Source organism: Agelaius phoeniceus, chromosome 2 (assembly GCF_051311805.1).
Source record: "Agelaius phoeniceus isolate bAgePho1 chromosome 2, bAgePho1.hap1, whole genome shotgun sequence".
In the NCBI taxonomy this organism is placed as follows: Eukaryota; Metazoa; Chordata; class Aves; order Passeriformes; family Icteridae; genus Agelaius; species Agelaius phoeniceus.
In genome coordinates, this window is record NC_135266.1 from 90,187,876 (window position 1) to 90,241,689 (window position 53,814).

At 47.0% G+C, this 53,814-nt stretch overlaps 2 protein-coding genes across 13 annotated transcripts; both read left to right on the forward strand.

Moving 5' to 3' along the window:
- The first annotated feature begins 2,501 nt into the window (after positions 1-2,501).
- ZNF384 (zinc finger protein 384) lies at positions 2,502-24,770 on the forward strand. 9 transcript variants are annotated; one of them, XM_054650997.2, is made up of 11 exons: positions 2,543-2,693; positions 3,025-3,073; positions 3,610-3,841; positions 6,781-6,851; positions 6,991-7,231; positions 7,569-7,890; positions 19,970-20,194; positions 20,844-21,026; positions 21,812-21,890; positions 22,728-22,886; positions 23,047-24,770. In XM_054650997.2, the coding sequence occupies exons 4-11, from the start codon at positions 6,786-6,788 to the stop codon at positions 23,320-23,322; spliced, it is 1,551 nt and encodes a 516-aa protein (XP_054506972.1). In that variant the 5' UTR covers positions 2,543-2,693; positions 3,025-3,073; positions 3,610-3,841; positions 6,781-6,785; the 3' UTR covers positions 23,323-24,770. The 9 variants fall into 9 exon arrangements, with proteins under 9 accessions (XP_054506966.1, XP_054506972.1, XP_054506946.1 ...); XM_054650971.2 differs by having other exon boundaries at positions 6,785-6,851; XM_054650955.2 differs by lacking the exon at positions 3,610-3,841 and adding an exon at positions 3,971-4,160 and having other exon boundaries at positions 6,785-6,851.
- A 7,645-nt stretch (positions 24,771-32,415) lies between these two features.
- On the forward strand, positions 32,416-46,443 carry ING4 (inhibitor of growth family member 4). 4 transcript variants are annotated; one of them, XR_013181012.1, is made up of 10 exons: positions 32,416-32,535; positions 43,253-43,324; positions 43,519-43,685; positions 43,894-44,008; positions 44,329-44,437; positions 44,748-44,895; positions 45,294-45,355; positions 45,576-45,750; positions 45,844-45,908; positions 46,057-46,443. XR_013181012.1 is itself a non-coding variant. In XM_054627709.2 (8 exons), exons 1-8 carry the CDS (start codon positions 32,499-32,501, stop codon positions 45,613-45,615), a joined length of 750 nt encoding a protein of 249 aa, XP_054483684.1. In that variant the 5' UTR covers positions 32,416-32,498; the 3' UTR covers positions 45,616-46,443. The 4 variants fall into 4 exon arrangements, 1 of the variants encoding a protein (XP_054483684.1); XR_013181011.1 differs by having other exon boundaries at positions 45,576-45,908; XR_008533816.2 differs by having other exon boundaries at positions 45,844-46,443.
- The last annotated feature ends 7,371 nt before the right edge of the window (positions 46,444-53,814 follow it).

Consider the following 53,814-nt stretch of genomic DNA (forward strand, 5'->3'; position numbering starts at 1 on the left):
GCCCTCCTCACACAGATCCCAGCAAGTTGGATACAGGGAGGCTGTACCAAATCTGGCCTTTCTAAAGGAATGAGCTGGTCTGGAGACTGGCCTGGGTGTCTCCGCTACACACATCACGTTACTTGCTGTGGGGCCAGCTCTCAGCCAAGCCTGTCTCTGTGCATGAGCACAGCATAAGGAGGGCACCTCTTCACCCCACACTGCTCCTCCTGCTCCAGCACCAGTGGTTTTACACAGGCTTTTTTATTCACCACGCTCCTCAGCTGAGCCCAGCCTGCCAGAGTTATGAAATCCTAGAAGCCCTAAACACACACACGTAGGACACAGGCATGTCTCACCAGGAGAAACTCGTGGTGGCAACCAGGATGCTCTTCCCTGGTGTGGAAAGGAGCAAGAGCTGCCAGCATAAGTAAAGGGAGAGAACAGAGAGCTGGGAAAGAAGGTAAGGAGATCAGCTGTACTCTCCAGAGACACACACCCGTGTTTCTCTGACTTTGCCTCCTTCGAAGGGAAGGAGATAAGACAAATCAAGTGTCTGTGGCAGATGTTAGTCACGCTGCCTCACGTGCTGCTGAAGGGTGCTCGGCAGTGCGGGGTGGGAGGGGGAGAAGAAAACTCCAGGCACCTTAAGAAAAATTAACCACTTTGTCCCAATCCTCAAGTGACACTTTCCCTTGCCAGGTGTAGGGCATTCTGACAAGCACTCCCCGTTATCAAGTCCAGGCCAGCCCTCTTCGAGGAGATTCACTCCTGTTTCTTCCTAGGCAGCATGCAGGGAGGAAGGACACTGGCAAAGAAGAGAGAAGTAAAAGAGATGTCAGTGCCAGGATGGAGCTCCTCTTCCAAGGCATAAGATTGAATACATTTGCTGCGTTGCAGAACGAGGAGGGAAATGTCACCTTCAGAGGTGATCTGACAATCACAAAAATAAATTACATAGAGGAGAGGAAAAAAAAAACCACAACAAGACGAGCATTTGTGAATATTCATGAGCAAGTCAAAACCCCCAAATTAACAAGGAAATTAATTTCCAAACTGATTAGGCTGCCAACTCCTTTTATTTAAATAAATCAACAATTGCCTTCGCGTGACTCCTGCTGAAGAACGCAGAGCTAACCCTGACTCCTCCCGGTGGGAAGTTTGGTGCCGCCTGCGATGACCAAGTGCCCAGCAGGTTCTGGGGACGGGCAGGCGCTGTGGCCGGAGCCGCGGGCAGGTTTCCCTGTGCCCCTGCTCCGGATGCTGCGGTTCCACGATCGCCCGAACAGATCTAACCGCTGGCTGCTGTGCTTGTGCTCTCCCTGGTCCCACCCTCTTACTCATGCTGGCTCGGAAAAGCTGTTCCAGCATGCCAAGCTGGCAGAAAACTCACGCAACAATTAAAACCGGAGGTTTCTGTCAAGTCAGAGCACTGGAAGCAGCTCAGCCAAAGGCGCAGCCCCACAGGTGAGGGAGGTAACCCAGCCTGACCTGGAGGTGGGCCCAGCGCCAGAGTAGCGGAGCGAAGCCTGTCTTATCCTCGAGTGTCCGGAGCGGAGCAGAGCAGCACCAGCGCGGCTCGGTGATTTGCTGGGGTGTCTGCAGTGCGCTGTGGGGCCGCCCAGCCGGCCGGGATAGCGGAGTGCCGGAGCGGCTCCGAGCTGTGTCCCGCAGCAGCAGCCGGGCCGTGCCCCAGGCTCGGGGCACCGAGCGCCCACTGCTCCTCCCGCTGCGCGGCAGCGCCAGCGCAGGGGAGGCAGCGGGAGGCTGCCAGACGGAGCTTGGGTGGGCTGAGGCTGTGAGGGAGTGCTCAGAACTGGAACGAGGGTGAGCTGCAGCCCCCGCCGGGGTCAGGTGCGCACGGTTACACACGCAAGGACAATCGGTGTCTGGGGGAGGTCACACGGAGCCGCGGGACAGGGTTACCCTGCTGCCCTCCTGCTCCCGACAGGCAGTGAGATGGTCCGGTTTGCCCATTCTGGCACAAGGCCAGCTGGCGGGAAGTCCTTTCTGTTGGCTCAGCAGGACAAACACGTTTAGCAGCGTGCCAGGAAAAGCTCGAGCCAGCGCGGGCTGGGACCATCCCAGGCGCTGGCAGCCAAACTTTGAGACAACTCCCCTGGATCATCGTGGCGGGCCGGGACCGTCCCAGGCGCTGGCAGGCACAGCGCTTGGGAAAACTCCTCTGGAGCAGCCCCATCCCGCGCCGAGCCAGAGGCAGCGGCGGCGGCCGAATTACCCATTCACGGTGGCTCATGAATATTCATGAGGGCGACCGCCTCTCCCCCCCTTCGCTCGCCCGCATCACGTGACGCCGCGAGACCGGAAGCGGCCCTGCCGGCCGGGCTCGGGGACGCCGCGCGCCCGCCCGCCCCCCGCCCGCCACAGGCACTTCCGCCCTTCCGCCAGCCCGGGCTGCCCCGCGCGCCGGCGCTCTCCGCGCTTCCGGTAAGCGCGCGCGCCCGATCCCCGCTCCGGCCGCGGCCACCACACCGGCGCCCCCAGCCCGGGCAGCCTCCCCCGGGCCGCCGCCGCTGCTCCGCCGCCCCGTTTTCAAGCGAAACCGCTGATGACGCCGTTCCGCTCCTCTCGGCGACCCGGAAGCGCCGAGACGCGGCCCGCCCCCTGACCCGGAAGCTCCTCCCCGCTGTCTTTCCGGTGAGGAGGCCGCCGCCGCCGGAGCCGGGCCGGGGCCGCCGCTGGGGGGGAGCCCGGTAATGTGCGGGGCGGCGGGACCGCAGGCGGGGGGCCGGGCAGCGGGACTTCCGGGGCCGGGGCGATCTGGAAGCGGAAATGGAGGAGGGCGGGCTGTCTGTCTGTCTGTTCGCCCGCCCGTCTGTCCCGGCGTCGGGGGCTCCGCCACGGGGGAGCCGCGCTCCCGGCCGGCCCCGCCCTCGGCCGCCGCGGGGGGAGGCGCGTCCGGACCCCACGGGGAGCGCCTGCCCCGCTATGGCCGGGGTGCCCCGGCCCGCGGGCCCCGCGGAGCGCCGGCCGCTGCCATGCGGGGCCCCGGGCGCCCCGGTAACCCAGGCGGTTTATTTGCAGAGCCGGCCCTGGAAGGAGGAGAAATGCAAGAGGAGGGAGAGTGAGAGGGGTAAGGAGCTCCCGGAGCTGCGTGAGTGACCCCCGCCCCTCAGCCGGAGGCTGCCGCGGGCTGGGAGGAGATGGGACGGGCCGCGGGTCCCGGAGCTGGGGCCGGGAGGGCGTTTGGGCTGCAGGGAGCGGGAGCAGGGATTGAGCGCCTGGAAGGAGCTGGGGCGCAGGGTATGCCCCCTGCCAGGCACCTGTTCCAACAGAGGCTCGCCCGGTCGGGGTGGAGGCTGCACAAGTGTCGGGGAACGGCACCAAAGTTGTAGTCTGCGGGTTTGGGATCCAGGACTTTGTCCGGTACATTTGGAATATTCCTGATGTGTGTTCAAATGCACTTATTCTAAAGGTGTAACAGCGTTTGAACTTTCTCTTGTTTATGATTACCAGGGAAGCATTTTTGCTTTTCTTGTAACAGCCTGCGTGGCTTTCCGCATCCTTAGTATTTTGCAGCAATTAAGCCTAAAAGCTCCTTGTCATTGAACAAAGATCTTGGGCGGACATAAAACAACAGTCTAAATTGTTCCCAAACATTGCTCTCAGGGCCTTTTGTTGACTGCAAACTCCGTGCCGAATGGGAAATAAAAGCCAGGCATCTGGAGAATAAAGAAACCTGTGTTAAAAGTCAACCTCTGAATAAATGCCTGTACATCCAACCTTGACTGTGCCTTCCAGAAACACAGCCCGTATCTCACCGTGTACTTGCACGTACTTTTATCTGTCTGTTTATGATGAAAGTGCTGAGCTGCCAAGAAGTATAAATGCAGCACGTTAAGTATGTGATTCTGTGAGATCTAAACTCCAGATCCCTTGTCCCTTGTGAGTTCTCTGGTGCACTCGGTTGTTTATTTGGTATATGTACATTTGTGGTGTGTACACAGAAAGTGTTTTTGGTTTACATCAGGAGGGTACGTTGACATCTGTCTGATACTAGACTGGTGAATAGGAAGAAGGTTCCATCTCTGGCCTGTTTGTGGAAGCTGGGATGATGAAGGCCCTGCAGTGGGAACGTGCTGTGGTACAGGGTTGAAGCTCCAGCCCATGTCTGGTAGTTATAGAGCAATTGGAAGGGTTACGAGCAGAGTTCTGGTAAAGTAAGTGTGAGCAGCGTCTCAGTGGGGGCTGCCAATAGGGGTGCATGTTTTCAAAATACCCTTTTAGCCTAAAAATGGGGTAGGGGAGGGACAGCTCTGGGTACTAGGCCAGTAGGTTGGTGGAGGAATCTTACCTTTGTTTTCTGCCTTTGGAAGACTGGCTTGCTAGTGAAATTGCATGAAAGCTTCAACTTTTACACCATTTCTCCTTTTCCTCCACATTCTTATAACTCCATCACACTTCAGCCTTTCAAGCCAGAAGTTTGAGGCCTGGTAGATAATACGGCCAAGCAGTGAGATTTTTGGATGGGGAGGTGGATTCTGAGGGAGTCTAATGAAATCACTGTAGCCATCCTTTGAAGGATCAGTAAAAGCTGTGTTTGACTTGCACACACTGTAAGCTGAGCAAACAAAAGTTAGATTCTCTCTGAAGTTCTGGTGCAAGACAAGATGGAGACAAGCAGCCACTGCATGCCATGGCCTCTGCTAGTCTGGATTTTGGAATCTGGAAATGGACTTGCCTTTTATTACTTGTTCTCTTGAAATAAGAAAGCTGTTGTGAGTTTTTTTTGCTTAAATTGGCATCTTTCTGTTTAACTCCTGAAGTTTACAGTTGCATCCAAGGGAGTCTTGGACAACTACAAAGTTTCTCTGGAAAATGCATCTGATTATTATTATTATTATATGAGACTGTGGTTTTGGGCAGTCAGGTTCACTTTGGTGTTTTTGATGTGGAAGCTAAGCAAATAACTGCTTATTTATTTTAAAAACAAAACAAAAACCAAGCAAAAAACCTCAAACTTGGAAATTCCAAACAAAATACCACTCTTGATTCAGGTGGTGCTCAATTGCCAAGGATGTGTTATCTCCTCCTGTGTGCCCATCCTGTGGAAGAAAAAAGTCATGTAATTAAGCGTTACATGCAAAGGGCTGTGCTGTGGGCAGTGTACTTAATAATTAATTTGGCTCAGAAAAGAAAGCAGAGGAAGGAAGGTAAGAGTCTTGCCCCATCAGCCTCTGATTGAATCACAGCGTTGCAAATCCAGAGTAATTCAGTCAGGCAGTGAGCAGTCTGACTGCATGCCACCAACGTAAGGTAAATAATTTATCCTTAAGTGTGTTTATTGGTTGATTTGCAGTGAGTGAGTGAGGCAGGAGTACTTGGCCTTGCTGTTGCATGAGCAATTCATAAAAGCAAAATTATCGGGTAATTTGGTTCATTTAAATACTGCTTCTCCACATAGAGGAAAATTATCTTTGCATTTTGGCTCACACACAGCAATTCCACATGTATTTATTCTGTCTTGATATACTTCTGTAATGTGTTTCATGCTACTGGGGGCATCCCTCTGAGCTCCCCTGAGGATTGAGATAGACCCTTCAGAAGCAATATTGTTCAATTATTAGACCATAACAGAAATATGAGTAGGACAGTTTGCAGGTAGCTGCATAAAAAACCTACAGTGGTTGTGCTCTCTGCCAAATGTATTCTGAGCATAGTTTTTACCTACCACTTTTGCCATATTTGTTTCAGAATAGATGTATCTGTTTTCAGAAAATATTGTTTTGTTAATTTCTTTAGGTTTTGAGTAGTGTTTTTGGAAGTGTAACAAACTTTGTCCACTAATGGTATTACACAAAGGAATGTAAGGATTAGAAAGGAAAGTGTTTCTTCAGTCAGGTGTTCCTAAAGAGATTATACCTCTGTGCTCAGGAGACTCTCTTTTGGTGTCTAACTCGTCCTCTGAATGCAGGGAGAGTTGAGATGGAGCAGTGGGCACTTGGCTGGGGACAGATTCCTACAGAATTTTGTCCCAAAGATGGGAAGAGAATGGGCAATGGAGAGCCATGACACGATCTTGCTTGGAAATCGGGTATCTCGGGAGCAGGGGAATCAGGTTATTTTCCTACTGCTTAGTCTCATTGGAGGAGAGCAGGATTATTGAATGATATTTCTGTGTTTCTTTCAAGAGTGGGGCTGGGGTAGCAGCAGGAAGTTAGGAGCCCTGAGTTTGACTTCTTGGTCTGCTGTGGCTGTCTGTTATCTTGGGCAAGTCTGTTTCCCTCTCTCTGCCTGTCTTTCTTCCTGTGTAACATAATGCTAATGTCCCTTTGCTGCATCTGGGTGCTTAGTGTTGAGCTGGGGTGGAGGGACAGACAAGGTCCAGCATTTTCACTGCCTGTGGGGTCAGACCGTCTGTGATGGTGAAAAACAGTTTTCATCTGTATTTGCCTGCTTGCACATGCACAGACTTCATTTATGCCATGTACTTGGGTGGATGATAATTGGGAAAATTTGGATGTGGGTTTCTAGTCAGTCCTGTGTTTTGCATGGCGGACTACTGGGCAAGGGGCATTTCAGATGGACCCAAGCCCATGGGAATAACAGGCACCTTTTTCCCCTGAAAATAATTTTTTAATTTGGGCAGATAGCTCAAAAGGGGGGAGAAATTGCTCAAGAAAGACAGGGGAGATTAAGGAACTGTCACAGCGTTATACTGAGTCAGTTCCATATTGGAGTCTCTTTGAGTTTAATGTTTTTTTTGTGTGTGTTTGTGTGTCTGTCTTCCTTATCCTCCATTCCTCTTCCCTTCCCCCTTCTTCTTCCCCCTGTGCCCAGCTAGGATGGAAGAATCTCATTTCAACTCCTCCCCGTACTTCTGGCCAGCAGTGCCCACCGTCTCGGGACAGGTACGATCTCCCAGCCTGTTATGTTCAGGAGTTTACAATGCATGTTGCACAATGAGTGTTTCTGTTGCATTTCTTGCTCAGCCAAATGCTGGGCAAAGCTGTGCCAGGGTATGCTAAGACCTGTCCTCCCTCCGTTTAGATTGAGAACACCATGTTCATTAACAAGATGAAGGAGCAGCTATTGCCCACAGAGAAGGGCTGCAGCCTGGCTCCCCCCCACTACCCTGCCCTGCTGACAGTGCCCACCTCTGTGGCGCTGCCCACTGGGATCTCCATGGACTCGGACACCAAGCCGGAGCAGCTGACACCACACAGCCAAGCCCCCGTGACTCAGAACATCACCGTGGTACCAGTGCAGTCTGCTGGGCTCATGACAGCAGGTGGGGCACTCCAAAGGCTTCAGCAGTGTACAGAGGAGACCGTGGGATGGGGAAACACGAGGTCCTGGAGAATCCTTACTGGCCTGTAGATTATTCCTAGCCTTACTGATGGTGTGGACTGCCTTGGTGTGGTTTCACTGTGAATCTCTAGGCACTCCATACATCCACCCTCTTTTTGGAAGTTTGACTTGCAGCAGGGGAGACTGGGAATGCTGTGGGAAGGGAAGCTACCCTTCTGTTTGTGTTGTAGTCAAAAGTAGGTGCTTCTGTGGGATAAGGAGGTTGGGCATAATTGGAGATGTAATAACTGACTTCCTCCACCTTCCTTTGTTTGCAGGTCCTGGTCTGGTGATAACTTCCCCGTCAGGTTCTCTGGTGACCACAGCCGCCTCTGCCCAGACCTTTCCCATCTCAGCTCCCATGATTGTCTCTGCGCTACCCCCTGGCTCCCAGGCAGCCCTGCAGGTGGTGCCAGACCTGTCCAAGAAAGGGACAACCACCCTCGCTGAAGGTGCCGGGGCTGGGGGAGTTGCCCCCAAACCGCCCCGGGGCCGCAAGAAGAAACGATTGCAGGAGTCGGGGCTGCCAGAGATGAGCGACCCCTTTGTGCTGACAAATGAGGATGATGAGGACCAGCACAAGGATGGCAAGACATACAGGTGGGGAGTGGGGTTAAACCTTGACTGTAACATTGCATGGGGTGGGGGTGTAACCCTTCAGAGGGTTACATGGGGAGGAAGAGATCTATGCCTTGTACCTAGAGAGTCCCTGAGTAGAGAATCTTTGAGCTGCAGAAAGAGTTGATTTTTCTTTCTGGTCGGGAATATTTACAAGCTGATGGGTTGACCCAAAACTGAGGATTTCCTTTCAGTGGACAATTTTGATTTCCTGAATATAGAGTTGTTAATGTTACTAGGTTAGTTAATGACCAGGATGTTATGGAGACTTAACTACATCCTTGCTGGCCCAGCCAGGTAGTATGGCTGGTGTACTGCAGAGTGCAGTGCTGGCTGGTGCAGCTGGAGCACTTCTGGTGTAGCTGAGAGCCCTGCTATAGCTGGGTGCTCCTCACTTAGAGCTCCAGTCTCTCCAGTGTAAAGACTGCAAACTGGAGACACACAGAGCAGAAAGTGAACTGTGGTGGTAGTGTCTGCTCCTGTGTGTATTGCCCCATGTGATCTCCTTCTATTGCAGCACTCCAAACAAAACAAGGAAAAAAATGTAATTCTGAATTAAATATTAAGGGTGTTTCTGAGCCCTAAGTGTGTCAGATAAGAAGGAGGAGAGTTCTGAGCCCTGAGGTTGGGTTTCTGAGTTTGGAGGGATGTGGCTTGAGTTTATGAGTGATGGGGAGGGGAGATATAAGGTAGGAGGGAATACTTGAACCAGAGGATAAGCAGTGTGGGTGTTTTAGAAAAGGTGGGAACTAGACAGAGGAGAAAGTGGTAGGCAGTAAATGTGATGGTCTGTCTTAGGCAGGAAGCAGGAGCACTTTGGGGTGATTCAGTGATAGGTGTTTCTGGTTAATGATTAAGATAAATAAGAGGCAAAGTAGTAGCCAAATTGAAACAGAAATAGGAGATGGTCCCTAGGTCTTCTCACTTGCCTATAATGTGCCCAGGATCCCATATCAAACAGTTTTCCTTTTATCATCCTAGATGTTCTTTGTTTTGGTTCAGATTTAGTTACCCTTCTGGAATTATGCTTTTGGAATGTGAAGGCATCTATATAAAATCTGTGTGCACACCCCAGGCATTTTTTCACTTTTAACTATAGCGTTTTTTTAATGTTTACATTTTTTAATTAACACAGTTAAATGGGTACAAAAGCAGAGCTTGGATCAGCCTTTTTATCTTAGCCAATGTCCCAGTTCTTCCGCTTTGAAAATATAATCAGCGTATGGTGAGGAAGGGTGGGAGTGTTAGGTAGCTTGCTATTTGTAATCCCACCATTTATTTTGGGCCATAGCCACAGATCCACACTACTCAAGCTGCTTACAGTCTGGGTTGCTAATTAGGTTGTTAAATATGTATTTACAGGGGACACAATTGGCAGTGAACACTAGAATTAAAGCTGAACCAGGGCTTTAATTATAGCTCCTTGTTTACTTGTAAGTTTGGAAAAAAATGCCCAAGACCAGGTGGAGTGACTCAGCAGAAACTTTATGAACACACATAGTCTGCATAACAGCTCATGAAAAAGCCTTTGCAGGGAAAAAACAGATGAGTATGTATGTGGGCACATGTAATTTCTTAATGTTTAAGATTTCTTTATGTTTAATCTGAGTGTGATACCTCTTTCACCAGCTCCCACCCTAAGTAGGCCTTCCTCTGAGCAGTGCTTAGGTGTGAGAGAGCTAAATTGAGATTTATTGAAGACCCCCAATAGTGGTGCTTCAGGAGGGAGTACTTCTGCCCTCCTTGAGATCTGCTCTTGGATGATGCATCCCATGTGCAAGTTTGGAACTAAAAATGATTGTTGGAAAAATCAAGGAAAGCGCTATCTTCTCTTGGAGCTGTGGGAGAGAAGACCTTTGTGCAACATAGTAAAATCGTTTCTCTATAATATGCATATGAATAGACTCACAAGTTAAAACTTTGAGGAATGCTGGGATCCTTCTGTATTCTAGAGGATGATTTCAGTAGTTCCCGTCACTACAGTGTGCAGACATATGCTAGCTAAATTAAGACTGTGGGTGAGGTTCCTCTACTCCTGCTTCTTTCTCAGGCTGGAGGAGGATTTGGTTTTGGCATTCATATGACTACGTTTGTATGATTTCACTGATTCCCATGATGAGACACTGAGAATAATGTACTCAGATTCCTGGAAGGAGTTGTACTACATCGATCAGTGTGTTTTGTTGTTTTTTTTTTTTAATATCCAATTCCTAAAACTTGGGATTATTTTGTCAAATTTAATTATTCTTTTTAAGCTTTGTTTTTGAGCTCTGTGAGCTCTCTTGTCATGAGTGTCTGGGCAGGTGGCTAATATTTGTAATTTCTGACTCCTAGTGTGGTGATAAAGACAGAGTAAGGCCTTGAATGAGGAGCACAGCCAGGCAGATGTGGGAGGTGTTGGAGCATAAACCTTGATACATGTACTGCAGCTCATCCCATTCTCTACTAAAGGTAGAGATGCCCGCTCCTGCAAATAGCAACTGTTTCCTTCTGTATCATCTCTAGAAGTGAATTAGTAGGCTGCTGTGAAAGTGGTGGAAGAATCTCTATGACTAGGGTTTTTTTTTTTTTGGTAAGAAAAGGTGTGAAGCTTTTGCTAATGATGGCAATACTTGCAGATCTTCGACGTCTGTCCTTAGGATTCCTCTGGCAGAGTCCTTGGTGCTTTGCATTGTGCTGCTGGAAGAATGCTTGCTCCTGCAGGGGACAGCATCTAACTCAGTCCTGTGAAGCATTTTCTTTCATGAGTAATGTCACTTCAGTCTTGTCTGGATTCATCGTCAGCTCTTTGTTAACCTTCCCTGACATCTTTGTATAATTTGCTTTTTCTTTGGAAAATGCTATCAGCATCAAGAGTCTTTCTAGAAAGATGATGGCAATGTAGAGCACATGGCTTCTTCCCAGTGCTTTAAATAGTGCTGAGGAAAAGGTAGCAAACAGGTCCTGGATACAATAGGATTGTTTTTTAGTCCTGGTGTGGTGCCTGTACCTGTGCACTTTTAGAAGTCTGTGGTGTGATGTGATCAGTGGACAAGACTGATAAGGTGATTCAGCTGCTCTGGGCCAGATCATCAATTCTCTTTCTCTTGACAGTTCTCTAAGCAGTTTCTTTGTAAGAGGAAGAGAGCTCTGGATAGACACTGCTAGGCTCTGGTACTAAGTAAAATCCAGGATGAATACCAGTTTATAATCTGGAATATTTTGCAGACTGTGCTCTGGAGCCTCGGATACCAGCAGAAAGGTTGTTGGCTTGAGAAGGGCCTCGTGTCATAGTGTAATCAACAAGCTCTGTCTTCTCCACTTCTGGTTTTGGGTTTTCCTTACTTTCACAGCAGGGAAGCTGGGAGACAATAAGCAGCTGAGGGACATAGGAAAATTCAGAGATGAGTCCAAGGTGCAAAAGTGTACAGAGTCCTTAGTGAACGAAGCTGCAGAAGGTGAGGAAGCTGGATGGAGACCCTCATTAGAGAGCAAATTATGACACAATGAAGAGAACAATGGTGGTTTGAATACAGCATGTGGGTATTTTCTCAGACATGTCTTGTTTTAAGCCTGTTTGGATTTAGCATTACTGTTTAGTGAACTTCCCATAGTTTTGAATCAATTTGTAATGTGGTGGCTATGAGTTTAGTAAGTCACACGTGTCTTTTTTTATTGTTGAATTTGGCCAGTTTTAAGCTTGGAAAAAATCTGTTAAGCATGCTCTGAGATGATTTATAGTTTGCAGGTGGAAATATGTGAAGGAAATATTCTCTTTGAGGCTTCTTGAGGCTTGCACCACTCCAGGCACTCAGCAGACAGTCCATCTCCACAGAGGAGACAAATACAGCCTAACTTCTCTCAGTTTCTATGTGAGGCTGGACTATATATCTACTCTTTCTGCAGTTCTAAGCATCTTCTAGAGTTGCACTGAAGGGCCAAACATGCTTTTCCTTCAGGCACAGTTGCTCCTCCATCTGCTTCAGAAGGGGTCTCTAGTACCCAGTGTGGACAGTAACCTCCCTCTCTGATGGACACAATAGCAAGGTGTGAGAAGACACTGCTTGGTTCAAATGTGGTAGGGATGAGAATGAGGCATGGGCAGGGACTGTAGCTGTTTCTGCTGAGGAAATCTGGGAACTTGGTAGAGATGGGAATCAGAAAGGAGGAGAGAAAAGACAAGAGCCTAAAAACTAGGGAACGCAGCAGAGGATGTGATGGGGAGCCTCTTTGCAAGGGAGAGAGGGGAGAGCTAGCACAAGAATAAGCTATAAGAAGCCAAGACTGAGGGGTGGAGGAAGGAATCAGACCTGCTAGGTGCTGGTAAATGAGGTACCCAGAACTGGCAGAACAGAGAGGGACAAGAGTATGGGATGTGGACAGACAAACAGAAACACGAGCAAGAGGAGATAAGTGTTAGGTAACTGAGGGAATGAAGTAGCAAAGTGCCCTTGCAGTAGAGGATCAAGAGGCTGGGGCATGTGGGTAAAGAGCTTGGGTCTGGGCCTTGGTGCAGGAGAGGGGATTGTTCTGGTCTGGAAGGCTAAGGGCAAAAGGGGAATTAAGTTTGAAGTGTCAGGCAGAAAGGTTGACCACATTCCCTCCAAAGCCTAGAAATATTAAACCCAGTGTTTCTAAATTTTGCCATGGCTTTGATGTCAGCATAAGAATGTGACCTCCTCTGGCAAAGAACCTCATCTTCCTCTTAGGCTAGAAAAAGGTGAGAAAGTATTGTTGCTGTCATTTATCATCTTAGCTGCAGTGGCAGAGGTCTGTGCAATGGATTTTAAGATTGCTGATGACCAACGTGGGTGTCAGTGTGATGCCACACGTTGGAATTTCTGTTTGCTTTTTTTAACAAGTGGTTCCGTGAGCAGCGGAACTAATGATGCCTGGTTTCCAGCGGCTCTCTCCTGTGTGGATTCTCTGATGTCTAATCAAGGGTGAGCTTATTAGCCTTTCCCTCAGCAGAGGACTCCAAGAGAGTCTCTCTTCTTTCCTCAGCTGCATATTTTTGAGACTCATCTTGATTTTTAAGATCCTTACCCCTTTTCCAGATTGGCTGGCATTGTCTTATGATCTCAGAGCTCCAAGGAATACTGTTGCACATGCACATTTACATACGCACATGCAGTTTGTACACATAATCCTTGCTTTGTATATAAATGCAGTGCTTGGAGCTTAGAAAATGACAATTTGACTGGCCACATGCCTGAGAGTATAATGAGGTAAAACTCTGTGTTATGGTAAGTTCTCTCCCTTCTGCTGAGATGTAACTGTGAGTGTGTGCATGCATGTGGTTTCCCTTGGCAGTTCCTCATAGTGCCAAACAGAAGGAATTGACAGGAGAAGTTCTGCAGTCAGAAATTCTAATTTTGGCATCTTACTTGTCAATGGATGAGTGTGTGCAAGGGAATGAGGAGGACAGTCACAGTTTCAGCCTGGGAGAGAGGGAACTTTAAAACGGTATTTTGTCCCTCTTATCTGATTACACCTTAATTTGGCCCTATTGAGTCAATGCGCTTTGATACCATCCTTGATTAGTTATTGGTGCATGATAGCCTGTCAGAGACCTGCATGTTTGCTCAACCTGAAAGGAATATTCTCTGAAAAGAAAATAAAATACATTGACATGGGATTGTGGAATTGAGGGGGATGATCTGGGGAAGGCATTTGCTAGTATGAAGAACTGTTGATTACACTTTCCTCTGCCACAGATTGCTGTGGTATCCTGCAGCCTTAGAGATAATCTTGCCTTGAAGTGTGTGCAAGTATAAGTTAGGTTGAATCTTCAGTGGATTTGCATTTGTCTCAGGCTACAAATGACCATAGAGAGTTACCCTGAAATAATTGACATTGGGTGTTCCCAAAACCATAGTCTCAAGTATCATTGAACACTCCTCTGTCATAGGTCAGACCCTGTTCTGCTTTGCAGAAGTGTTGCAGCTCATTGGAGTAGCACAGAAATCTATAGGAGCAGTGATATGAATGTATGTAATAGGAATTTTCCTTTAAAGGAAAAAAACAGGTCACAGATATCAGTTTGGCCACTTGGAATTAGTGGGTACGTCTCTCTTACTGGGTTTCACTGGGTCTTTTGTGATTCCCTTCCCTTACAAAACATAAACCAGGGACATTGTGGAGATAGATGAGTACTTATGGAGCACTGATATTTCTGTGGTGGGTACAGGAGATGAGTGATCTGCTTCACGAGGTTGGAATTGCATGTTGGAATTGGATGAGGCTTAAGGCTGTCCAGAGTGGTGATATAAAAAGCTGAATGCTTGCTTGTTCAGTATCTGTCTGTGCAACATAATAAGAGTGCAGTTCTGTGGAAACAGTCAATAAAGCTGTATCAGAACGCACCTGCATTGCAGAGCCAAATTATGGTGACATGGCTGACCTTAATCCTGATGTTTCCAAATTTCCTAGTGCTTTTTAATGGGCCTTTTGTATTCTTTTAATTTTAGCTCTTGCATGTTATCACTATAGTGGGAAGCACATTATTGTGTTTTATTGTTTTGTTGGTCTTTTATGCTAATGGTGACTGATTTCAAATATTGGTGAACAGTGTCTTAGGCCTGATGTTCAATGATTTGGAGGTCAACAGAAAGTCACGGCTGATAATCTAAAGATAAAAACAATGCTGGTGGGTAGCTGTAAAGAAATGGGATCTTTATGTGGTTGTTAATTGTTCAGACAAAATATATTTTAATACAGTCCCATGGAAGACTTAGCCTTTTGGGACAGCATGATGTCTCCAGCAGCCAGGGACTGAGGTCCAGATGTTTGGACGCAATGGCAAACATTATCAGACAGAAGTGTTTTGTTGGACTATTGAATGTCTCTGGTCTAAAGATAAGGAATATGGAGGAACGGTATCCTGGAAAGCAATGACTGTGGAAAAGACTTTTAGGAATTAAGTGACATCATGAAAGCTCCCAATGCAAGACTGCAACGGAAAATGTTTAAGGTGCAACTGTTGAAAGCATAAATGATTGAGTCATTAAAAGAACACAGGGAATTTGTGAAGTATGCTGAAATACCACAAAATTCTGGGTCAGGTATTTTTAGGGTCATTTGGAAAAATGGACAAAATGCAGGAATGCCCTCAAATCTGGGAACTGGGAAAGTGCCATATGATGAGAGCATTTTGAACTGTTCTTTGCCTTGCCAGTATATGAGAGTATGCTTTTCTGCAGCCTTACCAAGCCACCAGGTGACAGAAGGACTGTGGAAGTAAGTTGACCAAGATCTCTGAGCATAGCTGATAGATTTGTTACACACTCCAGTAGTGTAAACTGTGCAGTGGAAGCACAGCATTGGTTTGGGAATAGGAGCTGATGCTGGGTGTGCCAGTGTGGAAGCAGAGATACAATTCCTATGCCTTCATTTGGCATCTTTGTACTCACTGGCTTTATTTGGGTGTTGCCCAAGTGTACCTGTGTATCTTGGATGTTAGTTTTGTCTCCTTTCCCCTCCTCTTACAAAATATTAACAAGAGGTCACAGCTATCAGTTTGGCCACTTGGAATTAGTGGGTATGTCTCTCTCACTGTGTTTCACAGTAACACTTAAAAAATGGGGCAATGTGAGGGTCAAGCATTTATCATGAACTGTGCATCCATTATTATGCTATGCTTGCATTAGTTACTTCATTAACTCTGCATTGCAAAGGCATGACATTTCCTTCCTTTTTAAATGAACTGCTGACTCTGACAGCCTAAACTTATCATCTAGTCTAAGTTCAGACCATCCTGGTTTGATTTTTAGTTTTACTGATGGTCTAACTTGTATATGTAGCCTAACAGAAGGAGCAAGGACTCAATTAACTTGTAAGACCACTCTCAGTAGATACTAGGAATTCAAATTTTCAGAGCCATATAAAGCTTACATAGTTTTCACAACTGTGATACTGATTAATTAAGCACTTGATTGAAAAAGGCTGTTAATCCACGTTGGGCAAATTTTACTATGAGCTGGTATTTCAGATGGCATTTTATCTCCTAACAGCATCTGATGAATGAGGCGGAACATTCCATGAAAAGTGGAAAAATATACAGCACTGTGTGCCACAGAGTTGTAGTCTGGTTGCTATAGGCATCATTTTCTTTATGACTCAGTGTGGTGACTTTCATATGGGAGTAGAATTAGAATTGTACATCCACCTTTTGCTGGCATTTCATGATTTTTGAGAGTGTCTTTGTGTAACATGAACATTTTTTGAATGTCTTTATTTCCTATAAAAAAAGAAAGCATTGTAAACATTGGAAGGGGTTACTTTTGATCTCTGGCATATGGCTGAGTGCTAATTTAACTGTTGATATGAACCTCTGTTTTATTAAGGATATTTTCTCCAAGGCTGTCTGAATTTTCAGAGCCATAACAAGGAGCTGCAGGGGATGTTGTGTCACACCATCAATGGGAATGCTGCAGTCATTTCTGTTTCTTGCTGTCAGAAAGAATGCAGCCAAAGGAGGGGTAGTTTAGAAGCACAGTGGGGAGACTATTAAAATGGATATTAAACAGAGGGGGGGGGTAGAAATCAATTATTTCATATAGTGTTTCATTCATGCTTAGCAAGGAGCACTCCCTATTTTTCCTCTCCCCAGCCAGAATTTCACTGAAGTAGAACACTGAAATGCTGCTAGTGTCAGATGGGATATTCTCATTATCCATATAGATTTAACATTTTTTTTAATCCATATTTGCCCACTAGAGGGCTGATTGCATCTTCCCCTTTAATATTTGATGTTGTCTGAAGCAGAATGCAAAGCCCTTAATTAAATGGATCATTTGTTCCCATGAAAAAGCCTGATACCACACAATATAAAATTCTGAAATGCAGCTTTCTGTTATATTCCAGGGCTTTTTTTAACTCATAAGGCTCATGAATTTGTTAATGCTGCATAACATTCTTGCTCTCTCAGGGTTGATGCTAATTAGATGATTAGAAAATGAGTTCTTGTAAGATTTTAATTCTAAATGTTGTTTGAAAAACAATATCAGAATGTCTATAGCTGCTAAATTCAGACAACAGGCATTGGTTGGTTTGTTCATTTGAGGGTTTTGTTTTGATTTTGGGGGTTTTGGGGAGGGTAAGGTTTTGGGGGGTTCTGTTATTGTTGTTGAGGCCTGTTTTGGCTAATAATCAGGTTTATCATTGTCACACAAGCGCCACTGATATTTTGAAAACTTCTTTATAATTTTAGTTTGAAAATAGAAAAGGACATGCAGTCTGTTTCTCTTCATTAAAGTTTATTTTAGAGAATTTCTGACCTGAAGGCAGATACCTGGCAAAGCAAATAAGTAAAGGAAAGGGTGCACAGGAGTTATGGAAGATAAAGTTGATGGCTTTATGGCACTATAGATTTAATGCATGGGACTACTTGGACTTGATGGCACGGTAAAGTTCATTAATTTTTCAGAGCAGAATAGACTCTTTAAAATATAGAGTCCCGTGTACAGCACAGAAAAGATTAGTGCCCAGCATTCTCTTTTAACTAGAGCAGAACCCTTAGAAGAGTATTTCTCTCAGAAAGGTATCTGGATTCTGATTTTAGGGGCCAAGTGATTGAGACCATATTGTAGCCTCCAAGCCTTGTTCCAAAGATGCATTATTCTCATGGCTGGAAAAGGCCTGTTTCCTCTTTTTTCCACTTCTGGTGTCAGTTGTTGTTCCTCGTTATATCTGACTTGTTCATAAAATAAGCCCCTAGTAATTGATATTTTTCTCCCTTCGTAGATTTATTTGGCTGTTGACCAAGTTATCTTTTAAGCTTTACTCCAAACCTAGATCAACTGGAGTCAGTGAATCTTTCCTGCAAAGCCAATTTTCCACATGCCATCATTCTTTAAGTTTGCTGAGCCTGTGTGGGTTTTTCAATAATTGTTGAGGACATTGACTACAGAATTAGACATGCTGTTGGCAAGAACAGTCATTCCCCTCCTGTATACAAAAAGGATACCTGCTATTCCCCTTTGTTTTGGTGAGCCATGTTAGCACAGCATCCCACTGGGAGCTTGTTCTCAATTGAATGGTTCCTTATCAGAGGGCCAATGCTGTGGAACGGGGTTCAATTGAGAGTAATGGAAGTCAGCATCTGCTGAGAAGGAGCTTGCTAAAAGTCAAGCATGGGATTATGCTGTAATTGCTTGCGGTAGCAGGGAACTGGACTTCGCAACTCAAATGTATTTTTCAGTTCAGTGTTCACCTCAGAGTTATTTCTAACGTTTCAAGGGTACACAGTCCCACAGTCCTCATCATGTAAGTATGACTTGATTAATGCAGAATATATATGCTCTATTCAAGTCTAGCATTCCAGGAAGTCTGGAACAAACTGTGCAACTTGAGATTGTTTGGTTTATAAACCAAGAGCTACTTTTTTTAAAAAAAGATGATGCTGATGTACCTTTTTATTCCTTATATCTTTAGTTGATGTAGGGATAAACAATCAAATTGCTTCTCTTTGTTGATTCCAGCAGGGATTGGGGCGTGTGTGTGTATTGAGGAGGGATTTGTGTAAGGATGTGTACTTAGTTTGCATGTTCTGTTAGGGCTTGCAATTAAAATGGATTAAGAGAAAGATGAAGGTAGGACACGTGGGAACAACTGTTAAGAGATGATAATGAATGTAAAAGAGCAAAGGTGGAGAGGAGGGAAATGTTATGACAGGTGTGTGTTAGAGTGCTTGCGAGGGAGGCATGGCTTCCAGCTAAATGGCTGGGAATCAAGCTGTGGCTCAGAAGGGCCTGTGGAAGTGAAGGTAGGTGCTGGATAAATACTGCTTACATGACATACCCTAATCAGACTGCACACATCATAAAGCTTCTGGCTCCAACAGAGTCACAACAGTAGATGTAATGAAGTATCCTCCTGAGAGGAGATGGATATGGGGAAGAGCAGGATCAGCTATGTGGCTTGTAATACCTGCAGAGACTTTTGTTGCTGAGCAGTTTTGTAAACACTATAAAACTCAAGAAATTCCCAGACAAAACCACTGTGAACGTTGAATTCATGTTAACCAGCCTTCCTCTGGCTGGCATCTCTTCTCTCATATGTGACCCTGGAAGTTACATGTGGAGATTCTATTTTGTCTTTAATGTAAATGAAAAACCTAAATTCAGATAAACCTTTACTCTGCCCCTTGTTTGACACACAGCAGGGGTGGGGAAGAAATGGAAGAAAGAACTTGGATGCAGCTTCTATCTCTCTGTCAAATTAACAACCACAAAAGCTTTTACCATCTTGAACTGTAAAACAGTACGAGCTTCTCTTAACAGCCTGGTGTTGTAGTGGAGGAACAGTTTTTAACAGCAGCATCCGTAGCAGAGCGATGCCAACTGCTTCTTCTTGTTCAGAGAGTCTGTGTGTTAACAAATACATTTCTGATCGTTATGGGAACAGATGGATCCAAACGCCCAGACAAAACATTTTGCATCACATCAGTAAGACTGAAATGATGAAAGCCCACTAGACCAATGAAATACCACATTTGATATCCAGAGCATCTTTGCGAGACCCACTAGGAAAGCAGCACTGCTGTTATTCTCAGCATTTTGTATCCTAAATATTTGAGCATCTTCTCCAGAAATGGGAGCAGAGTTAAGTGGATTTGGCCATTTCTGCTCTCACAGACTTCACAGCACATGGAATTAACTTCTAATACAAACTATAACCTGGGATTTCCAGGTTTTCCAAGTTTTTTTTTGACTGAAATAAATCATAGATTAACAAAGTGGGGGTTTTGTCTGGGAATTATTCCTATCCCCTTAGGATTGCTATTGGAAAATTTTCAGAGTGCTGCCCTGCCTCTCTTGCAAGCCAGTTGGTTTCTTCCAACACCTTCACTTGTCTGGCTGTGAAGTATTTGTTCTGTTACACCAGTTCCCAGCTTAAATTTGTTCTCCTGGGACTGAACCACTCATAGCCAAGCAGTGTCCCAGGTGAAACCTCCCCAGTACCACATAGTGGGAAAATGCCCCTACTTCACTCAGTGTGGAAGATCCCATCCGGTTAGAGTTGATCCATATTGGGGCTTATCCCCGTGTGACCCTGTCTCTTCCCCTCGCCCCGGTCCCAGGTGCCGGATGTGTTCGCTGACCTTCTACTCCAAGTCGGAGATGCAGATCCACTCCAAGTCCCATACGGAGACAAAGCCACACAAGTGTCCTCACTGCTCCAAGAGCTTCGCCAACAGCTCCTACCTGGCCCAGCACATTCGTATCCACTCAGGGGCCAAGCCCTACACGTGCAGCTACTGCCAGAAGGCCTTCCGCCAGCTCTCCCACCTGCAGCAGCACACACGGTAAGGGCCGGAGGAGGCTGGGGCCCTCTGCACTGCATGTTGCCGTCATCCCAGCATGCTGTGAGCACCTCCGTGGGCGGCTGCCTGGGCAGACCTGGCTGGTTGTGGCAGGCTGCTCAGGTCGTGCGCGCGGCAGAGCGGCGGTAGCGGTACCGGACGCGTGAGCCTGGTGCCCGGCTGTGAGGGGCTGGGCGCGCTCAGGTTAGCGCTGCTCCGCCGGAGAGGCGCCGGCAGCAGAGTGACGCTTTCTGACAGGAGCCAGGGCTGGTTGTGCCAGTGTGAGAGTAGAGCGGGCATAGGAGGACTGTTCCCTGTCACCCCAGCGTAGTTCTGCCAAACATCTCAAGTCCAGGCTTGCAGCCCCCCCTGCTGTTTCAGCCACAGGCTTCCCACACACAGCTCTGCCAATGCCCCTCAGTCCAAGCTCTATAGTTGCTCTCTCTGGATCCTCCCCCGGTGCAGACAGACCATGGTCTCTTGAATCCAAGGGGAGCACAGTTTGAGACCAAGAGAGCTCATGCTGTGGTCGGAGTTCCTTCACGTAGCAGATAGCGTGGTGCTGTCCCACCCCCTTTGTGCCCTCATTCCGTCAGCACTAGCCAGATGGCGGTCATGTCCAACTGCTGCTGCTCCTCCTCCTCTTCGGCAGGATCCACTCCAAGCTCCACACGGCGATTGTCAAGCCGCACAAGTGTCCTCACTGCTCCAAGAGCTTCGCCAACACATCCTACCTGGCCCAGCACCTCCGCATCCACTCGGGGGCCAAGCCCTACACCTGCCGCTACTGCCAGAAGGCCTTCCGCCAGCTCTCCCACCTGCAGCAGCACACACGGTAAGGGCCAGAGGAGGCTGGGGGCCTGGCCCTGGTCCCCCCGCGCTGCCGGCATGCACCTCTGGAGCACGCGCGCCAAGCATGCGGGGGGCGGGCGGGGAATGCGGCCGGCTGCACCCCCAGAAGGAGGTGAGCCACCTGAGTGGACGGAGTGGAGGCTGCGCAGGAGACACTGACCACGTCAGGGCTGAGGTGGGCACGTGCTGTCCCTGGGGATCCTTGGTCTTGCACCGCGGGCGGCACAGAGAGAGAGCCATAGAGAGAGAGGCATTGGCTGTAGGGGATCCCGGCCTGGCACCATGGGGGTTGGACTGAGTGTGTGGAAGCTGCTCCTGGCATTGCAGGGGGACAGGGACAGGTTAATACTGTAGGTAAACTCAGCCTGTTACTTAAAAGGAAAAGTGTTGGTGTGTCTATCCTGGAAGGAACAGAGCTGCTTTCTTGTACTGTGGAAGCAAGAGAACAGATTTCTCTTGGTCATTTAGGACTCCTGAGTTTGGAGCAGGGAGCCTGGACCTCCAGACCCCTTCCCATTTTTAGGTAGCTCGCATGCTGAGCTGTCCAGGCGTTCCTAAGCTCTTGCTCCTCAATCCTAGTCACTCTGAAATCTGCTTGATTGCCTGTCTTCAACTTCTAACTGGACATGGGAGCTGGGCAGAGCTCTCTTTGTCCAGCTAGAACAGCATCTGGAGGCAACATCATCCCCTTCACACAGCAGCAGGCCCTGGCAGTCTGCCCTGTCTGCCTGCTCACTGCCTCCTGTTTGTGCTCTTCCTCCTCAACAGTATCCACACCGGGGACCGACCCTACAAATGTGCTCACCCTGGGTGTGAAAAGGCTTTCACCCAGCTTTCCAACTTGCAGGTAAGGGGCTGGGTGTGTCCTGCTTGCCGGCAGGGGTTGGCAAGGGTTCCAGTTGTAGAGGAGGTGGAGGAAGTGGGGCAGATGGGAGGAGAGTAAAAGAATGCAGAAAGCTATTGAAGCCCTGGGCAGGGAAGAGATTCCTGACTTGTGGCACTAGTGGCCCAAAGAAGTCACATAAATGGTTGCATCCTGAAAAATTAACTTGACTTGAAAGCGGTGAGACCTTAGTGAAGTTCCCCCCATCTGTTTTGCAGTTTTCTAACTTGCTGGGGCAAGACTTTTGTGAAATGTTACACCCAATAAAGTCTGGGTATCTGGGTGGGTTTTTTGTTTGTTTTACAATGAAATGGAGGGTGTAAGGGTAGGGATATAGGAAGCAGAGGTGGTGTGTCCTGTTGCAGTACCCTGGAGGAGGGGGACTGTAGAGTGTGCCAAAGAGCAAAGAGCCGTAAACACCTGCAAGCAGTTAAAGCCAATCCTGCCCTGAAGGTATTAGATGCAGGGAGCAGATGTATAGAGGGGCAGAAAAGGAGAGACCAGGAAAAGACTGAGAGTTGCATGGAAACTGGGAATATGGGGGTTGTGAAGCATTAAGAGTCTCTGCTCTTCAAATGCCTAGTATGCATGAGAGGGAAGGGCATGTGTGGGGAGGGTGTGGTGGGCTGGAGGGACAAGTTCTGTCCCTATGCTAGGAGCCAGGTTTGCCTTCCTGAGCAGCCAGGAGCTTGGGGCCTGGCTGTAACGGGGTGTTTGAGGTGAAGCCATCTCCAGTACTAATACTTGGCTTCCTTCCTCACGCTTGCTTTCTCTTTCCTGCCTGCTGCTGCCACCCCCCAGTCCCACAGACGGCAGCACAACAAAGACAAACCTTTCAAGTGCCACAACTGCCACCGTGCGTACACGGATGCTGCCTCGCTGGAGGTGCACCTGGCTACGCACACGGTGAAACACGCCAAGGTCTACACCTGCTCCATCTGCAGCCGGGCCTACACCTCGGTGAGTGCTTGCTGCCCTGGGGCTACAGAAGTGGTCAGCTTCCCAGGAGCAGCTTCTGTAGATCCAATGGGAGCAGTCCCCTGAGTTGCCGTGTCCCTCCTTATTGGCTTTGGCTCTTGGAGCATCGTTCCCTCCTCTGACGCGCTCCCTCCCGTTGCAGGAGACGTACCTGATGAAGCACATGCGGAAACACAACATCCCTGACCCACAGCAGCAGGTGGTTCAGGCACAAGCCCAGGCCTCGCAGCAGCAGCAGCACTTCCAGCCGCAGGGCGGGGGGGCAGCAGGGGGCCCTTCTGGAGACACTAACCAACCCAACCCTCCCCCCCAGTGCTCCTTTGACCTGACTCCTTACAAGACTTCAGAGCATCACAAGGACATCTGCCTCACTGTCAGCACCAGCGCCATCCAAGTGGAGCACCTCTCCAGCTCCTAGAGAGACCTCAACCCAGGGAGCAGAACGCCTCTTGTGCATAGCCTGTGCCAGGGGCACCGCTTGTGCAGCGGCCCTCCTCGTGCAACAGTTTCCGGCCTCTCCTCCTGCAGCAGCCTCTTCTGGCTGTGTAACCCTGTTCATGGCAGCCCCTTGCACAACAGCCTGTCTCAAGGGGGTGCTCCTTCTGTGCAACAGCCTGCCTGGTAGGAGGATGCTTCCTTGTGCAAGAGCCCCTTTCCTGTGCTGGGATCACTTCCTCATGCAAGAGCCCCTCCTTTGAAACCCAAAGAAAGGCCCCTGTTTTGCCTTCTCTCTCACTGTAGGATGCGTACGAAGCGGGGTTGCGTGTTGTGACACGCGTGGTGGATGGGATGGAGAGACGGCCCTTGTATATACGGGGGTTTGGACACGTGTTTTTAGCAGGCCACAGAAGAATGTGGCATGGTTCACAGCTGGATGGGGTTCTTTGAGGATTGCCTTGAGTGTCTAAGAGAGAAATATCCATTCCTGTCTCTCCTGCTTGTGAAAGGGAGGAGGGGTCGCTCGTCCTGCCCCAAGGACTGGATGGGAGAAACCTTCTCCCCAGTGGAAGGTGAGACCAGTGGAGGGGGGAGAGGTGAGGCATGTTCTCTGGGATGGACAGGTGCCTACACTGCCTAAGGGCTGTGGAGTATTGCATTCTTTCTCCTCCGCTAGTGGAGAGCAGTAGAGAGGAGTCTGTCTGAACTGGCTGCTGCCTCTCTCTCACAGCTGTCTGAGCAGCACAATGGCCCCGTAGGAATGTGGGTTCCTGCTCATTGCCCTTCCTGCCTGTTGTGGATGATATCCTAGCAGCTTGTACTCCTCCTCCTCTCCCTCCTGCTTTTCCCCTCCTCAGAAAAGCCTGCAGGCATCAACAACAAACCAAAAAGCACCTGGAGGGAGGGTAAGAGACTGCCAAAATAATCATCACCCTTCTCTCTACTTCCTTTCCTGAAAGGCGGAATGACAGCAGTTCTGACACTCACATACCTGTCCTGCCCCCAGTTTCCCAAAGGGAAAGAGGAGGAGGAGGAGGAGGAATAGACCAGTCTTTTCAAGGGGCTGGCAGGAAGCAGGGAAAGGCTAGCTTCTCCTGCTCATCTCTTGCCAGAGTGCTCTCCCAGGCTCCCTCTTGCCAAGACGGGCTGGACTCACATGGCAGTGGTGGCCTCTTCTGGACCCTAGTCATGGGAGAGAATCCCCAAAAGGTGGACAGTGGAGAGAAGGGGATGAAGATCCCCACAGAGAGACCAATCTAATGAGAAGGGGGAGCCAACAAGAATAAACTGAAGGCCCCTTGAATTTATATATATATATATATATATATAAATATCTATTCCCCACCCCTGGCCCGCTCTGTCCTTGCTGTAACTGTTTCTATCTCTGTGTTTATAAAACGCATTATCCTGGCGAATTTTTATTTTCAATCTTCGTTTGTTTTTCCCTTTCTCTTCGTCTTCAATTCTCCTTCCTCTTTTTTTTTTTTTTTTTTAATTGGTCCACATGACTGCTAGTCTTGTGTGTTACTTATTAGTTTCTTTGGATCATGGAGGCTGACTTGGAAGAGAATGAGAAGGCAAGGGAAAAAGCATGTGTTGTTGGGTTTTTAAATCAGTCACTCACCCAAAGCCTATAGAATCCCAGACTTCTGTATGAACAACCAATAGGGGCTTCTATTTTATTTTTTTTAACTACCCTGTATAGAAATAAATTGGTGTAAAAGGCTCCTTGAAGGTGCTGCTGCGAGCAGCCTGCCCCTGTGACGTGTGTTCCTTCCCCCTGCAGCTGAGCCCTGCAGGAGCCTCTGGCTGCCCTGACTCTGGAGGGGCCGTGTGGGCAGGGACGAGGGCAGCACGTCCCTGCCTTTGGCACTTTGCGCTTTGCACAAGGACAGCGAGGAGCTCTGCACCTGGGGAGCCTGTGGCAGAAACCTTTTCTCTGGTTTAGTCACCAGGGTTGGCTGCAAACAGGTGGAGTGCTTGGTAGGTGCACAGGCTAGGCTAGAAGGAGCTGTCTGGTTTGACTCCTGCATTTCACAGGTGACATTTCAATCCATTTAGCCTTTACTGAGAGTAGCCAAGAACTGATGAGTATTGAAACTGTGTTGACAAAATGCATTGGCTTGATTTTGAGGCACTGGGACACAAAATCCATTGGTAGCCTGCTGCAAGGGCTTCATGTTTTCACTGTTTAAATATTTAAGCCAGATTTCTCCTTGCTTTGGTTTCTGGTTCCTAGTTCTGGAAACATTCATCTCTCTGATTCAGAGAGCCTAAATGGGACTTTCCCCCCCAGACTTGCATTTAAACACTCTAATGTCTCTTCTCAATTCACTTTTTGACAAGGTAAACAGATAGAACTCTGTAAATCTTCCACTATAAGGGATTTCTTCAGGTCCATGAATTATTCTTTTCTTTCTACATCTTGTCAAATTTTTCATTATCTTATGAACAAATTCATTTTGGAATTGAGTGTTGAAGCCCCAGTGCCATGGGTGAGGTCCCCCTGGCTCTTTGCCTTAAGTCTGCAGAGGACTGCATTTTCCCTCTTCTCACAGCATGATAGAGGAGCTCACAGTGGCTGCTTGTCTGGTCGAGGCTGATCATCCAAAGTCTCGGCTTTCCATGATAGTGTTTTCCCTTCTCTACGGGAATGCTCTGGGTTCTTGTTTCCTGGGGGCTTCACATGGGGCTGTGTCCAAGTCCAGGCTGTGTGAATGGGCCTGGCTGGCTGATGGACCAGGTTACTCACAGCTTTCATTGCTCTGTCACCCCCAGACTGTATCAGTTGTTATTTTTACTTTCAGATCCAGGTTGAAATGCAATATTGCATCTTGCTAACTTGAAAAGCATTGAGTGCAACTTCTCATTAGCTTTTTTTTTGAGACTTGCAGGCTGAGCATTTCTTAATCCTCTTAGTATTTGATTATGTACAGTTTATCTTTCTAACTTATGGTGCTAGGTCAATGCCTTATAAAAATTTAAGTATGTTGCACCTATGCAGTCCCCTTTGTTAAACCAAATGTATAATGATGTCATCTAAGAATGAAATTAGGGTTTGGGTTTTTTCTTTTTTTTTTTTTTAACTACAGAATCTGTATTTTGTAAAAGCTTTGTGTTATAGGTTTTATTTTTTCATTCCCTAATTCTTCATCTCTATAGTTTTTCCATTAATTTGTCATTGAGTAATTTAATTTGCCTTTTGGGAGTATTGTCATGAGTGCATTAAGGTAATTGTCTAATATTCCAAGTTTAATTTAAATATCAGAAACCCTGGGCTAGAGAGCTAGTTATTAAACTCTTTCAGGCCTCCTGTTTCTTTAATGATTTCAAAATACACATCCCTTGCAGGTGTTGTCTCACCTACTTTGATACTATGGTACTAGATAGAAGTTTTTATTTTCATATGACTGCTACATTCTGTTCCTTTCTTCAGATGGAATTTGAAGTATTTCTTGAGTGGTTTCTCCTGTTCCATGTCACTAGCATTTTCACCATTTTTATCTAGCATAGATCAGTACTATTAGTAAGATTTCTTTCTTTATTTTGTGATTGAAAGCAATGAAAGAGCAAAATATTCCTTTCCTCTTACCACTAGTTTTTCTAGTGGTAAAGCTTTTCTTGAAAATTTTCTCTATTTTTGTTGTGTCTAATTTGTGTTGGTTGCTGTCTGGCCTTCACCTTTTCCGTTATGTTCTTCTTACAGGAGAGTTTAATTCATATTCCTCTGCCTTCTTTCTTTTTTTCCCATGGACAGCTCTGTTGATAGTTTTGCTCCCCTTGGAAGTTACCAGACTCAGCACAGGTTTATTACTACTTGTGGCTCTCCTTTGCCTGTCTGTGTTCCACATGGACAGGACAAAACTGCCAACTTCACTCTAGGTGTTCTCTCTCTTGAATGCATCATCTTGAAGTCTGAAAAATGACTTGGTTTGGTTTAGTGTCTTGAAATAAGCTGGGAAGGCTTTAAAAGTCAGAGTAATACCTTGCTGACTGGTTGAATTCCCAGGGGAATGGTTCACAAGTTAAAATTCTTTGCAATGATTTTTCATTTTATATGTTCAAGGTGCTTGAAAACGCCTTTCCTGGTCCCTGGTTTGAGGTGGTGTTTTCTGATGTCTGCTACCCTTTCCCTTCTTGGAAGCTGATACCTAGCATGGGCATCCATTTGTATTTGAGGCTGTACAATTCCTGTTACCAGTCATTTCAAAGGTGTTACTGTTCGTGTTTGTGCAGTTTGCTGCTGAGTCTGTAGCTTTTACTGTTGCCCAGGAAGAAACTAACTATTTCTTACTAAGGGACTTTCCCATTGAGCTTCAGAAATGCCACTTTATTCTGGGCCTCCTTTTTTTCCTTATCAATGAGAATTTCTCTGTTTACCCAGTCCTGTTGCTGATGTGGAAATAATTGAAGATACCTTACCCTCATTATCTCTGTCACTTACTTGAGTTTGGATTAGGTCTTCCTCTTTGGATTCCCATGGTTGTTTAATATATTGAAACTGCCCCAGATGGTTTAAAAAGTGCAGTTGCTACCTGTGAGACACAAAATGTATCAACTTGTGCAAAATTCTTCACTCTTGAGATGAAGCCTGAGGTTCGGCAGTCTGCAGCTTTGTGCACTCAAGCCAACAACGGTTCAGTTATTTACCTCCCACTCACAAGAGTGGAATATTCTCTTAACAAGATCCCATGGTCCTTCTTCAGCTCCATGAATTCTTTGACCCTGCATTTTCATTGTGCTGCCAATCCATTTGTTTCTGTATGTTTGTACCCAAGAAGACTTGACAATGACTCTGGAGTTCTGTATTAGGTTGCATCTTGTATCTTTGCTGAAAGGCAATAGCACTTTTTCTTCTTGTCCTTTTCCAAGCTGATTTTCTGTTCTTAGTTGAATTTTACAAATTATCATTGCTTTAAAAGGAAACATCATGTAGGCTGGAATCATTTAGAAAAGTCACCCACAAACAGTAACAGAATCTCAGCCGTGACTAATGATAGTATTGCTGGTCTATAATTCAGTTAAATCTTCAAGAAAGATTTAAGACTTTTATAATTGAAAGCCTTATGGTTAATCAACCATGTCCCTTATTACAGTTTTTTTGTTAGTTATCACTGCCATTGAAACTGCCACTCTATATTACTTTTTTTTTTTTTTTTTAATCCATAGGGTCTTGCTATGCCTTTGTTGAGTACATTAAAGTCTTCTGCTATAAGAAGTCTTTCTTCTTGTGTAACAAATTACAGACCATGATCAAGTCACTGTATTCATCTTTCCAAACAGCTGAATTAAATTGAGCTGGCTGAGGTGTCTCACAGTAAGGCTTGGCTCCCTCATGTAGTTCTTATCTGTTGCCTTTCTTTTCCCTTTCAGCGACCCAGCTGCGTAGTGTTCAGTTAAAGTCTTGCTGCATTAGGCCTGGATGGCTATCTTCAGCTACCAAACTTAGACTGCCATACAAAGATAGCCAGTTCTTTTAATTAGGTCTTTTCCTTCAAATTAAAACAACAATATGTCCCTTTCCTTAGCTGAGTGCAGGCCCTGTCAATGCCACTGTGATTTTGCCACATCAGTGTTAGTCAACTGCCTTACAGCAACCTGGATGAGCCCACTTGCTTTGCAAGTACTTTTTAAGTAAAAGTATTGGCTGGTCTGGAACACATTCAGAACTTCAAAGTTGTTTAGAAAAGAAAGCCCATTGCTTCCATCTGCTTGCCAGATAATTCTTTTCAAATTACTGATTGTCAGTTTCTAGCTATGCAACTTCTAGGATGTTTTATTTAATGGGTAGAACTAAACATCTTCCTAAATCTCATTGGCAATAGGTAATATTTCATTACCTCATGGATGTGTCTACATCATCCAACTTTCTTCCTAATATAGAATATAATTATGAGATTCTGTCTGTCTTCTATATTTTTATTGATTATTTTATCATCTTTATATCAACTAAAGGATATATATCATGTTTAGGATTTTCTTCTGATATTTTGCAGGTAATGTACCTGAAAGCTGCCCAAGTTTACTAGTGCAGTTTCAGAACATAGAATGAAATTGCTCTGTACACTTCCTTAACTACAAGATAGGTACCTGTTCAATCGTCCTTTCAGGTACAACAGATTAAATTTGTGTGCATGGTTTCTTGTTTCTGTATAGTAGAACACCAAAGTACTAGAGAGTTGTAGTAACTTGGTCCAACAAACATTTCGATTTCATGTAGTGTCTGTGTAATGAATGGAAAAAAACTGCAAGAAAAGAAATCGTGACACCAAAGAACTAGAGTCTACGCCTAGTTTTGCTGCTGAAGTAGGGCATGTTTCTGAAACATGAACACAGTTATAATTTGTGGCCTTTGCCATCCTCTTTCATTTGTAAAGCTAATTAACCCCCTCGGGGCCAAGTGCTGCAGATGAATCATTTGCCGTTTGTGAGAACAAAGTGTGGGTACCTCTCGTGTTTCCTGAAGACAGGAAATTAAAAGTTCAGGGACCTCTGAACTGAGAATGTTAAAGAGTGAGAAGAGCTGAACGTACCTCAACAGCAAAAAGGTAACAGAACAAGGGTCGGAAGTTACAGCTCTCCTGCTGGGTTCTGCATGAGGATCCCTCCCAAACACTGGCCTTCACCTCACAGTCCTTGGACAACATTTAAGGAGTCTCTAAGGTAACTAAAATCTGGAGGCTTGAATTTGGTATGCAGATGTTTACATTTCCAAGGGAAAACACACAGGCATCTGTAGATCAATAAAGGTTGAGAACCACTCCTGCAGACTGCTTCCATAGGCCATGCAGCTTCCCTGTGGCATGTGCCGAGGCCTAGGCAGCACCACTCATCCCGCAGGTCGTGTGTGGGGCCAGGAACTACCTACAGGATTAATTGCAGGATGGAGCTGTAGCAGCAGCCTGGGCTGAGGGGGTTAGTGTGTGAGGCTGGGTGAGGGTTAGACATCAGTGGTGCTGGATCTCCAGAGCTTATTTCAGCTGGAAAGCACCTTCCTGCAGAGCCATCTGCGCCCATGCTCCGACTGCAACGGGCAGAAGTGTTTAAAAAATATTCCTCCTCTCGACAACTAACTACCATGCTGACACTTCTCTGTGGGTGAGGCTGCCTCTGGAGCCCTGAGCGATGCAGACCCTTTCTTTGACTTTGTAAAGAAAGCAAAACAAGCTTTCCAGGACTCAGAGCTCAGGAACTAGTTTTTGCTGGAATGGTAGAGTTTCTACTGCTGTGAGACCACACAGGCACACAAAACTGCCTCTCCCCTTTATTTTGCAAATTCACAGTGGCGGTTCCTGCAGTTAGAGACACATTTGTACACTTACTGAGATTTGCCATTTAGATTTTAGGCAAGTGACTCTTTGCCCTATCTTTTGTATCTGCAATGGCAAGAAGTCCAGAGGGAAATTGTCTTTCTGGCATCCTCCTAGCCTTGACTTGGAGGATAGGATGGGGTTCCCAGGTGGTCTCCTAAACAAACTAGTGATGTCTAAGAATGTGTAATTTTTAACATCAGCTCGATTCAACTTGGTGGCTCCAGGCAGGATGTGTTTGGGAGATTCTGGTTTAGGACTCTGACATGGTATAGGGAGCAGATTTTTTTTTTTTTTATGTAACAGCCACATCCTTCCCCTTAATTAAGAGTATAAGGCAATTTATATGAGAATTTTGAAGTACTTCAAAGAGGCTTAACAATAATGTTCAGCTAACTGAAGCCAGCTGCTCCACATGGGAACTGAAAAGACTAAGAAATGTGTTTTGAATAATTAAAAATATGTCATAAATAACTTAAATGACTGTAGGAAGAGGAATGGAAAACTCCATCATCAGAACAGAGAGGCTCTCTGAATTAACCCAGTAGTTTAACAGCAAGATGGTTCATAGTTCAAACAGCTGCAGTTCCTTTATGTAACAGCTCCTTAGTCTTGCAGTGCAGGCTGCTCAAAGACTTAATCCTAGTATATCCATATAGATAAAGGCATGGTGTCTTGGAAGATCTTTGTGAGGAAAAGAGAGAAAAATAAATCTAATCACTTCTCCTTGCGGCCAGAATCTGGGAGCATTCAGTCATGAGCGATGGCTGTCATTACACAGACTGTCAAGAAAAACCAGGATGGTGTAGGTGGGTAGGCAGGAGGAGAAAGGTGGATGAAATGGTGTATTTACCAAACCCAGTGCCTCCTAAACTGTATAGGATGCTAAATGCGTGCTGACCTCTTGAAAAACAATCCTGCATATCTTGGAACCTAAGGATCAACAGAAGTAAGATCATTTTGTCTCAGTTCCTCCATAATCACACGTGACTTCTCAACACCACACCGTGCGTGTAGCTAAGGACGGCTGGGGAGGGGCTCTACAAGTGGCTCCTGGTGTATGGCCACAAGAGTCGTTCTGGCATGATGAAGAGAAAGAGCACGGTCACATGTTTAGCTTAATTGCCTTTGTTAGTCTGTTACAAGTGTTAGGTTGTACCAGTCCCGTACAGCAGAGACCATCTCCATTCACGATACAGCAGCAGCTGCCCCGCACTGGCGGATTCCGAGGTGAATGGAAAACCACGGTAACGAGTCGGCAGCACTTCCTCGCCCTGATCCCAGAATGGGCCGGGCTGGAAGGGACCCCAGGGTGTCACTGCTCCAACCTCCCTGCTCAAGCAGGGTCATTCATGCCACAGCACACGGCACAGGATTGCCTCCAGAGGGTTCTCCAGTGAGGGAGACTGCACAACCTCTCTGGGCAGCCTGTCCCAGTGCTCAGTCACCCGCACAGTGAAGAAGTTCCTCCTCACGTTCAGGTGGAACTTGCTGTGCATCAGTTTCTGCCCTAGTGCTTGGCACCACCGAGGAGAGTCTGACATGCTCCTTTCAGATACTCAGAGACATGGATGGGATCCCCTCTCAGTCGTCTGAGCCTCTCGGGCTGAAGAGGCGCAGCTCCCTCAGCCTTTTCCCGTAGGAGCGATGCCCCAGTGCCCCGGTCACCCCCGCCGTCCTCCGCGGGGACCGCCCGGGGCAGCCCCGCGCAGCCCGAAATGGCGGCGGGAGCGGGGCGGAAGTGCCGGGGCAGGCGGGCGGAAGCGGCTTCGCAGCCGGGCAGCGCCGCTTCCGGACCCCGCGCGCGTCCGCTCCCCGCCGGAAGCGGCGGTGTGTGGGGCCCAAGATGGCGGCGGGGATGTACCTGGAGCACTACTTGGACAGTAAGAGCCGCCGGGGCGGGGCCGAGGCCGCGGCTGAGCCGGCCCGGGGGGCACGGACGGGCCGAGGGGCGGGGCCCCGCGGGGGCCGAGCGCTGCCCAGGGCGCCCGCGGGCTCTCCTTCCCCCTCGGGCGCAGCCCGGTGCCCGGGCCGTGCGGAGAGGCCCCGTCCGTGGGGCAAGGCTCGGCTGCAGCTGCCGCGGGAGCCCTGAAAACGCGGCCCCGCGGCTGGTTTGTCCCATGAGAAAGGAGCCCGGTGCAGCTCCAGCTGCCCCTCGGGAGCGGGAGCTTGGCTGTCAGTGGTTTCCCGAGATAGACATCGAGCACAGATAACTTTTGGATCTGTGGGGCGGTAATTATGGTATTTTTCTACGCTGTCAGTTTACAAATGCAGCCCCGCTTTTCTGGCCGAAGAGGAGCTCTATAAATGCCAATGAAGTTGGCAAGGTTATCAGAGCCCTCCTATGGTACCTCCCATTTTACCATCCTGCCTTAAGGTGCTTAAAACTTCAAACTCTGCCCTTTGGGGATGAGACTTTCAGTGCATGTTTTACCCACGCGTTCTTTAAATAGCCGAGCAGATCCACCGGAGGAGTTGTTTCTCAATGAGTGGGCTAATGAGTTAAGATTGAATAACCTGTTCTTTGAGGAATGCCGTTCTCACGTGTTCCTGCTGGTCTGGTGTTGGCACTAGAGAAAGGGGAGGATGTTCACGGGATGGTGTCCTTAAAGCTGGGTGGTTCTGGTAATGTGTCTTCTGCTTCACTGCACCCAGCCAGTTAAATCTCTCACTGTCTGCTTGCATATGCATGGAAAAAATGGAGTTTGGCTCCTCAGAGGTCCTGCTACACTGGGTTTCTTCCAGCACAGAAATGATGAGGTGCCAATATGGACGCACAGTGTCTCATTCCTTGCATCTTCAGTGCTCCTTTTGTCTTTAGGAAAGAAAATGTCTCTCTAAGAATGTTCAAGAACCATAATAAATTTCAGTGAAAGCTGAAAAGAAGCTGCAGTTGGACAGGCAAGGATCTAGGAGTGCAAGGAAGGAGGCCAAAGCCAGGAAGAAGAGTTGAATGAGGAGGCAGGTTGGAGAGGAGCAGATTTGTGTTCTTGTGCAGTTCTCACTGCGTTGCAGAAGGCTGCAGTTGACTGAGGCTCCTCAGCTGGGAGGAGAAGGGCTGGGAAAGAGGAGAAAGAAGCAGATGGGCAAGGAATAAGTGCACAGGGGGGATGCAGGGTTTTCCTGCTGGGAGGGCAGAGGTGTGTTTTGGGTAAGAGCTGCAGAGCAGAGCTAAAGGAGCAGAAGCCTGGGATCTGCAGTTGGTGAGCAGAGACAAGCAGGATGCATCCCTGAGTGGGCAGAGGTACTGCAGGTGCACAGCTGGAGAGAAGGGAAGGTTGGTGGCTGGAGAATGCTCCTGCCAGAGTCAAACACCTCGGGATCATGTCATCACACTCAACTGAAATCAGCCAGCCTGGGAACTCCTCTTCCTCTCCTGTACAGGCATGCAGAGGAAATGGCAAAGTCTTCTCTCTCAGCTGAGGTTTGTGGTCCTGAGATTGGATTAGAGATTCTCATCCTGGTGAAGGTGGATATTAATACAGGAGAGTCACTGTTATGGTTGAGGTGTCTTGCTTAAAAAAATAATGAAACTGATGTGCACAATCTAAAAGTCCTTAAAACCATCTGGTTTACAAAGATTTTAGGAAGAACAAAACATTCATTCCTGTGATAGTTTAGCCTTTTTGCTTACCCTTAGATCTCTAAGGCCTTTTTCAGGTTTGTCTGGTGCAACATTACTTGCTGTTATTAGCCACGCATAAGATACTTGCTGTGCTATTCCAGATTTCTTTCAGGAAAGCATGAATGTGTTGTGAAACTTGGCATCAAAGAGCACCCATCACAGTCTTCAGTAGGTTAGGCTGCTGATAGGTAATGGCATATATTTCTAATTACCCACACTGCTCTCCCCTAAGCCTGCTCTCCTCTCCTGGCCTTCTGCCTGAGCTCCTCACTCTGTGGAAATGCATCCAGTGTTTTAGACACAAATCTTCTTGATGCTAACTGATTGACAGCATTCAGTTTCCTACTTGCTGCTCCACTTTTTTTTTCCCCCACATTATTTCAGTGTTTTAAAAACATTCAGTTCCATTTTAAAGTAGTTCACTAATATCCTAAAAATTCCTGAAATTTGATAAACAGTCCAGAGCTTTGGGTTATCTCTTATAAGAAGTGTCTAATTCTTAATTTACATCTATGTCTTGGAACGGAATTCTTTTAGTAGCACAGTGCTCTTGCAGATCCAGTTTTCAGTTGAATGTCTTTTTTCTTCCCGTAGAGATTCTCTTTCCTGTGTTTGTCTATCTGGATCTGCTCAGGGAATGAATGAGGAATGTGTGATGAAAGAGGGCAGTTATTTGTAGGACCTCTTCATATCTTTGAATAAAGGAAGGTGTGTAAGGAATTAAGTGAAAATTGTAGGGAGAAAAAAGGTGGCCTTCTGTTTGAAGCAACTGAATATCACTCTGCCAAAGTGAGTTGGGTGGGGCTTTTTTATGTTGTGATTCCCACTTTGTACAGGTTTTCCTTGCTTGGATTGTGCTTCCCTCAGATTATGAGTGGAAATTTTTAGTCAGGGGAGCAGATGTGGAGAATGCTCATAGCTGCAGCTGGAGTCTGCTTTGAACAGATAATTCTGAAAAGTCATGCTATGAAGCATTTTTGCACACTTCAAGAGGAGAGTTTGTAATTAGCTGGCCTTTTGGCTTTACTCTCTTGGCCTCAGTAAATCTTGTGGCCTTCATGCTCTTGGTGAGGGCAATGGGCCACTCCAGTGCAGCATTGTGAAAACACTTTATTGTCACCACAGGAAGCACCTTGAAAAGCTGGCTACAAAGTCGGTTTTCAGTTTGAGCTCTGGGTCTGAGCTTGTGACTCTGTGTTGAGCAAAGAGAATAAAATAAAACTTTGAATCAGTGCTCAGTCACTGGGAATGAGAAACACCTTGCATGAAACATCATGTGAGTAGGTAATTAAAAACTGTATGTTAAAATGCATAAGCAGTCTGACAAAGTTAGGCACACAGCCCCAGTTGCTTCAGTTCATATATTTTGAGCCCTCTACTTTAGAAATCTAAAGTTAATTTTTTTGTGGACTAGCCAAGTTAAAAAGAGTTCTCTTAGTAAAAGGTGTCTAGAAGCTTCTTAGGTCAGGTATTACAGCAGCTTTCAAGTCTTGCTGTAATTTGAAACTGGGTTTAGACCTAGGATTAGGCATGCCCTTTCCTTAGCTTTAAGCTGTTAATTACAAAGCAAATCTGTCTGAAATGTGTTATGCTCTTGGCAGATGCTTTTGCAGCAGAAAAATACACACATTCCTTCTGTGCTGAGCATCCTGACAGAGGAACTCCGTATCTTGTCTACTCTGATCACCTTCATTCCTTCATCCTGCTTACTGAGCCAAAGGATTCAGGGAATGGGAGAAGAGGAATGTGTCTTGTTCCACTTTTCTTCCTGAGTGTTTCTCTCCAGTGGCTGAATTTAAACATAAAAAGATTTCCATGTCTTCAAATATTGTTCTCCTTCTGGTTTCTAAAAATCCAGAAGGAGAGGGGAGAAAGCAAGATAAAAAAGTGCTTTCCCTCAAGCAGTAACACCATGCAGCTTTAGTAAAGGAAAACCTATGGGTGCAAAGGAGTTAGAGATGTAGAAAAGGATGGAAGAAGAAGGAAGAAAACAATATTTTGTGATTAAGAGGTAGAATGTGCATAAAGACTCATGAGAATAATTTGCACTTGCTTGAGTTTGAGTTCCTGTGTTTGGCTCAGTGTTGGCCCTCGAAGGAGGTTAGAAATACTGCTGTGGAGGTGATGGAGATGGCAGGCTGAGATGAGGAGACCTCAGCTGGTAAAGTAACATGGTGCAATGTAGTCAATATACCTTGGGTTTTTCCCTATTTTACACTGGTTAGGGAGGCATTGAGTTTCCTTTGCTCCTCTGTTTGCATTTGTCAGTAGGCACACAGAGGTGCACCCCCACCCATGGGGCTTGTCACTGCTAGAAAACTTAAGCCAGCACAAGCACAGAGCAATGGAAGCAGCACGTGTCCTCATGGAAGTCATCTTTCTTCTACAACTGGCATGGGAATGTCCTTTTGCTCCTTGATAACTAGCTAACCTAGTAAAATAGGATTTTTCTTTTGGAACGGCCACATCTGTCTGGATTTTCTTCTGTACAGATTCATCAAATGAGGGTGTGATGAGTATTGTCATCTTAAGGCTCTTAGGGGGCTTGGGTGTGATGGTGGAAATTGCTGTAGGCAAGCCCTTGTTTTCTTCCCAGACCTGGCTGTGTTCCAGTTTCCTCAGCAGTTCTTTTATCTCTTGCATTCCCTACCTCCATTACTCTTATCCCCTCCCCAGTGTAGCATGCAGCCATACCCCTGGCCCTGCCTCTATGGTTTCTCACATCATTCTTCAGAAATGCAAGTCTCTTAATAAATCATTTCTCTGCTTGTCACTGTTCTGGTGTAGTGAAAGATGCCTTTCACCTTTCAGAGACTTTGGATTAGTTACACCTGTGATGCACCACACATGATCTATGGAAAATTACAAAAGATTTCATGCAGGGGAGAGAATTTGGTGATTCATAGGCATCATTTGTTTCTTTGTGAAAGCTACTGGCACAGCCCACACTGAGCTGATACATTTAATGACCAATTCATTTAGAATTGGTTTTGTTGTTGGCTGATATTTTTATTGGAGCTGATACAAGATAGCTTTACATGGCAAAGCCTGCTGTGTTTTCTCTGTAGTTCTTCACTTACCCAACTGCAAATCTGATGTCATTGTTTTGGCAAACAGCCCTGCGGTCTCTTTGGTGGTTGTCCCTGCCTTTGGAGGTCTGTGGCAGGCTGGAAATGGAGTGTTGCCAGTCTCATTCATTGTGTCAGTCTTCCAAGCCCTCCAAGCTTTTCAAATTCAAGGTTCATCTTTGATAAGAAAGATCCCTTTTCTGACACTTAACAACATTCCCTGCTATCTTGTCTGTGGACGCTGTAGCATTGAGCTACTGTAATAAGACAACAAAAAGAGCCCTTCCTTCCTAAGAAACAGTCCCACACTTTGGGGGAGTATTGGCTTTCCATGGCTGACTGTCACTGCTGACTGGTGCCCATTTCTTTGGACAGTGTCTGAAGCAGATGTGCTTGGGTGGACTGGTGTGCAGTGCATTGCCCCAAAGCTTGGGATATGTGCTATAGCCACAGAATTCCTGGGTGCCTGTGGCTAAATCAGCCTGCCATGCACCTAAGCACCCTCTCTGTAAAACTGTAGGTAGGGTTAACCCTTGCCAGGGTGTTGTGAAGATAATGGTACAGGTTAGGATTTTTTATTGCAGCAGGGCTGAGTCATCTCTGAATCGAGGGAAATTGTGCTCAAGGACCAATTTCAATAAAGGTGCTTGTGTAAAAGTTTCAATAAATACCTGTGTAGGAAGGTGATTGATTACTTGAGAGCACAAGACAGAGTAGCAGCAATAGTTTAAAAGGGTGATACACTCTGAAAAAGGAGGGATATAAAAGACACCCTGCCCCCTAATGAGGGAGCAAGGAAGCTCCTGAAGATTGCTGCAAGCCACTTGTCCTGCAGTGTACTTCAAGTGCTGCAAAATTTTGAGAATCATGGAGTACAAAAAGTCCAGTGTGGTTCCCCAGCAAGATCCCAGCCAGTTTGCAGTCCTGGGGGGCAAAGAACTTACCCTCTCATTGTAGCAGTCCCTGGCACAAGAAGGAATTTTTAAAATTGCCTTTAGCAATGTGGTGTCTAAAGTGTTTGCTGAAATCAAAGCTGTTAAATAAAGCAACTGTGGTTATGTTTCAAAATGTCTTTTCCCATTTTTTAATAAAATTTAAACATGTCTCTAAATGTGGTGGGTGAAGAGATGTCTTGGGGAAGGTGCTGTGTTTGGATGGTCCTTGGTGCTGTTGATCTGTTTTTAGGACTTTGGGCAGCACAGATCCATTGTTTGGCACAGCACAGACGTGCTGCAGAGGTTTGAAGCACAGTTGAAGTTATCAGGCTGTGTAGGCTTGCTCTGCGTTTGTGTGTCACAGTTAACATCTGAGTTAAGGAGCTGAAGTTTAAATGTCAGTTGCCTGCACCTGACAGCCCACATGTGTTTCTAAGAAGAAGTAAATAAAATGATAATTATTGAAGAGGGAAAAAAGGTGGTGTTGGATTCTGACTTTTGGAGAGAGAGTGTGTGGTTCTGAAGGGAGAAGACAGCATGGTCATGGATGCCTGTGGAAGAATGAACAGGGGAAAGAATGACAAGGAAAGAGGAGAGTAAAAGAGATGACAGAAGAATGGGTTAGTGAAGGGATAACATGTGAGGAGAGAAAAAACGAAGGTAGGTAGAGAGACTTTACCTTGTGATCAGAAATGGAAACAAGGTAAGAAAAGGAAGGGATGAAAAAGACGCATTCAGCAGGAGAGAGCTGCACCAGTGATTTTCAGGATAATCAGACCATGAGAGGAATCAGTAGGGCTGCACCAGGCTTCTGTATGGATCTGTGCAATGAGTCCATTAGGAGAAGCATTGCCAGCAGGTCGAGGCAGGAATCCAACCCATCCACTCAGCCCTGGAGAGGCTCCTCTGGAGTGCAGTGTCCACTTCTGGGCTCATTAAAGAGAGACATGGAGCTCCTGGAGCCTGTCCAGCAGAGGGGAATGAGGACGATTTGGAGACGAGCATCTCTCTTGTGTGGGAAGGCTGAGGGAGCTGGGCCTGTTCAGCCTTTAGAAGAGATGACTGAGGGGGCTCATCAGTGTCTATAAACATCTCCAGGGAGGGTGTCAAGGGTGGATCCAGGCTCTTCTCAGTGGTGCCAAGCACTGGGACGCAGGGCAGTGGGCAGAAACTGATGCACAGGGAGCTCCAGCTGAACATGAGGAAGAATTTCTTTACTGTGTGGGTGACCAAGGAGAGATTCCCCCACTAAGGTTGTGGTGTCTCCCTCTCTGGACATGTTCCAGCACTGTCTGGAGGCAATCCTGTGCCACGTGCCCCAGGCTCTGGGGTCACCCTGCTTGAGCAGGGAGGTGGGGCCCCATGATCTCTGTGGTCCCCTCCAGGCTTACCCATTCTGTGATTCTGTGACACAGTTGCATTACTGCCAGCCCAAGCTGCTGGCCTTGCTAGCACTTTATTCCCTGTACATTTTCACCATCCTCCTGTTCCTCTCCTCCTGCTGTGCCATTTCTGTGGAAAGAGGACCTCACTTTTCCTTATTTTTCTGTCTGTTGTTGCATATCATCACTCTTCTCTAGTGATCAAAGATGTCTCTAGGGTGTTCTTTCTTTACAATTATCAGTTTCATAATCTGAGAATTACGTGGGTATTTTATGACAGATAGTATTTAGTCATGATGATTTTGGGTGAATCTTACTAAGATGAAAACAAAATTAGTTGAGAGGAAAAAAAGGAGAAAAGCAGGAGGAAATGAAATTACATAAATAGCATGAATATTTTTTTAGAAATAGCGAGGAAAAGTGTGGTGGTAGGAATGAGGAAATGGAGACTCAAATCTAATTTTTTTTTTAATGGCACTTAGAGAGTGATAATGTCTGGTAGCCAGCACAGCACAGGTCAAGCAATTTCAGCAAGTGTTCTGTCCCCTGTGATAAATTCTGTGAGGCAGAGAATCACTTCTGTTTAAGGCTATGCAAGAGCTTTGGAGTTAAGCTGCAGATAGTAGAAAACATCCCCACAGCTAGATTAAGTTATGTACCATACAAATAGTTTGTTGCTCAGTTATAACTTGCTTATCTGCAGCTTTATCTTGTTATGCTTTTTGTTATTGCCAGACTCTCTCTGGATCATAATTTGTAATGGTCTGCTCAGCTTCCTTCCACGTTCAGTTGAACAGATAAAGTATCTTTGTAGCAGTCCTGATTATAAAGTCACTGTACTGTCACTTGTTTCATTTTCTCCATTTATTGACGAAGCAGTGGCAGAACATTTGTCCAATAATAGATTTGCAGAGTGGAATGTTTTGCTGTGGTTTTAGGAAATCATTTTGCTGGTTTTAGCAGGGAAGGAATTCAACTGGCAGGGGTTTGTCTCGTCAGCCCCAGTGGAAGCCTGCCCAGCTAATGAGCCTCTGGAAGATCATGGCTCAGATGTGCATAAATGATCTGCCCATGGTGCCTGAGCTGAGCATTTGCTCAGCCAGAGCCAGAGCCAGAGCCAGGTGACAGCCCTCCCCAACTGCCAGGGCCCCCGGGAGCAGGGGGCTCTGCACACCTGGAGGCAGGAAAAGAGGCAAGAAAGGAGCCACTGGCCTGGCTGAGGGGCTGGCACTGAGGGGAGCAGGCTCTGGGGAGAGACGGGCTCTCAAGGGTGGGGGCACAGGCTGAACAGACAAGTAGAGGCAAAAGACAGACAGACAGATGTTGTCCAGAGCAGGGCATGTGCTGGCATCAGTGGTGGTGGCAGATTTTTACAGTGATGGCTGTAAAAACTAGAGCACAGTTCCTTTCAGGTTGTGTAGCCGATTGAAACTCCTGCTTGAGTTTCTCCTGGTGCAAGAATGTCACTGTGAAATGTGACCCTAACCTCATGTGGGGCTGTTCTGCCCGCACAGCAGTGTCCTACTGGCTTTTGTGCTGGCTCAGGAGCTTGCTCTATGTAAAGGTTTCTAGCCCTGCTGAGGGAAAGCTGACAGTACCTGGTGGAATTTGTGCTTTTACCATCTGTCCTTTTCAGAAGAGAAAAAGAAATTACATTAATCTTTTCTAAAAACCACAAAGTCCAGAATTTAGAAGCTGTGATCTTCCAGGATTAATAAACTCAATATAAATTTGACATATTGTGTGCAGTGCAGGAAGAGCTTCTGTTTTCCTCTGGAGGATACCTGTCTTGTCTTCTGCAGCGGGTGCTTTGGAGAGGAATGAAAAGCAGCGTGCTGCAGTATGACCCATGTTTCATTTGCTGTATAAATTGAAAGGTTTAGAGTTGATGAGGCTGGGGATTGCAGGAGGGAAAAAGGCATGGTCTCTAGATTCCCAAGCTGAATTTCATCTCTGCCACAAGCTCCCTCTATAAGCAATAATAATTTTCAGCATTGTGTCCCCGTGGTGTTCTGAGATGCTTTTTCGAACCATAGGGATGTAATCCGGTAGTCAGCTGCTTAAACCTTGTGTGAAGTCTGTCATGCTGAACAAACATGGAAGTATCAAATTCAGGATGTGCCTACAGACTTCATTTTGCTGCTTAGTAATTTTTCAGGATTTGAATTTGCACTGCTAACTGTCCTTGAATGCAGAGGGGTGATGTGTATGTGCTGTGGATTATGTATCTGGGTACTCAAGGACACCTACCTACTACCTGAGCATTTCTCAGGTAACTAAATCAGAAATGGCAACAGAAGTCTGTTAAATCAACAGCTTGATTGCTCCTAAGTATTGTGCATGTAACTTCTTATTATGCTGTTTGGGCAAAAATCTAAGTAAAAGGAACAACTTCAGTGCTCAGCAAGGCCCACAGTTGGTTTTACCTCTTATAGGAATTAATTTCATGTCCTGTTATGTAGTACTTGTTAAAACTTGTTAAAACTTTCCCCTTGCATGCAGAACCTTCCCTGTCAACTGGTTGCTCTTCAGGGAAGTGGAAAGGCATTCATTGCTCTAGAAATACGAGCAGACAAAATGGAGATTGCTGCCTGGACTATGTGTTGGACAGCTTTGGTGATGGCCAGACACACCTCCAGTTGCACTCCATGTGAGCTGCAGAGCAAGTTCAGGAAGCTCAGACATGCTTCTCTTGTGTCTGTGAAGAGTTTTCCCCAGCACCTTCTTTTTTAAACCTTCAAGAGAGATTTATTATTTTCATTAGGTATAAAGGTGACAGTAATCAGGCTTAGACTTCAGGTTAATGCAGTGACACTAGATCTCATTTTGACTAGACAGGCATGGAAAAATGAGAATTGTTTTTACCAGCTTTGCCAGTTGAGCATCTGGTGATGCCTGGGGGGCGAGTAGCATAGTGCATTGAAAATTAATTGACTATCAACCTCACATTGCTCATTCAGAGCCCTACAAACGTTTATTATTCACGATGTGTGGCATCCTTCCAGGTGTTGGACACACCACTCTGAGATGACAGCGCAGAAGGCACCACAAGTTACAAGTCACAAGGGGTTAAGACTGCACTCTGTTCCCCATCTCAGACTTGATCTTTGCTCTGCCCAAAGTGTCTGCTGTCCCCTGTATGTTAAATGAATGCATTAAACAGACTCACTTTTCAGTGAATTAGCATTTGATCAACTTAATTTTTACATCCCTGTGTAGAAATAACTAAATGGCTTTATTTACCAGCTGTTGTGGTATTTTTTCATTACTGAGTGGAGTTTTCGGATGGAGATGTTGTGTTATAATGAGTGACACTCATTACAGATCTTGGGTTTCTGCTTTCTTAGTGTGGACCTTTCTGCTCAGCAGCAGTTTTCTGGTAACTAATATGTATTCTAGAACTATGTTTCTGCATTAAATGTATCACATTTTTATAGTCTGTCTCCTTCGGGGCCAGCAACAAATGGAAGCAGGCTGATGTGCACCAGGGGGGTGTGTGTGTGTGTGTGTGTGTGTTATTGGTTAGCTTTGTTCCTGCCTTGGCAAGGAACAAGGATCTGATTTCTCCATGTATTCTCCTTTCTCTGCAGGTATTGAGAACCTGCCATTTGAATTACAGAGAAACTTCCAGCTCATGCGAGATCTGGATCAGAGGACAGAAGGTGAGGATCGGGAATGGTTTTGTTGCCAAGACAAGGAGTATGTAGCTTGACCAGCTATTCTTTGCTTTGCTTTTGTCATAGGGATCTCCAGGCAGGGGAGGAGGCCTGGAGCTGCTCCAGTCATTGAGTCTCTCCTGATAGAGAGCACTGTGGTGTGTGAGGTGTTTGTGTATTTAATGTTTCACTTCTTTCAGACCTCAAGTCAGAGATCGATAAGTTGGCCACGGAGTATATCAGCAATGCACGGACTTTGTCTTCAGAGGAAAAACTGGGGCTTCTCAAGCAGATCCAGGAGGCCTATGGGAAGTGCAAGGAATTTGGGGACGACAAGGTTCAGCTGGCAATGCAGACCTACGAGATGGTATGAAGGGAAGTGCCTCGTGCTTATCATGAACACCCACACTAAAGCCGCCCATCTCGCAAGGCCCTGGGCTCTCATTTTTAGGCCATGCCCACTCTTGCTCCTCAGCTCTTTAGTGCCAGCCCCCTGCCCCTTTGTCCCCTGTTTGTCCTCCCTCTGCCTTCCTGGGCTCTGTCCTGTGGTAACCCCTTCCCTGGTGTCCTTGCAGGTGGATAAGCACATCCGGCGGCTGGACACAGACCTCGCTCGCTTTGAAGCAGACCTGAAGGAGAAGCAGATAGAGTCGAGTGACTATGACAGTTCTTCCAGCAAGGGCAAGAAGAGTGAGTAGCACCACTGGGCTGCACATTGATTCAGGAGGCAGCCAAGTGACTGTGGAAGTGGTGGGGATGAAGGCAGGCACTGGAGTGGTGCAGATCAAAGACTGTTGCGCTGGAGGCTGAAGGACAGGTAAAAAGATGGTGACTGGGCTCTTCTTGTGTGAGCTTATTCAAGGCTGCTAGATAAATCGAGATGGGGTGCATGGCCCAAAGCCAGTACGCATTCCAAAGCAGGAGTGTGCTTTGGTGCTGCAGGGGTTGTCACTGTCAGGTGTCTGTTTTGGTGGGGTGACAGATGCAACACCTTTTTCTCTTCTTACCAGAGGGCCGAGCCCAGAAAGAGAAAAAAGCTGCCCGTGCTCGCTCCAAAGGGAAAAACTCTGATGAGGAAGCACCAAAAACTGCCCAAAAGAAACTGAAGCTCGTCCGCACGTAAGTGTTGAAGGGACTTGAGAGAATGAGAAGCAGCACTGGAAATCAGACCAAGGCAGGCCTAGCTAGGCTTCCCTGAGATCCCCAGACTGGAAATGTGTGTCCTCTGTCCCTTCTTGGGAAGCAAGAGGAAGGAAACTTGTTTATTCTTTCAGGAGAGTGTGGGTTGAAGGGAAAAGCAGGTCCCCTTGGGTGTAGGTACTTAAATAAGAGAAGTATCTGTCTCTGGCAAACAAGGGCACTGTCTTGGGACACACAAAGGTACTCAAAGCCAGTTACTTTGCTGACTTGCTTTATTCCTGTTCTGCAGTAGCACAGAGTACGGGATGCCTTCTGTCACCTTTGGAAATGTGCACCCCTCGGATGTACTGGATATGCCCGTGGACCCCAATGAGCCCACTTACTGCCTCTGCCACCAGGTCTCCTATGGGGAGATGATTGGCTGTGACAACCCAGATGTAAGAGCCTGCACATGGTGGAAATGGGGGGAATGGAGTGGAGATGAGTCCTGCATGGAAAGTCTTGTCCTGCTTGGGTGGGCCCTGGGACAGCAAGCAGTGACAAGGAGAGGGCTTACCTCAGGTAGTTGGGATGGCCAGAGGTGTGGCTGGCAAGGACCTCTGAAGTGCCTCTCTCCTCAGGGTTTTCCTTAAAATGTTTTCTTGTCCCTAAACTTAGCAAGGGAGAAGGGGTGTTCTCCTTGCTAACAGTGTGTAGGTTGGGTGTGAACATTCAATCCTTGATCACTGCTAGGGATTTTGGAGTTTGTGATTAAATACTGGGAAACTCTGGTAGCCCAAAACCAACAATTTCAAAAGGAAACTGCTCTTTAACTGGCTGCTCTTCATCCCAACAGTGTTCCATTGAATGGTTTCATTTTGCCTGTGTGGGTCTGACGACAAAACCAAGAGGAAAATGGTGAGTGAAGCAACCTGGGGGGCCCATTTGACCTTTGGAAAGGGGAGGTCCTTGGTGGCAGGGAAAAAAGTACTATATATACACCCACTTAGAAGATATTATTAAAAGGAAAATTTGAATTAAGGCTTTGTCAGGGACCTTGGAAAAGGTCTTTTGGGACCATGCACTTGAGGCTCATGTCATGCCCTAAATGTTGGCTTTGTATTTCCCTTTCTAACAGGTTCTGCCCTCGCTGTTCCCAGGAGAGGAAGAAGAAATAAATTCACAGGAGACCTCAGTACTGCTGCAGGAGCTCTCTTCCCCCTGCCAGGGCCTCGTCCCAGTTCCCCCAGCCCTTGGGGCCTTGGTTGAAGGGAAGTCTTGCCCTGTTTGTGGTTTGGGCCATCCCTGGAATGGTGTGTACCCTCACGGTGGTTCCTGTGTGTTCTGTATCCCTGGTTGCTTCTGAGTCCTTAAGGGAGGCCTTCTCTGTGTACTATTCCAAACAGGTCTCTGAACCTCAAAGGGAATGAATGAGGGCACCAGGGTAGCCACCAGATTCCCAGGGATTCAGGTAGCCCCTGATTTTCCTTGGCTTTCCTTCAGCCTCCTCAGAGTTCATTGCCTGTTCTCTGCTTAGAGAACAAGGCTATGGGATGGGGGAAGGAAAGGAGGTAAGTCTTCAGCATTTTAGGTCATTCATTTTCCTGGATCTTTTTCAGGAGAGAGGGAGTAACCAGGCTACTTCTTAATCTAGTGGGCTGGTTGAGAGACTGAAAACCTGATGTGCTCCCTGTCTTTAACCATTCCACTGCTGGCATTGGGCAGCCTCTTTTGTTGGGGAGAGGAGGAGGCAGAGGGATGTTTAGAGCTAGCTTTGTCTCTCTTATTCCTGGGGTAAACCTGCTGGTCTGGGAGGCACTCTCTGTGAAGGAGGAAGAATTTCTGACCACGTGGGGAGAAACAGCTTGGTCCAGTCTGTCTTCCGGCCTCAAAATTCTGCCTTCCTCTTGTGTAGTGGTGCTTCTCCATGGCATTGATGGTGGGAAGTTTGAGGATTCAGCTCCCACTTGTATAATACAGAATGAAATAAAATTCATTGAAACCAATGCTCTGTTTGTCACCTTGATGTCACTTCCAAAATTAACTGCAGCAATCGCTCTCTAGTTTTTCTTTCTTAGCTCTGCATTTATTGTAAATGGTGAATGTGGTACAGCTTTTTCATGTAGCAATCCTGTCACTAAAAGGTGACATTCTGCATAAATCAGGCTTGAAAATGTACCTAATGTACTTGCAGAAAGCTACTGAGCTTTCTGGTGGCTGTGAAAAATTCCTGCCCCTGCCGTCATGCCCTCACAAGAAGGTGAACGTTTATTCCCACTATTGTTTGATCATTTACTTCATCAGTTGCTTTCTCTTAAATGAGGAGGAGTGGAGGTGGCAAAGGCCAACCCTCACTGTCTGTTGGGCAGCACAGCTGAGAAGCCATCAGGACAAACCATGTGCCTCCAAGAAGGTGGATAGGTTTTCCAGGCACACTGATAGCTTGCTTCCCAGAAGGTGACAGTCACCTTGTCAGAAACTCTGGCTGCTGTTACTAACATAACATAATAGGGCTCCAAAACAATGCCAGAAGTTCTGCAGTGTCTGCAGATAACTGTGAGGAGATGGCCCATACTGGAGCTCCTCTTCATGAATTCCATTGGCACAGCCTGGAGACTGACAAACCAAGTCTTCTTCCTCCCTGTGGTCTGCTCAGCAGGAAGGTTTAAGCCTTTCACCTGAAACATGGAATGTTTTCCTCACCCAAATTACTTGTATGAGGATCCATGGAGGATTTTGCTGGTTTAGTTATGAAGCCAAAGCTCTGCTCGGGTTCAGAGGACAGTGTGGGCTAAGATCAGTGCTACTCCCACCTTGTCATTGCACGGGGACCCTGGCAGCCCTCAGCTCAGAAGCTGGTGCTGTTTTCTGTTCAAGTGAGTTAGCACCGAGTCAGTCTTTGCTTTTGCCTCGAGAAGGCATGTTCATTCTGTTTTTCTGTTCATTCTGCACAGAAAAAATGATGAGTTCTTCCCCAGGCTGTGGCTTATCTGGTTTGTGGTACCCCTGCCGCAGTCTGAATCTCAATCCCCAGATCGTATTGCATCACTTCCTGGGGCTTCCTTTCTTAAAGAGGGGAGAAGCAAATTCTGGAAGGTGTGGGCTGTGTCTCTGGTATGGTTTTAGTGACAGGAAGACTCTGCCATGATCCAGTGGGTGAGCAGGCTGTGCCAGGAGAGCTCATCTCTCCAGCTGGGGGTTACTCAGACATCCCCTGGTGCTCCACTGACAGAAGAAATGGTGGATGTGCCCTGAACTGGAAAGTGGGCTTGGGGCAGGGGGCAGGGGTGATGAAGGATGGAAACTGCTCCAAGCAGCTTGGTTTGGATGGATGGGACACAGGATTTAATGGCCAGCATTAGCAGGAAGCTCTCTAGGAACTGTGGGCCAGAGAGGTGTTTGAAGCACCAGCCAGCAGCAAGGAGCATTCCAGGGACTTCTGCTGCCACTGAGGGAATGCTCTGACTTGCACAATGAGACAACTTAGACCAAAATTTGGATAAAACCTGGGCATTTTTCAGTGGCTTGGAAGTATAAATGCAAATGAAAGCACATTAAAAGCTAACCTTGGAAAAGAGGGAATAAGGGCAATAGCTGTGCGATATTTAATCACCAGAGGAGAAAAAGAACCAGCAGAAGCTAGAAAATACAAAGTACAAAAATGAAGCCAGTGGGAACAAAGCCTGTAAGTGACAAGGCTGGAAACATGAGCAGCTTTTTTTAGAATGCCTTTTGTTTTTGATATAATTGAACATGGCACTTGTCCATTACTGACTGGAGATAGCAGGTTTGTAATGAGAGGAGGGGAAGTGTTCTGTAAATATTTATTCTGTGTTGGTGCTGGTGTCATATGGAGATGGTGTACTTCCTAGGCAAACAGTAAAGAAGGATTTTAAATGGCACCTCTTGGGGCAAAGACTTTTTTGATCATCAGTCCCCAATAAATGATGTTTGTCATCCTGTGAAAGCCACCTGGAGGCATCTGTGGGTTGATCTCTGTCAGACTCTGGACTGCTGAGGAAAACCTATGAGGCTGGAAAAGAGCCAGCTCTGTTTTGGTCCTTAATGATGTCAAGAAGGCTGCCACAACAGTCCAGATGTGAAGTACTGGAACAGCAGGGAAGTAAATTGCTTCTCTCTAAAACAAGCAAGAAATCCAGGTCAACAAAATAAAATCAGATTGTCAGGAAGTAGCCAAAAAAATCTGTCAAAAACTACTTGATTTTTTTTAAGATCCTTGTTAATATTTACCTGGATCACTGTAGTGCTAATGGGATCTGAGAAGTTTACTTCTCCTAGAATTGAAGTGCTTAAAGCAGGGATATACTCAGTTAAAGTAATCATGAACTCTGTTACAGAACTGGCTAGCTTGCAGATTTCCTGGAACAGCTGTCAGTGCAACATAAACACTTTCTAAAATGGTGCTGGAGAAATTGCCCTTTTAGAGTGATTGGAAATATCCTAGTTGATGAGTGGAGTCAAGTCTGAGTTTCAGGAGGCTGGAGCCACAGAGCGTGACAAGAGGGAAGAATTTTGCAGCCTTGTTAAACCCATTTATTAATAATAATTGGTCCTGCACACAAAGGACCAATTTATCTTGCCCAGTTTGATTGCCCCATCTGTGGGCATCTTTCCTGAGTAGCTGGGCAAATGTGCTGACAAGGATGTTCAGCAAAGTATTCCCCTTTCCAAGGAGCAGACGTGCTCCTCAGGCTGCTGTCCCTCAGGCTCTGCCACCACCATGTCCATGGCATGGCAGCCATCCCAGCCACGACTGTCACCTCCCACCAGCGGGGCCACCTTCCTCTCCTGCTTGTGGACAAACTCAGCCCACAGCTCAGCAACACCAACCTTTCTTTAAGCACTTTTAAGGTATTACTCACCCAACCACCCCCCCAGAGCTGTGTGCTGGACACTCTCTCACCATCACATATATTCAATTCAAATGTTGCCCAAATCAGCCCAGAGGTCTCAAGCTGGCAGTGGAAGACATTCCCAAGAGACAGCTTGCTCTTACAGAGTGAAGATAAGCCCGTCTACCCCCAGACCTGCCTGGTTTGAAAATTTCTGAGCTGTTCTGCTTTTTATCATCAACCACAGCTCTGCTTCCTCCCTGCCAGTGTGAAGACATTGAGAGCCTGAGTGGCAACATCTGCTCTAAAGATCTGGCTGTAAGCAAGGGAGACTGCAGCACTGAAAGAGTTAAAGACTAAAAGAAGGAAATGAAATGTCCTACCTTTCCTTCCAAAGGCAACTGAAGGAAGTTTCTCCAACTCTGCTTCCTATTAGTTACAGTATCAGAAGAAATAAAGCTGTTTTTATCTAATAAAATGAATTTCATTTATAAAAATAGTCAAACATCTTGATTAATGTATGCTAATTTATGTTTATTTTCCTGAATACATAAAAGAAACTAGGAGTGTTAGTTTTAGAAAAACACATTTGTGCCCAAGGCTTAAGGGCAGGCAAAGCTGTGACAAACACTGAGTTCCTACATCTTGGTGTGACAGAAACGTTCAGCAAGGTGTCTCCTTCGGTCTGTTTTTGCAGGTGTGCCATTTAATTTCAGTGGGCTGGGTTGCTGCCACCGAAGAAACAACTCATTCAAAACTGAAAGCCCATCTGGGAGTAGCAAAGGGATTATTTTTTACACATTACAACAAGCAAGGAAAAGAAGTGTGAGACCTTGGCATTTCCTCGTTCTGAAAGCCTGAATGATGCAGTCACTGGAAGAACCCATTTACTCACCACAGAAAGACTGAGGTGGGAAGAAGCCTCTCTGGAGCTTTGTACTCCAAGCCCCTGCTCACATTAGGGATAAAACTGTGGTTAGATCAGGTTGTTCTTGCGTGAAACTAACCTGCCTAAAAAGGCTACAGCAGTTTGTTCAAGCAGGCTTTTATGTATCCACTCCATTTTAGTTTGTATTAATAATTCAAGAAACCATTTTTAAATGCTGTTTTTGCAATCAATTAAATATTCCATTTTCTAAATGTCAAGTAAAAAATGCTTCATTCACTATTTCCTAACAAAATAAAATGTAAATTAAGTATTTGAATTAATGCACGTTATAACTGTGTGGTGCTTGTACAAATGGGAATAGATTAACATATCTACCAGGTTAAAAAGAGTGCCAATTTTAATGTAAAGTCTATATTTATCAGCATATTCGCATAGCTCTCAGCCAATGACAGTAAACCCACCGAAATAAAGCACAAATGCAGAAAGAAGATGATTTAACCTGCGAATAAAGTCAGCAATTTAGAGAATTTTGGTTTGAATCAGACCACTCCCAGGTGCTTTTGTCTGTGCAGATGGGCATCTAAGCCCTGCTCTGCATGGGCTGCTACCTACAGTCCTTCCCACAGGGTGAAGGTGTCCAGCACTGGGATCTTGGAGCAGTGTTTGGAGGAGTTGGTGCTGAAGGGGAAGGGGCTCTTTGCTTGTCTGCCCTGTGATGGCTCTGGGGCCTCTTGGCAGGGCTGTGCCCTCTGCTGAGAGGCTCCTCAGGACTGTCCAACTCCTCCTGTGAACAGAGTGAGTGTCCCCCTTCTCTCCCCGCTCCTTTAGGTGTGCGTTTTAGGGAATGGAGGGATCACACCTCCCTTCCTTTGGTGCACTGCACGGAATGCACAGCCTGGTGTGTCGCGGGGCTCTGTCCTGAGACCACCCCAACACCAACACAAGCAGAGCTGCTCGTGGCCTCCTCCCCAAGCAGCCTGCTGGTCAACTTCTAGCAGCACACATTCACATCCAGCTGGCTTTGGGAGCACTTTTCTATCATCTCTGCTCACATTTCAAATTATTTAAGACACATGCTTTCTGGGGATGCTGCTTGACAAGCCACTGGAACTCACACCTGATTTTTGTGGCCTCCATCTTTATGGGGTTTTGAGCTGGCCAGACATCCTCTCCCTGCCCCAAACGCCCCAGTTTAACTCACTGTGCTGACACAAGGCCTGTGAGCCACGGTCCTGGAGTTTCCATGAGGTTTTCAGTCACTGCTGCTGCTGGTGGTGCTTGTGGTGGAACATGCAGCACGGAAAATGCTGAGAAACAGCCAAAGTATTTGAGACAACAACAAGGAAGAGGAACTCATCTGCTGAAGGGTGGTCCCTCACAAACAAGACAGGCTCTTACAAAGCTCAGGGTTGACATGCAGTTGGATAACAACATGGAAAACACCCCTCCAGCGAGTTCTTGTCCCGCTGTTGCAGCTCCCTGTGCTGGCTCAGGCCCTCCGTGGGCCTGGGGGTGACAGCTGAGTCCCCCAGCCCGCCGGGTCCCGGCTGGCACAGGAGCACCCCTGCAGGAAACTCTGCTGTGTGGCAGCCCTGAAAACAAGGGTGCAAATCTGCTTCACTGCAAAAATCACACAGCTTGTAATGCATCACTGAGGGTACAGCCCTGAAGGTGCCAAGTGAGCCCTCAGAAATCAGAAAATGCTGGAATTAGCATCACCCCCGCATTGCTGACAGCTGTAATTGCTCGATGCAGCAGTGTGGAGTAGACTTCCCCCAGCCTGCAGCATTGATGTACAAGGTGCTGCTCCTCCCCTCCTCCTCCCTCCCCCAGAGATGACTTTGGTTTTGCAAAGACTTGAAGTGCAGGTGCCCACAGCCAGCTGGCACGCACCTCATCCAACAGCACAGCGGTGCCTCCTGCTCCCGCAGCTCCCAGCCCTGCTGGGTGCATGCCAGAGACTCACTGGCTTCTAGAGAGTCCACTTGTGGACTTGGAGTTTTCTGAAGGATTCTGACAACCTGAACCAAGTCCAGGATGTGCCACAGTGCATGAGAAGTGCTGGGTAGCCAACATTCCTCACATCTGTACCCACCTTTCCAAACAAACAGCAGCTCCCCACAGGCATTGCTACCAGAGCACCAGGCAAGGGGCACTCCTTTGGCAGGTCCCCCTTCTTCTGCATTTGTTCTTCTTTCCTGTTCTCAGGAAAATAAATCTCTTGCTGGCATATGAGGACACAGGCAGTGTAACCAGCACCTGCCAGACATCAATAGCACTGTGTGGCATTGCCCAGACAAGTTTTGGGTGCCCCATCCCTGGCAGTGTTCATAGCCAGGTTGGATGGAGCCCTGAGCCACCATCTAGTGGGAGGTGTCCCTGCCCATGGCAGGGGGATTGGAATGGGATGATCTTTAAGGTCCCTTCCAACCCAAACCATTCTATGATTCTGTGACATGCCCCATCATTGTGCTTTCCTTAGTCCCACATTTCCATCAGCCAGTGGGGTCAGCACTGAACATCTCTGGGAAGTTGCTCAGTCAGGGTGACAGCTCAGCCTTGGCTGTTTCGTTGCAGAGAAGTGGAGGTGATTAACAGAGCTAGGGAGCTGGAGGCCTTGCAATTGTCTAAAATCAGCTAATAAGAATATGTCTCAAGCTAAGTAATGGAAGACTAGGAGCTGCCAAAAATATGCAATCTCCAGTAGTGTTGCCTGTTTTAATATGGATAGCAAGAACTAGCTGGAAAAACTCTCCTGATCATTGTTTTTCTAAAGAGCTGCAAAAACATTCAAAATTCAGTGTGCTGTTTATAAATGGTCAGGCTTCAAGGCTCTCAGAAACGCTACTTTCCAACAAGACACCTCAGAGCAAATCAGCTCGCCTCCTGGCAGGCCCCGCTGATCACACACGCCTTTTACCAGACTGCGTAAAAGTGATGTGAGCTGTCACTTTGCTATCCCGAATGGCCACAGGGCAGGGGCAGGCGGTGTGCCAGCCCGGCACCGCAGCCGGAGCAGCTGCAGCGCGGCAGAGCCGCTGGAACCTCCCCGGACCTGCGGCAGGAGCGGTTCCCGCAGCGGGGCTGGAAACTCTGCCCGCTCTGCCCGCAGCTCCTCCTCGGCCCCGCCGGAGCCGCTCCGCACAGCCGGGGTGGCAGGGCTGACAGGGGTGACAGGGGTGCCAGCCCGACTTCTGCTGATGCCGGCACTTCCCGGAGCTGCTGTGCCAGGCGTTTTCCTGCCAGCTGCTCACCCGTGCGGCTGCGGCCGTGTCTCTCTCCCCGTGGCGCAGGAGGTGCCCCCACTGCGCATCCCGCGGGGCCATCCCAGGGATGCGGGCTCCGTGCCCTGCTCCGGGTGTCTCGGCATTCGGAAACGGGCAGGGGTGTGGGTCTGCCCCAGAGCCAGGCCTTGGGGCTCTGGTGGTGCCTAAACCCTTTTTGCCGGCGGCAATCTTCCTGCTTTTTCCTGGGAAGGCTGCGCACAGAGAGGGGCTCAGGGCACCTGCGCCAGAAGCAGAGGGAGACCAGCTGGTGCTCCCTTGACTCCCGGGAGCTCAGAAAGTGGGAGAGATCAAGCCAGCTTCCCACCACACCCTGAACAAGCTGGTGCTGGGACACTCCTGGGAAGGCAC

Excerpts from the sequence above, each read along its gene's own strand:
- ZNF384 (XM_054650955.2), top strand. The coding sequence starts at position 4,108 with ATGTCTGGTAGTTATAGAGCAATTGGAAGGGTTACGAGCAGAGTTCTG. Across the intron at positions 6,852-6,990 it reads TGCCCACCGTCTCGGGACAG|ATTGAGAACACCATGTTCAT; the intron begins GTACGATCTCCC and ends CCCTCCGTTTAG. Across the intron at positions 7,891-19,969 it reads AAGGATGGCAAGACATACAG|GTGCCGGATGTGTTCGCTGA; the intron begins GTGGGGAGTGGG and ends CCCCGGTCCCAG.
- ING4 (XM_054627709.2), top strand. The coding sequence starts at position 32,499 with ATGGCGGCGGGGATGTACCTGGAGCACTACTTGGACA. Across the intron at positions 32,536-43,252 it reads CCTGGAGCACTACTTGGACA|GTATTGAGAACCTGCCATTT; the intron begins GTAAGAGCCGCC and ends CTTTCTCTGCAG. Across the intron at positions 45,356-45,575 it reads ACAAAACCAAGAGGAAAATG|GTTCTGCCCTCGCTGTTCCC; the intron begins GTGAGTGAAGCA and ends CCTTTCTAACAG.